This window comes from Dermacentor albipictus, chromosome 3 (assembly GCF_038994185.2).
Source record: "Dermacentor albipictus isolate Rhodes 1998 colony chromosome 3, USDA_Dalb.pri_finalv2, whole genome shotgun sequence".
Taxonomy (NCBI): Eukaryota; Metazoa; Arthropoda; class Arachnida; order Ixodida; family Ixodidae; genus Dermacentor; species Dermacentor albipictus.
The window spans coordinates 177,879,170-177,951,258 of NC_091823.1; the positions used below are offsets into that span (position 1 = coordinate 177,879,170).

General features: G+C 45.3%; 1 long non-coding RNA gene across 1 annotated transcript; it reads right to left on the reverse strand.

Moving 5' to 3' along the window:
* Positions 1 to 3,506: 3,506 nt before the first annotated feature.
* Positions 3,507 to 60,267, reverse strand: LOC135919199 (uncharacterized). Its single transcript, XR_010569918.1, has 5 exons — positions 60,113 to 60,267; positions 10,013 to 10,298; positions 7,363 to 7,388; positions 3,659 to 3,773; positions 3,507 to 3,574 (listed from the first exon to the last, which is right to left on the reverse strand). It is a non-coding gene; the product is annotated as an uncharacterized lncRNA (long non-coding RNA).
* Between the last annotated feature and the right edge of the window lie 11,822 nt (positions 60,268 to 72,089).

Sequence of the window (72,089 nt, forward strand, 5' to 3'; positions counted from 1 at the left end):
GACGACGAGAAGTAATTTGTCGAGGTAGGAGAATTTGTTTAACCCCGCTTCTCTTTGAGTGACGCGTTTTGTGATGAACTTAGCGATCTTTTTTAGCGGATATTTTAGCTTTCTTAGCGTATCCTTTAGATTTTTAATGATTTTTAACCCGGCTCCTATTTGAGTTACGCGTATTGTGATGGACATAGTGATCTTTTTTTTAGCGGATCTTTTTCTTTTTTGTTATATAAGCTATGTAGCAATTTATTTCAGTGCGGAAGATTGCAGCAGTTTCCTTCGTTGTGTAAGCTATGTGTAAACTATCTTTTCGGTTTTCCTTTATGTCTTGATCTTTACATAAAACAATGTGTCACTTAAAAAAAAATGCTGTGATATTGTGATGTCCCTCAGCTGCTGCCATTGTTCACAAAGTGGTCGCAGGATCCCTCAAGCCGTCATTTGAACGGCTTTTCTCTTCGCCTCATGCTACACAGTTTTGTGACGAAAAAAAAAATAAATAAATCAACTTCTAAGAAATGCCGGCGAGAAAGTCAGCCATTAAAGAGCGACAGTTGCTTGATGCCTGTAGTTTTACCGAGTACGTTTTAACTTAACTTATACAGGCAAATTAAGTTAGCGGAAATTATGGCCTCACTCCCCCGAAAGAATTACTGCGTAATGACTTGCATTTCAGCCATGACATTCGTCAGCACACGTCGACACCGATTCTTTCGAAACTCATGCGCATCTTGTAGCGATGAAGTTCAAAATTTAGCATTACTATGAATACATCAAGCTATAATTTTTCATATGAAGCAGGTCGCATTATCTCTCGTAGTCTCAGTTGCTGTACGGTCCCTGGCGGATACAAAGGTTCAGCTAGGCATCCTTAAGCGAAACATGTGATTGCACAAGTATTACCAAGATCGGTCCCCATCAGGTAAAATGACATCTTCATTACTCCCAGGCAAGCACTGGGTACTTCCTTCGCAAACGAGATAGGGGCCTTGACTAGTGCATCGAAGTCGTAAACGAAACAGACTTGACGTCTAGAAAGTGCGTGTGCCATACCGACATAACCTCAACCCAAGAGGCGCTAGAGCGATTGAAGCTCTAACGAATGGAAACAAAATCTTCGTTAAAGCAGCAGATAAAGGAGGCACATAATAGTGCAGCTACGTTTCCAAATCCTTCTGCAAGCATCATGATTATGGCACAGAAAAAAAAATTTAGAAACTATAGCAAAGGACGCCATCGCAGACATGGGCTAAGCGCAAGAAAATTCGCTGCAACCCACTGCGTTCGCTCATTCAATTATGTCCTGTGATTAACTGGACATAATGGACATAACGTTAACCACTTTCCGAAAGATCCTCGCTCTTAATGTCCTTCATTGTTCGTCAAAGAGGTCTTATCACTTTATACTAATACTTCTCACACAGACGGGATCCCATTGAATATTGCCGCCTACAGTGAGTGTAGCGTTAGTAGGCAGATTGACTCGCCTACATTGGGCTAGATTACACTAGATAATCTTGAACTAAAGAACCTCCAATTCGATGGGGAAGAAAATTGGGCCCAAATACGCTAATATTTTTATCGGCTTCGTGGAAAATGGAATCCTCCCTATCCGACACCTACAACCGTTTTACAAGAGCAGCTCCATGAACGGAGGCCGTGCCACAGCCAAAAGATTAATACAGACGAGTTATAGTACATGCGCAATTTTGTACTCTTACTGTGCCACGTCGATATCAATTGCAGTTTTTTCTTAAGCTTTCTATGTTCTGCTGCTGGCGATATTCACGGCAGAGGGTTCTTGGTTATGCGCAATTCAATGAGGACACTTTATTTACTCACATGATCCGGCTTTTTTAAAAGGTCGAGTGTGACGTCACATGCACCGCCCGATTCCCAACACAAAAATGTTTAAGGTACTGGACTGGACTTTCACATTCGGGTTGAATACTGCAAGAAAGGCTCCTTAGAACACCACAAGTTTCTGGAATCGCTGCATTCACAATACACTGCGTTCGACTGGCATCACGATATTGAAGATGCGACGCTAATAGCGATCGCTGAAGCTGAGCACAGATTTCCATACACGGCGAAAGGTTAGACGAAGCGGCTGCTGGGAATAGGTTGGATCTCATTCCAGGCATACTAAATATAAATGTTAGCCATATTTTCTGCAAGCATACACTACCGGGGCAAAGTTCGTAGGAAACGCTAATGCATTCCACCTCGCAGTTTTCCTGTTTTCCGCAGAAGGTCTGAAGCGCCGGAGCATGTCGAGTCAAGCCACTCAAATACGCAGTCAGAGTGGGCTTGCGGAGTCGGCAGGCCTCGTGTTTCTGCATCTTTTCAGCTTACAACTATGGAATAGATTTTAGAACGCAGTCGATTTGCTAAAATTTTTATGGAGTTTGTCAAACAAAACACCCGGTGCACCCTGAAAACATTGTTGCTGGCAGCTCCGCAATAAATAATAAGAACGTAAAACGTTCCTCTAAAAGATTGCACCGTCTATATACATAAGGTGAAGAAGAAGAATCGGGAGATATTGGAGAAGGTTGATGCGCACATTCCGTTCGACATCTTTTTGCACGCGTGAAAACACGACTGCTGCTGAACTGTATGTAGCACGCATTGAGTGCACCAGCATTGTTTTATCATTAATGCCTAGGTACTGTACTGTAAATATGCGGTACAGAATAGCGAGTAGGACGTTGAGATAGGCTAAATTCATTTCCTCTCATGTTCAACAAAATGTCCTGTTATAAGGTTGTTGACTTCAGCCAACTAGGGTCTGTATCGATGCCTCAGTTTGATTTTCTTATGCTTCGAGACGCTCTTGTTACAGATCGAAAATGTTTAAACGATTTTACATGACAGGGATTTGCACCATTGAACGCAAATTTCGAAGGAAGGTCCTTCATTCCGCTGGTCCAGGAAATATATCCTGTATGAACATCATTACGCCACAGTAAATATTTTTTGGGGTGACAAACGATACAATGGAGCGTTACTTCCGTCGACACGGTCAATAATATTAATCAAGCTGCATTGATGTGACGATTCTAGTCAACGCTACCACTTTTCATTCTTCTTTAGTCGTTGAAGGATCGTCCCACCGACGTAACAACCAGGATTGGTGGATCATGAGGCGTGCGAAAAGAAAGCGAAAAAATGGGGATTGGGGGAAAATGTGAACATTAAGTTTATTTTGTGAAAGAACGCATGTTCGAGATGGTTATTTTTATGTACCAGTATTGGTCAGATCCCTGTTTCATTAGATTAGGTAGACTCTTATTGCATGTCGATTTACAGGGTGTTCCAGGTAACTCGCTCCAAGCTTTAAAAATTTGCTTGAGCGTTACAAAAAAACAAGCAACTTAGTCCTGTTCACCGTTCTCTTCAAGGACTGGTACTTCGACTATGAGCTTAGGTAATTATTTACGATTCTCATTTACCCAAATTTCCAAGGCGTGATTCAAACGCGAAATCTTCATTGGAGAAGCTACACACCTGATCGACAAATATCCAGAGAACCTTTTCCTGTGGTGGTAGGTGCTGTGGTTTTAATTTTTCAAGGCTGCAAAGAAAGTCCGCAACATTTGAAAAGGTACCACGTTATTTGGCACTCGCTTACAGTGACATTAGTGCCGTAAGACATTACCTGAAGGAAAGAAATAATCGATGTTCCCAGCAGGCCGACGACATTAATAAGTTTTGAGCAACGGAGCTGGATCAATTACAATGGCCTTGTTCCCGACATCTGCCTGGACATCTTTCTGTTTAAAGTAACAAAGCAAATGGAGCCATCACATGTCACAAAAAAGGCATGTCAATTCTTGAAGCCCTGTCAGCGTTCTTGCTGTTGATAGACCGCACCAAGGGCAAGGAGGTTGTGGCAGCGTATCGTGGCGCCTCAAAGACGAATGTAGTTACGATTACCAACCTTCATTGGTTGCGGCCTCTTCGTGCATTCGGTCTGCTTGCAGCATCGATCAATCGTCGATAGAACGTTTGAGGGTTCTAATGCCGCTGCGCGCATTTGTCTAGTACGCGGGTACTTATTCAAATCACGCGCACTTTGATTGCGTCCCCCCCCCCCAAAAAAAAACACTGCAGCTGCTATAGCGGGAGAAGGAAATGATATGCATATTTGCCAATAGGCTCTACATCTACACCATCATAAATGTTGTGATTAATGGTATATTTTACAGTTTCTTAAGTAATTCGTGCTAATATTTACCTCAGATCATAGCAAGAAATACTCAGAGTCACTCAAGAGGACTGTAACAAACACTACGTTATTTCCTGCCGAGCTTTCGTATCCGCCTTGTCCACCATTCCTTTAGCCTCTTCATGCATGCCTCTGTTTTTAGACTACCACATAACTGATCTTAAAATACTTCCTCGTGCATCAGTTTTTCCTCGGACGTCCCCTTAGTCATACAGTCAGGTTGATGCTTTCCCTTCTGATTAATTGATGCGTGGATATAGACTGGCGTAACGCTGGCGCGCAGCGAGTGTCACAGCGGCGCCACGCGGGCGAAAAGTGGACGCTCTACAGGCATCATGTCAGCATTTGTGCATGTCGCCGATTTTGTCTAGAGGTGGCTGCGAAAAAAAAGAAACCAGCAGACATTGAGTAACCGTTGAATTGGACTCCCTGCATGCTCAACGTGCTTTCATTTCACTTCCACTGTTCTCCACATGACCCTTTTGCTGAAGGTTCCACCATATTTCATAGGACGTCGGACGTCCGGCGTTTAGGCTGCTATGTAGAAAGCAAAATTTTTGTTTCTTCATAATGCGTGCTGTCAATATGAGATTGTGATTTTGTTTTAAGGATATCACAGATTTTTTTTTCAAAAGCGGAGTGATACTCGTAGCACAATTATTTAATAATTAATAATTGTCTAAGCGTGACGACTAATCAGAAAATGAACAAAGCATCATCTTAACATCTCGACCTTCTCGCAGTGTAATATCTAATGGCTTTGAATTCGGTTGCGTAAATTTGACACAATTATAGATAGTCCTTCATAATTTGCGCTGAAGTGGTTTTATATCATCTAGAGTCACGGCGAAACCAGCGGAACCGGCGTGGCCGGCACGGTAATGGAACATTTTCTTTCTCACACCGAAGCCAAGGTGAATGTATACGTTGTATTGAAGCTTTCAGAAATGTCCACGCATTAAGAAAAAGGCGATCCATCAGTGGTTTAAAGGGCTTAGCGCCATTTAGGAGAGAAGGTTACACTTCCGGCCGAAGAAAACATGAAGGCTAGGCGCCATATGAAAAAAAGGTAGAGCGACATCAATTTTGTTATTTGCGCTTTTCATTATTTTTCGTATATGTTACGTAGGGTTTGAAGTAGGGCAGTATGCTTAAACATTATACAAGTCGACACGAGTCCACTGTAGCGCAAGCATCGAAAATTTCGACGTGCACTCGGTGGGCGCTTTGGGTTGATGAGTGCACTTTCGGTCCGAAGCCATCTCAAATGCAGTAAGTTTAGCGACAAGTCGATGCAATTTATATAAACTTGCCAATAACTTGGCCACGGAAAAATATTTATAGGGCAGCAGGCTATGCACACCCGCCACGAGGCACAATGGGTTTTTGAATTAATTTGGTGTTTATCGAGTATGTAGGAGACTCTAAAGTACAGAGTGATGCTCTACATTGCTAATGAGTTCGCGTTGTGACAAAGTAGTCTTATTTATGACCAACGTTATGACAACAATTGCATTTGATGAACTAAACTATACACAAGAATGATACAATGTAGCATACGATGTTACGCAGGTTTGCCGAAAGGAACATCAGTGTTAGGCGCTTCCAAAAACGGCGCATAACAATCACAATGCCCGATCAACATTCATGCATGACTACCTCAATACTACAGGGACTCGAAAACATACGTGCACAGAAAACTTGCTCTAGCAAGCATGATATAGACACAGCTTCTTCACAAACTTCAAAAGTTGATTCCTACCTTGTGTATTTGTCAAAAAGATAAGCCTTTTATTTATTTATTTTTGTGTTATCCAAGTACCTGCCGCACCACAAGGGCATTATTGCAGGAGGTAAATTGGAGGAAAACGATTATGCGACAAATACTTAAAAAAACAGCTAAGCACAGGTGGTAAAAGTTGCAAAATACGTAACATCGATGAGTCATCTCGACGGCAAAACGACCTTCAGTGAAGTGCGGTGCAAACTTACAACTCAGAAATGGAAAAGGTACACTATCGCGTGAAGCGCAATGCCAGCCAAATGATATAATGTGAACGGGATGATATTATACTACGGCAGACTGCGCGACAATAAAAACAAACTCTGAACACGTTTTACATTTACCAATGCTCGTGGGAAGCATATTCTTTGTCCGGAAGTATGCGGAAAAAATGAATTACGGTAGACATCAGTACGACAGCGCATTTCAAGAACTTTCCCCTCGTGATGACACCGTTTAGAGATGACGTGGGGAGGGAAAATGTACAATTCCTTATTTATTCCTGTGAGATCAGAGTAAATTCGGAAAAAAGTTCTAACTTGGCAGTTAATCGGCGGTGTGCCAGTGTTTTCCAACCAAAGTCTTCTGTAACTAATGTAATACTGCTACCGTAGATATATTTACCAGAAACAAATCTCGCAGCGCAGTTTTGGACTCGTTCAAGCTTTTCTATAAGTTTAGAGGTTTGAGAGCCCCATACCTGGCAAGCATATTCGCGTACCGGACGAAGATTTCTTATGTAAAGCAGTTCTTTTACTTTCTGGGGGGCTTTATAAAAATTGCGTCTAACAAGGTTCAACATACAAGATGATTTTAAGGTTAAGCATTCAATATATCTGTCCCATGTTAAATTTTCTGAAAAATAGACCCCAAGGTATTTCTAGTCTTGGACCTTTTCAAGGAGTAGTCCGTCAAATTTATACCCTGATCTCACAGCAAAGCGTTTACAGGTGAATAACACAAGTTGACATTTAGCACTGTACAAAGACATGTGTCACTTATTGCACCAAGCATGAATTTTGTTTTGATCATTCTGGAAACTACTAATATCATAATCATTTTCTACATTCCTGTATATGGCACAATCATCAGCATATAACCTCCCGTTGCATTCTAGATTGTGGACAATGTCATTTATAAAGACAAAAATAACAAAGGCCCCAAAAGAGACCCTTGGGGCGTGCCAGAGGTTACGCTGCCAGGTGTTGATTTAGTTCCGTTTATTAAAACATGCTGTCTTCGCCCAAACAAGTAATTTCAAATCCAACCTACTATTGCAGGGTGTATACCGAGACAAGATGATTTATGTAAATGCAATGCATGGGAAACCAAAGCTTTCAGGAAATCCTACCTGAAGTATCCTACCTGAAAGTCTACCTGAAGTCCAAGGTCAAAAGAGTAAAAGAGATCATGGGAGAACTCTACCAGTTGAGTCGTACATGACAAGCCAAGCCTGAATCCATATAGAACATTCGAAAAGAAAGTATTGTTTTGAAGGTGTTCATCACAGCACTGTATATAATGTGTTCTATTGTTGTGCAACATACACATGTTAGAGAAATAGACCCGTAGTTTTCTAGTATACTTTTGGGACCATTTTTATGAAAAAGAATGACGTGGGCTACCTTGCACTCTGCAGGTAATGAAATGGTATTTATAGATTTATTACACAGAGGTACTAAAAAATGCGCAATTTCTCGTGAGCAGGATATTGATACTTGCGATGGAATGCGATCAGGACCACCGGCCGATTTGTTGTTCAGATGGGAAATAAGCTTCAGAACACATTATATGTGACAGTAACCATAGGCATATTCTCGTAGACTATTTCTTGTATTTCAGGCAGATTACCAGTATACGTCTCAGAAAAAAAAAACACTTTTAAAGCAGGAATTCTGGCAGAAAGCTTTCTCATAATCATCAAGCACTGTTTTCTCGCCAACTGATAAACTAGGGACAGTGGTGCCCACTTTACCATTTATTTTAACAAATTTACTAAATTCTTTAGGGGTGTCCCTCAACTTGGCGTCCAGCGATGAAATATAAGTTGGTTTATTTACCTGTATTTCTTGCTTCATTTTGCAGTTCACATGATGCATTTCAAGGAAAACAGACTGATTTCGAATCTTTAAATATGAAGCATACAGGCGGCGTTTTTGTTAATGAGCGAGAGAGTTTTCTTATCTACCCAAGGTTTATCTTTCCGGCGCCTACTTGTCAAAAGTTTGGAAGGCATGCATTTTTCAACTCAAGCTTCATCTATGTCCACTGACTGGCTGACCTCATAAAAAATAGGGAAGAAATTTGAAAGCTCTCGTGATAAAGACATGTAATCCCCTCGGTCGTAAAAAAAAAAATTCTAGGATATTTATGGGCTGGTCTAACTGAAGCGGCACTAGACGTGGCAACAACGTAATCGTAATCACTGATAGCGGGGATGACAGCTACATTTTGGATCAAATACTCAGAGCTAGGAAAAAAACAAATCCACAGTGTTGGCAGAAAAATGATGCTGTCGCGTGCATCCGGAGATGAATTAGGTTAGGTCAATAGTTATATTAAACTTTGAAAAGGCAAGAGATAGGGCAGTCGAGCCTGTGAACACAGCTTTGCCATTTTCCCAGTCAACAGCAGGCATGTTAAAGCCACCCCCAAGTATATACTCAGTATTTAAGGTAGTTAAAAAGTTTGAGAGCACGGTAAATGATTCCAGATTACAATAACTACAAGACTGGTAAGCAGGCCCAACGGCGAGGTAATTGCCATTGCTCATTCTAACCCAGCACCATATGGATTCAGAATGATTTAAAGAAGTAGGGAGTTCAGTACTCCAAAGACACTCAATAATGAGAAGAGAAACGCCGCCACCATGTGTGTTTTTGTCACACCGGTACACATCATAACCATACGGAAATACCTCGTTATTGACGATGAATCTATGAATCCCGGATTCAGTTCCAATCACTATGTGCGGTTGCACAGCGGAAAGCAAAGCTGCAAATTCATCGACCTTATTTTTAAACCTTCGGCAGGTAACTAACAAAAGAATCAGTGTAAGGTAACAATAATTGTTATTTTTTGCGCCAGTACGGAAGGTGTTAGGTTCTGCACAATGCTTGACCTTTAGCGATCTTATTATTTCGGTTACCATCTTTTTCCTGCTATCATAGCCAAAGGTCTTGTTGCCCATGTGCAGTTTATGGAAACGTAGCTGAAATGAGAGGTTTGTGGCTAAAGCATATTCAACAAGGTTTGATCGTGCATATCTGGTAGCAGGACTGAAATCCTCTCGAACTGCGTATTCCTCATCTTTCAGCTTGGATCTGCACGACAAAAGTTGTTCCTGAACTTTGATTCTACAGAAATGGACAATAATTCGCCGCTTCTTTCCCTCGCGAAACGTTCCCAGCCTATGAGCACGTTCAATATCTTCTGCTGAGATAGTCTGTTCGAGCTCAGTTTCGAAAAACGCGCTGGCTTTCTTCTCAGAGTCCCTCCCACTTTCATTTTCGCAATCAGATACGCCAAAAACCATCAAGTTATTTCTGCACGACCTCTGGTTTGTATCCTCAAGGGACGCTTTAATTTCGGCCCTTTTTCGTGGATTTTCTGAGGACTCTTCTCTGGCTGAAAGTAGGTCCGCTGAAGAATATTGGCTGTGTTCTGTAGATCTTGTAGCGAAAGGGCGAAAGCAGACTGTTCTCTCTTGACATCTTCAAGCTCGGAGAAAAAACGAGTCTGCTTTTGCTCAAGCCTGTGGACCATAGCATAAATGCCTTCAATACTAGCACTGCCTTCAGTACTACGACCATCTGAATCAGGGCCAGGGTTTATTTCGACATCCCCGGAGAGAATAAATGTAATCCAGAGAAAGCAATGTAGGTAGAAACATGTAAACTGATACATTTTCTTGCGTACTCCAATGGACTGTCGGGGCACGACACCGCAATCACACATCGGTCAGAACACCGGTAACAAGATGCAGGGGTTCGGTAACTAACCTGTGCAAAAAGATGAGGTAAGCTCATGTCGACAGCGATGTCGCGCCCCGGCAGCAGTCCGTCGAAGCACAGCTTTAGTGCCTCCGCCCCCCTTGTATCAGTTGACATAGGCGGTTGCCAGGCCAGATGAATGAATGTATCCAAAGTGGCGGGCTGTTCGCTGATATCCGGGAAAGGCGATGACTGTGTGGCGAAGCACGCGTCCGTTTGCCACGTAGAAACGGTTCCCAGCTACATCGAAGAATCCTCCGCTGGGCCACGGAATCAGTAAGGCTCCGAAAAGCACCTGTGCAAAAAGACGAGGTAGGCTCATGTCGACAGCGATGTCATGCCGATGTCGAATACTTGATGGACAGCCGGGTGGAAATGATCTAGATAGACGTTTAGGGCCATTGTAAATACCGGTTGATACAGTTACCGTTACAGTTTTTGAAAAAGTAGTCATGTGTGTGGTGTTTCGAACAAATTAAAACGCTTTTATGCCGTCTTTTTGAAGATTGCAAAGAAGAAGAAGTGCTAGAACCATGGCGCAGACATAGCAACTTATCCGGCGTTGTGCATACCGTGAAAGCTGCTGTGCGTTCGAAAACTTTGCTCTGTAAATGGAAAGTTGGGTGCAACAAATCCGCCGGTCCGCCGGTCGGTCGGTCGGTCGTTTGTGATCTTTCGTTTGCAATTTATTGTGCGCGTCTGTCTGGTTGGAGTTCGACTGGAATGTCATGTTGATCTATACCTGGAATAAAATTTCGGCATCCTTCTATCTTTCCCCATCATCATTGTATTCGGAATTTCGTTCACAGCTAGGAGAAATAATCAGAGTCTTAATCAATGAAAGCAAGGAGATCATTTGTGGCGACATTAACATGAATATACATGATCGCAACTATCAGCATTGCTCTGATTATATCCACTGTTTATTTACCTACTACTTATTTTCTTTATTTGATATTCGAACAAGCTGTGACACTTATTGTTATTGCACCTTGATTGATCATATATGCAACGCTCGTGAAAGAGAAGGAATAAGCCCACAGGAGAGACCAAGAAAAGAGACGAGGAAGAAGCGAGGACCATGTTAATTATGCCTTAATTATACCAGCAAAGTGAAGGTTCTAGAAGTGATAGGTAGGGTAAAATGCAGTGATCATAGGATAGTGAAGGCTAGGATTCACCACAGTTTGAAGTGAGAAAGAGTAAAATTGGGCAAGAAGAAACATGTCAGCCTAGAGGCAGTAAGTGTAAAAGTACACAAATTCGGGTTGGCGCTTTCAAACAAATATGCAGCATTGGAACAGAGAGATGATGATGACATAGAGCTAATGAATGGAAACGTAACTAGGCTGGCTTCAGAGGAAGCAACTGAAATGGGAGGCAAGGCACGAAAGCAAGCAGGAGGCAAGCTCTCCCATGTAACAAAGGACGAAATAAAGAAACGACAAAAAATCAATGTCTCCAACTCAAGAGATGAGGTAGAATTCGCGCAACTGTTAAAACTGATCAACAGGGCAAAAATAACTGATATTCGAAAGTGTAACGGGACGCAGCCTGAAATCAGCCTAAAAGGGACGCAGCCTCAAATCAGTCAGAAAGAAACGGGACATAGGACAAACTAAGACGTATGCACTGAAAGATAAGCAGGATAATATCATCAGAAATCTCGAAGATATAGTAAAAGAAGCGGATTAATTCTATACTGACTCGTACAATACCCAGAGGAGTCAGAATACCTCCATTATAAACAGTAATGAACAGGACAGAGAAACTCCTATAACTAGCGATGAGGTAAGAAGGGCCTTGCAAGACTTCAAACGAGCAAGAGTGGCAAGAGAAGTTAGAATAACAGTCGATGTCATCAAAGATGGAGAAGACCTAATGGTAAGTGTTTATCGACTGCAAGGGCCCCAGAAAACTGGAAAAATGCAAACATTATAATAATCCACAAAAAGGGAGATGTTAAAGAATTGAACAATTATAGGCCCGTTAGCTTACCCCCAGTATCATATAAAATGTTTAACAACATAATCTCCAATAGAATAAGGGCAACACTGTAGTTTAGTCAACCAAGGGAACAGGCTGGATTCGGCAAGAGATACTCTACAATGGATCACTTCCATGGGATTAATAAGGTTATCGAGATATCCGCAGAGTACAATAAGCCTCTCTATATGGCTTTCATAGATTACGAAAAGGCATATTACTCAGTAGAGATACCAGTAGTCATAGAGGCATTGCGTAATGAGGGAGTACAGAATGCTTACGTAAATACCTTAGAAAATATCTACAGACGATCTACAGCTACCATAATTCTACACAAGGAAAACAGGAAGATACCTACAAAGAAAGCGGTCACACAGGGAGACACTCTCCCCAATGCTATTCACTGCTTGCTTGGAAGAAGTATTCAGGCTATTAAACTGGGAAGGCTTGGGAGTAAGGATTGACTTCGAATATCTCAGCAGCCTTTGGTTTGCCAACGACATTGTTCTATTCAGCACTAATCCAGATAAGTTACCACAAATGATTGAGGACCTCAACAGAGAGAGTGCAAGAGTAGGTTTTTTTTCAATTGAATTCAATTCAGTTTATTTTGGATTGATAATAATTTGTACAAAAGAACTGTTGGGCCAGTAGCCAAAGGCTAGTGTAGGCCCATAGTCATATATGTAGCAGCAGCTAGATTGTCATGTGCATACCTAGTTATTAGGGATACAACCTAATACATTTAGGTGGATAGATACAATTAAAACCGTTAAAAAAGAAATAAGTGCATATCAATCGGTAGTAATAAATCAGATCTGTTAGGAATATACGTACACACTCAAAGCAAAAAAAAAGAAATAGCATATTATGCGTAGAAGTAACATGTTTGCAAAGGCCTGTGCTCAAGTGTTTAGGCTTTCTGAATACATCCAAGAAGGAATAATCTGGCACAGTATGAAACAAGTCGAGAACCAGACCGGCGGAAAATCACGTACTTTTTGATAGATATGGCTTTTTTACAGCAGACACGAAATGGTTGGCCATTTTTACCTCACGATGTACTGTGTTACAAATTTTGGCGCCATGAAACTCAAGTAGTCGAGGGCCATAGGTGTTACGAGTGATTGGTAGGTTGAAATTTATATTTGTTTCACCCCTTTGTACTGCGATTAGGAGTAATAAACAGGCTTGGCAATAATCATTGACTCCTACGTAAAATTCTCACGTAAGTGTTAATCAAAATGGGAACTTTCATGTCGCATGCCAGAGATAATGGTAATATACCGAGACGACCGAACGGCATGTCACTATTATCATGTGGGCTTGTGCATGTCATAATGCGCAAGGACCTTTTCTGTAACCGAAAGACGGGATCTATGTATGTTTTATAGGTACTAGACCATGATTCAGAACAGTATATGATGTGACAGTGAAATATGGAAATGTAAACAACCTTAAGTACTTAAAGGTCAAGATTTATCTGCATTATATTAATAAATAGCAAGCCGAAGCTAATTTCGTGCATTTACTAGATATATAGTCTCCAGTTCAAGTTGCAGTCCAATAATACCCCTAAATATTTTATGTGGCCGAGCTGTTCTATAGTAACACCTAGAAGGTGAATTGGCATGGCTATTCTGTCACCCCTGGAGTAACGGGGGTCGAATACTATGTATTTTGCTTTATCTGTGCTTAGTGTTAATTTATTACATGCAAACCAAGTTGATATATTCGATAACTCGCTGTTTATAGTGTTCTGGAATACGCCAAGGGATTTACTTGAATATAATAGCGTGGTATCGTCAGCTGTACATAACAGCGTTTGATGACTTTAGTATTGATGGGAGGTGATTGACATATAGCGAGAACAGTATCGGCCGCAAAACTGGTCCTTGCGGAACTCCTCTAACCATAGTAGTATCATCATCATCATCATCATCAGCCTGGTGGCGCCCACTGCAGGGCAAAGGCCTCTCCCATGCTTCTCCAACAACCCCGGTCATGTACTAATTGTGGCCATGCCGTGCCTGCAAACTTCTTAATCTCATCCGCCCACCTAACTTTCTGCCGCCCCCTGCTACGCTTCCCTTCCCTTGGGATCCAGTACGTAACCCTTAATGACCATCGGTTATCTTCCCTCCTCATTACATGTCCTGCCGATGCCCATTTCTTTTTCTTGATTTCAACTAAGATATCATTACCTCGTGTTTGTTCCCTCACCCAATCTGCTCTTTTCTTATCCCTTAACGTTACACCTATCATTCGTGTTTCCATAGCTCGTTGTGTCGTCCTCAATTTGAGTAGAACCCTTTTCGTAAGCCTCCAGGTTTCTGCCCCGTAGGAGAGTACTGGTAAGACACAGCTATTATATACTTTTCTCTTGAGGGATAACGGCAACCTGCTGTTCATGATTAGGGAATGCCTGCCAAACGCACCACAGCCCATTCTTATTCTTCCGATTATTTCCTTCTCATGATCCGGATCCGCCGTCACTACCTGCCCTAAGTAGATGTATTCCCTTACGACTTCCAGTGCCTCGCGGCCTATTGTAAATTGCTGTTCTCTCCCGAGACTGTTAAGCATTACTTTAGTTTTCTGCAGATTAATTTTTAGACCCACTCTTCTGCTTTGCCTCTCCAGGTCAGTGAGCATGCATTGCAATTGGTCCCCTGAGTTACTAAGCAAGGCAATATCATCAGCGAATCGCAAGTTACTAAGGTATTCTCCATGAACTTTTATCCCCAATTCTTCCCCATCCAGGTCTCTGAATGCCTCCTGTAAACACGCTGTGAATAGCATTGGAGATATCGTATCTCCCTGCCTGACGCCTTTCTTTATTGGGATTTTGTTGCTTGCTTTATGGAGGACTACGGTGGCTGTGGAGCCGCTATAGATATCTTCCAGTATTTTTACATATGGCTCATCTACACCCTGATTCCGTAATGCCTCCATGACTGCTGAGGTTTCGACTGAATCAAACGCTTTCTCGTAATCAATGAAAGCTATATATAAGGGTTGGTTATATTCTGCACATTTCTCTATCACTTGATTGATAGTGTGAATATGGTCTATTGGTGAGTAGCCTTTACGGAATCCTGCCTGGTCCTTTGGTTGACAGAAGTCTAAGGTGTTCCTGATTCTATTTGCAATTACCTTAGTAAATACTTTGTAGGCAACGGACAGTAAGCTTATCGGTCTATAATTTTTCAAGTCTTTGGCATCTCCTTTCTTATGGATTAGGATTATGTTAGCGTTCTTCCATGATTCCGGTACGCTCGAGGTCATGAGGCATTGCTTATACAGGGTGGCCAGTTTCTCTAGAACAATCTGTCCACCATCCTTCAACAAATCTGCTGTTACCTGATCCTCCCCAGCTGCCTTCCCCCTTTGCCTTCCCCCATAGTAGTATAATTGAAAGCAAAGGAGCCAAGTATTACATATTGTTTTCGGCCATTGAGGTAGCTTGAAAAAAGGTCCATTGTATTTTCGCTAAAACCATAAGTTCGTAATTTTTTTAGAAGTATGGAATGACTGACCGTGTCTAATTATTTCCTGAAATTTAAAGAAAGTCCTATGGCAAGCTCGTTTTTCTGCAGAGCTGTGTATATACATTGGGTTAGTTCTAACATTGCTGATGATATTGATTGGCTCTAAATCCATGTTGAGAATCTGTTGGAAGCTTGTTTTCGTTTAGATAGTGCTTCAGTTGAGCCGCGATGACCTTTTCAAATACAGTATTTATTATGCTAAGCCCAGAGATAGGCCGATAGCTTCCAGGGTCATTGACGTCGCCACTTTTATATATACGAGAAACTCTTGCGATCTTTAAGATGTCAGGGTATGTTCCTCGGCTTATGCAGGTATTAATTATTTTAGTGAGTACTGACACAAGAATATTAATATGCAGATGACAAAGATAATGATGAATAGCCGAGCAAATCAACAAGAGCTCAGGATCGCTAGTCAGCCTCCAGAGTCTGCGAAAGAGTACATTTACCTAGGTCAATAATTCAGGGGGAATCCTGATCATGAGAAGGAAATTCATAGAAGAATAAAAATAGGTTGGATCGCATACGGCAGACATTGTCAGCATCCTAAATGTATGCTTACCATTATCATTGAAAAGGAACGTGTACAATCAGTCCGTTTTACCAGTGCTGACATAAGAGGCACACAGTTGGAGACTCACAAGGAAGCTTGAGAACAAGTTAACGACCACGCAAAGAGCGATGGAACAAAAATTGCTAGGCATAACATTAACAGAAAGAAAGAGAGCGGTTTGGATCCGAGAGCAAACGGGTATAGACGATATTCTCATTGATATCAAGAGAAAGAAATGGAGCTGGGCAGGTCATATTACGCGCCGGTTGGATAACCGTCGGACCATTAGGATTACAGAATGGGTAGCAAGAGAAGGGAAACGCAGCCGAGCACGCCAGATGACTAGGTGGACCGAGGAAATTAGGAAATTCGCGGGCACTTTATGGAATTGGTTGGCGCACGACTGGGGTAATTGGAGATCGAAGGGAGAGGCCTTCGCCCTGCAGTGGACATAGAACAGGCTGACTGTGATGATGAAACGGAATGTTTTATTTTGGCCCACTCACAGTTTTCCTCTATGAAAATGGTCATTGTCTTTACGTTTCATTTATGTTTCCTTCTTGTGCCTTATGTGACCGTTGTCCTTTGTTTAACCTCCGGGACGTCTACTTTGTGTGTACTGCGTGTTTACTCATCCTAACGTATACCTCATGGAAGTGACCTTTATTACACCTGTAGGATGTGTCATTTACACTTACGGCACGATGTTAACTGGATGTGCACTGTGTGCTACCCGAGTGTACACTTGAGGGCACATGTAGGTGACATAGAGTGCACATAACAACTGTCTCTGCATATAATACAGACACATCTATGTGTACTGTGTGACAGCCATTGATACACTAAACAAGAGTCATTGTAAGTACTAAATCTTGACTTATCTTTTCATTTGCCCCAAGAAAACAACCCTTATTATAAATTCTTGTGGGATGTGTCCTTTGTGTTTACGGCAGGATGTTACCTAGGTGCGGACTTCATTGCACACGTAGGTAACATAGAGAAATAATCTAGTGGTGCACTCTATGTTACCTACATGTGCACTTGAGTGCACATGTGGGTAACAGAATGTGCGCGGTAAGCATCCTTTGCCAATAGTACACTTAGATCTATCTGTACTGTATGTTAGTCACTGGCAGATTCAGGGAAGAGGCACTGCTTGCCCCCCTCTCACTGGAGACATGCCGACCGGCACTAATTGTGGCTATTTGTGCGGAAAATTGAGCATGCCATGAAATAGGATGGTGTATAGTGCCTTAAGCCATGCATTCTCTTAATATATAAAGTATTTAATAGTTTTCCAGCCACTATTCCCCAGTAGCAAGTCAGATGCAAAAATCTGAAGCATTTATTCTGATATGCAAGAAGTTCATGAAAGCTTTGTGCCAGCTACGTTATGAAATATAGTTGATCGAATGTTTAAGACGGTTCTCATAGCAGGCGTGTTTCACGTTCATCGCAGGCGATTGCCTTGATGCTCCGCTTTGCCTGCAGTTTGTGAAATATTCTGCTTAATTTATACATCTGGCTTATGAAAAAGTGGAGACAACAGGACTTTTGTGATTGGAGATTATTGCAAGTTTGTAGTGTGCTTGCTGGCACAAGATAATTATTTATTTTGCTGCTAGCACTAGTGCAGTGCGACTTTTAGCATACATGCACTAGCACATCTGCCAGTGAGAGCACTGTGTCTTTTGCAGTTTGTAAAATTCCTTGCCTTGTGCCCTTCATGCAACCACCTTTTTCAGTACAAGAAAGGGAGCATTATGGCTTCTAGTTGTAATTAATATTATTACAGAAATATGAGCATTATGTTACCTGTGTGACCAGCAGGATGTCACCTGTGTGTGCACTCGATGTTACCTGGCTGTGTACTCCCTCGAGTGCACATCCAGGTAACATAGAGTGCACCCAGTGATTATCCTTTAACACATGCTACAGATAGATCATCCACCTGAAAATGTATTAACTACTGGCGTATCAAAGTTTAAAAAAAGGAAACATGAAGGAGGGGTGGTGCGCCCTCCCTGTCTATCTTGGCCGCATTGACGGGAACGCGCCATTAGCAGTACATACGCACATCAAAGCCTCATGCAGCAAATTATCGCTCACTACAAATAACATTTGCGCGCTGGCACGACGCGCAGTTTCGATGGCTTGCGCTACATCAACCGAAAAAGAGGCGAACGCCACCGGAGCCAATCCACAGCTTTGCTGTGAGCGTATGTGAATATACAACCTACCATTTAAGTAGCTGTTCGCGGTGTTATATTGGTTTCACGATAGCCTCATTGCACGTAAATATCTAATACGTACGTTACAATTGTCGCTACGCCCCCCGTAAGATTTCTTTGCAGCCGTCAGGGGGAAATCCAAGCGCTGCCACCTCCAAAGCTGGGCTGGAGCAGCCGCTAACTTTCAGAACACTTAGTTCGAAGGAACGTAGTGAAATTGTATATCTATAACGTTTCTGATACTCTAAACTGAAAGAAAAAACTTGAACGTTGGGAGACGCTGCCACTGCTCCACCTCAAAACCGTGGTCTATGAAGCACTTTTCGAAGCACACGTTCGACTAGGAATGGTCACGGGAGGACCCTACGAACTAGGCACCTGCGGCACCCCGCAAGGTTCAGTCCTCTCCCCACTCTTATTTAAAATAGCCATGCACAAACTCTCCACTCGCCTCACTGCAATCCCGAACGTGCGTCGCGCCATTTATGCGGACGATATTACGATCTGGCCGCCGGGCGGATCGCTAGCCATGCTCGAACACTCGTTACAAAGCGCGTTGGAGGCTACCGAAGATTTTCTTTCAAACACGGGCCTAGAACTCTCCCCCGCTAAATCAGAGCTACTGTTATACCGCCAGCCCAGACAGGGGGTCAGAAATCTTGCGCCTCTGGAAACTCTGCCGATAGAAATTCGAGCTAAAGATGGGCATCCCATACAGAGGAGGGACTCGGTCAAGATACTGGGTCTCCTCATTGATGCCAAGGGCTGTAACTCGACAGCCCTCAACAAGCTCACTAGACAGGCTAGTAATGTCCTAAGACCTGTAGCGAGCGTCTCAAATCGAAGAGGCTGTCTTAAAGAGGATAATTTGCTGACAGCTTATCAGGCATTCTTCCTGAGTCATGTCATTTACATCGCGCCGTATTTTAAGTGGGGTAAAGCGGAAAAGGCCAAGCTCGACTTTCTAATCAGAACCGGTCTCAAGCGCGTGCTCGGCTTTGCGCAGTCCACAAGCACTGAGAAGCTGCTGGAGCTAGGACTCCATAACATCATCGATGAGCTAATAGAAGCTCACACAGCGGCTCGGATAATAAGACTTTCATCGACTAAGCCAGGGATTAAGATTTTAGAAGAAGCAGGAATCCAACCCAGACATATACCGGTGACCAAAGTTAGCTTGACCCGGGAAACCAGAGCTCGTATCATGGTTGACCCCGTCCCGCGAAACATCCACCCAGTGCATAACTAGGGTAGAAGACTCGGGAGAGCGAAGTCCATCCTTAAAAATATCAATCAGCAGAAACTAGATGCCTTCTTTGTCGATGCTGCCAAATATGACAGTGGCGATAAGTTCACTGTCTCGGTGGTAGACGCGGGGGGCAACCTGGTCAATGCAACCTCTGTTTATACTAAGTTTGTCCATGTGGCGCAGGAAGCGGCGATCGCTCTGGCTTTTCAAATCTCAAAAGTTCCCGCTATCGTCTTCTCGGACTCGCGCACAGCGGTTAGATCCTTCTCGTCCGCCCTCATATCTGAACAGGCGTACAGTATTGCGATCAAATCACTTCAATGGACTAGGGAGAGTACCGAAGAAGGATAACAAATCTCGTGGTTTCCAGCCCATCTAGATAGCTTAATTAACCCGCTTGGATGTAATCCGAACGAGCAGGCCCACCGGAGAGCACGCGATTTCACGCACCGCGCTGTCGCGGGTAGCCAGGCTTGGAACGAGGTCAACATCCACAAAGATCCATTAAGGACATTCCACGAAATTGTTTCCCATTATCGACTAGGCAGGAGGACATTTCCGCCCCCTCACCCCAAATTGAACAAACCTCAGGCTACCACACTAAGACTCCTGCAAACGCGTTCATATCCCACTCCTCGGTCTCTTAACAGGATAGATCCTGAACACTCACAGTCGTGCCACAAATGCGGTCATGACTCATGCTCCTTTGACCACATGCTCTGGCTGTTCCCAGCCCTTATTTAGTTATTTATGTATTTAGTTGTAGGTATTTAGGTATTTAGTTAAGTGTGGCATGAAGAATGTAAACGTGTTGCAAAATAGAATACCTACGAGATGACGCGCATAACCAGATTTAACGGCTTGCTCATGCTAACGCTTTGCGCCTTTCGTTTATGTTCTTTTATTTCATGCGTTGGATTTGCTCTACAAGATGGCCTCCCGCCCTCCGCTGTTTCCTTCTTAACATGAAAGTAAATTTAGCAGTTTATTCTGTATGCTCGCCACTTTTTACATAGCAACTATACTTTCTGATCAATTATTACGTATTCGTAATTACATAATGACAAGACAAAACTTATATAAGGACGTAAACCTTTAATATCTTACGGCCATTGAAGGCAGTGGCAGTACTGATATTTAAAGTTAATAGAAATATTTGCAGTGCATCAAGGGTGGAAATTTATTGCATACACACACAACATTGTCATGCACAATAAATGCTTGCTAGTTTACGTAACAATCCTACGTTAGGCAATAAATTACGCTTATCCCACTGGCGTGCGATTTGCATATGATAGCATCAGATAATTATTCATGATTTATGACATGAATCAGTGATTATATAACAAGGCTCTTGTAGCCTCTAAACTTTCACATGATAAATGCGTAAACGGCTGGTCCAGTAACAGTTATATATTCATTTCAATCTCGAAAAAGATAAATTTGTGCATCTATGGAAAATTTCCTAAATGGAGGAAGGGCCGGACAAATGCAGATGAAGCAGATGTAATGTTCAATGCTTCTGGCGGTTTGACCGTATGTCTCCGCGTCATATCAGCGCCAGACCTCGCTCCTTTCTCTCCTCTCATTGACTTATCATACGTAATGACTACGATTTTTAGTCATGCGGCGTAATCTCAGTAATCTCGTCTCTGCATTACATCATCACTTCCAGTCTCCTAATCTTTCTCGCTTCTCATGTTAAGCTATCGTACGCTGGAATGTTGTCCCCACATTTCACCATTGCTCCCGATGTTTCTTTACTTTCTTCTCTTCGCTCATTCGGCAGTTACTCGCCTCCGCCGCATCGCTAGGCATTGCATCATTGCATCAATTCAGAGCCAATAATGATTTCAAGATGATGCAGGTGGTGCAAAGCCAGAAAATGTGCCTTGATCGAAAGGCTGAAAGAAGAAGGCAGCCAGTCTGGCGGCGAACCAGATGACGCCGAACGCGTGTCTCAAAAAAGGTGATGAAAGGATCACTTTTCACATTAGCGGCTACGTGACTACGAAAGTTGTTCTGAAAACAAAGTGTGCACACTGTCACAATATTCCACTAACCAAGAAAGATTATGTTAGCCACCTGAGCGCAGCTGATTACACACGTCTAGCAGCGGGACAAGGCAGGCTTGGTGAACCCGTCTGGCCATCTCTTCAGACTTATCAGACATTTTGAAAACGTTTTCGCATGGTGTTTCAGTATTCGGAGCTTCATCACGAAGCGTGGTGCATGAATCGCGGCACTCACCTGCAGCTGAAATTACTGCTTTCTCTGTAACTACTCATCTCCATCTTTTGCAAACTCTTTGAAACGCGCGAACGCTAACCACCGCGAATCTTGAAAATATCTGAAATTAACATGCTGTACGTGAGACTGGATTATTGGAATCTGTTTTAAACCTTCTCATATACTGCACTTTTTAACGTGAAGCAATCCCAGCCCCTCGCATGAATATTTTATTGATGTACAGTGATCCCTGTAGACAGACACAAAGCCGATGCATGACTCACCCCAGCACATTCCGAAACGTCCACTCTGTACCTGTTTATAAGAATATTTGTTGCCTCCCGTTGTATTTTGGTCAGGCACAGAACATTGGAGATCTCTATATTTGTTGATTATAATTATTACATACAAAAGCAGGTTTGTATTCCTGAACAATTTTCTGAGGTATTTGACATAATACTTTTACGCTTGTACATTGCTTGCCGTATTTTTGATTCGGCAGGTACTTCTTTTATATAGCAAAAATGCTGGTATACCTATTCCTTTATATTAATTGTATCTGGATATCTGTAATGTCTCTTTCTTTCGGACACCTCTTGTGTAAAACCTTATAAAATAATGTTTACCTGGCATTGCTTTTATTTCTAACGCCTGCATTCAATACAAGTTTCGTCTAAGGACGGAGAAGCTCGTTGCCACACGCTATCTCCGAAGCGAAATATGCTGTCATGATATGCGCCTATGCGCCTCTACTCTTTCTATCGTTTCTCTTAGGCTCTCTTTCGGTGCTCCTTTGATAATGAAGTACCAGCCGATTAAAACGAATTGTCGAACGAAGTCATTTGGATATGGCTGTAAACCACTGGCAACCGGGACTGAAAAGCGCATAGTGGTGAGCGAAGCTGTAACTGCACCTATGTACTGAATGAATCAATGAATGTCTGGTTTTTATTGGCGCAAGGTCCAGGTATGGCCAAAGAGCGCCATGCCAGTTTTAGTGACTTGGCAGTGTAGCGATGGATTCTATAAAGTTGAAGTGACGGGACTGTAAAAGGGCCTAAAACATAGTCGCTTTAAATGAGTAAAATCTATATAATAAGAATATGGCGATGACATATGACCTGTACTATGAACATTAGGATGCATTTCAAAATCATGATACAATGTATAAAATATATCAGATTCTAAAATTGGCTAGAACACTATTGCCTCCTTGAGCCTTTGAAACACAAGGGCCTGGAGGCATGTGATATGCAATACAATTATCGCAGCGACATTCTCTGGAACGAGGATGCTCTACGAATTTAATGGACTTATAACAAGTACCTATGTGCTGCAGTTGACTGCGCGAGGAATTTAGCTTTTTTTTAGTACTCTTAATTATTGCACGCATCACCCTTTTGCCCAATCACCCATGCGAACAAGTTTGTTTTCGTTCTCACCTTGTGCGTACGACTTCATGTTGCCAGTTTCTACTCACGTACAGCTCCCACATTATAGTTTCCAAACCCTAGTATCGGAACTAGGCCACGCTGATACCGTTCTACAGATCATTTTTCGATTATTTTGCTGCACCAGCACTAAAACAACGCTTAAAGGTGGATATGTTGTATGTCGTACCGCACTATTGAAGTTATATAGCCTCCAAGTGTCTTGCGTGGAACCTGAACGCAAGAAAGCTACAGCGCAAAGCAGACGCCCCTGGCTTTCCACTTGTTTCCCGAGCCTAGAAAGCCCACGGGTTCTAAAACCCCTTAAACTTCGTAACGATGAGCAAAACATGAACAAGGTGAATGGAGGAGCCAACGTTTCGACAAGTGGGCTTGTCTTCTTCAAGGCGACCTATGCTTTCCTCGCCACAGTATATATAGGTGGGGTTCTTCTAAAGGGGCCGGGGTGTGAGGCGGGAGGACGCGGAATTGAGGGAAAAAGCGTTAGCGTGTCGAATTGAGTGTAAAGGAACGCTGTGTACAAGGTCAAAGCCTTCCCCCCCCCCCCCCCCCCCGCAACCCAGTCTGTCAACACACGCGCGTCAGCCGGCGTGTCAAGGGCATCTGATACGCCGGCTGACAAAAAAACAAGAGAAAGAGACAGGAAAGTGGAAAAGAAAAGGGGAGGATACGCCAAGAAATCAAACTAAGTGTTGTTGCCTATAGCTTGAAGTTTAGCATAGCGAATAGATTCTAAAGCTCCCTTTGAAACGTTTATGCCTATTGGTTGCAATGTCTTGAACTTATGGATAAGGTATGATTCTCTGTTTTTTGTTTCTCGTTCAGAACGGAAATTTGACTGTAAGATGTAGAGTTTAAGTTCATCAAAGTTATGACCTGGTTGGTTGAAATGCTCGGCGGCAGCTTTAAGAAGCTTTTCCAGCCCCACCAACGCACCTGCAGTCACGGTTTACCTGATCCAGGCAGTTGTCCGCCAGGAGTTCGAAAACATGGGCCTTCACACCATCTGCTTGGCCCATCGCCCTGATACCCATCCGGCTTCTTCGGTTCCGCCCCGTCCCGAATCTTCTTATCCACCACGCTTCCGCAACCCAGCTGAATGGCGCACTGCTGACGACAAGCCCATTTGTTTTCACTGCCGTCGAATCGGGCATGTTTCTCGGCACTGTCGAAGTCGCTGGACTTCCCCGCACCGGTCTGCTTATACTGCCTACTCTCGCCCCTCCGGTGGCCCTTCTCGTCCTTATGCCGCACGCTCCGATAATGCCGCCACTGACTCTCCTGCGCCGAACCGCCCCTATTCTCGTTCACCTTCGCTCCAGCGACGACAATCTCGCTGATATGATTAAGCGCACCAAATACGACCGCAATACTTATATAAAGAAAGTACGCGTCGCGTAGGACTATACTATGAGAGACTCACAACTGCCTCGCATAGTCATGTGGAGAATGTTGGTCTGAAGTTCTCCCTCCAATTAGATGAAACCATGTCTTTCTTCCTAACCCGTAGCGCTTACCGGACGGTACCGAGAAGAGTTTTTTGTCTTTGCTGAAACTATTTTGGCATAGGGAGGAGCAATAGGTTATGGTGATAGAAAATGGCGTGAAGTGATGTGGCACCTGTCACAAAAGTTCAAGGCGTTCGCAAACCAAAACAATACAGAAGAGCAATGGCGCCCACATGTGCTCCTCGACCCTACGCAGACGCTTCTCCACGAAATATGGCACTGAAGCACAACTGTAAACAAACGAAGCTTTTACTAGTCGACGCAATGGAAGAGCACAAAACAGTAAATTGCAAGTTGTCCAGGTTGTCGATGTCATAAGAAGCCGGGGACGCCTTCTGCAGGCTTTTTGCAACCAGTGAAACCACCTACCTTATCACCATTTGAAAAAAAATTGGTATCGATTTCCTGTACCCTCTTCGCAAGGGTTCTACCAGCCGTCGCTGGATAATTGTGTGCGTCGACTACTTGACGCTCTATACAGACACTGCGGCGCTTACATCTGCTGCCACCGCCGATGTGTCGTGCTTTCTTCTTCATTCTGTCAACCTGCGTCACACCACTCTACATGTTATAAGTGACCATGGACTGCAATTCACCGCCGACGTTGTTGAAGAATTGCTTCGCCTTTGCGCTTCTGTTTATCAAAATTGAACGCTGTACCACCTACAAACAAATTACCTCACTGAACGCACGAATTGTACGCTTGCCAACAAGTTGTCACTGTACGCCTTAGCTGATCACAGGAATTGGGTTTCCGTGCTGCCCTTTGTCCCGTACGCACACAATACAGCCAAGCATGAAGTTTGCTCGCAGTCCTCAAACGTTCTTGGACATAATTTTGCCATTGACAGTGAACGAAGACACATCCATTTCGCAGACATTGTGTCGTGCTGAAGAAGTGCGTTGGCTTCATCGCTTAAGAATACTGTCTTCACAAGTTTCAACCAAGGCACGCGATGACGCCCGGCATATACATGTCACTTTCGCTCCGGACGATCATGCGTCACTGTGGACACCTCTACAGAAGACAGGCTTGTATCGCAAGCTCATCTCAACGTACAGCGGTCCATTCGTGGTACTCAGCCGAATAAGTGACGTCAACTACATCATCGCAAAACCGACTGCCAATAAACACGGGTCGCGGAAGAATTGTTCACTGTGTTATGCAATATGATCACTTTATTGTATTTTTTAACCGCCTATGTAATGCATGTAAAGGGCCTTTAGGGTATGTGAATAAAAAAAAAGTGGTTCATGTGGCCCGCCTGAAGCATTACCGTCAGAGGGTTCCCGAATCGAGAACTGCGAATTATGTGGATGCCTAACTCACTCGACGAGCTTCGTCTGCGCCGGAGGAAGATGTTAAGCTGCGCGGCGGAGCCGGAGAAGAGGAGATGGAAGAACTGCGTGCGGTGTAAAAAAGACGCGATTGCCTGCAATCTCGTCTCCACGCTCACTCGATCATTTTGTAAATAAATCCATCTCATGCGTAACAATATTTTTGATTAGGTATGACTCTGACATCGTCACGTCAACTCACTTGCATAAGTCGAGAATGCATTCGCTGTAGCTCGTGAATGATTCACCCAACTACTGAGGTCGTTGCCGCAAACACTGCTCGGCGCGCCGCTTGCGAACATCAGGGTGGCCCAAACGTCCACCAAAGCGTTCTTAAACGCTGACCACATCTGGCAATGCCTCTCACCTTTCTTGCAGCAGAGGCTGGCCACACCCACGAGGTAGAAAAATCACGTTTTTCAGCTTTGCGGCATAGTGCCATTAGTTGCCATTTGGCATCATTACCAGCGCTGAACCCCATGCCGAGCGCTGGTTATGATGACTGGTCAGCGTTTATCGTCTCGACTACAACAGACTGGAATAGCGTTAGGCTATAGGGGCCCCTCTTCCCTTATAGTAGCTATCAGCCTTGATAGCGAAAAGGTTCACCTCACGCAAACAAGCTACCCCGCCTACATTCTTGTATGAGTTGCGGACGCCCTCCTCAGGACAGGACTTTTCAGCTGTCAGGTCTACAAAACAGTTGTCTGAGACGGCCACTGAAAGTTTGTCACTATACCTTACATGCACAAAATATCCCACAACATAAAAATCTGGGTGCTCGGGCAAATGTTATTACGGTTTTCACCACCCCGAACAACCTGAGCAAACAATTCAAGCGCAGCAATACAGTTCCTGATACAAGAATAGGCTGTGACACGAACTATAGAACCCAGTTTGTGCGCGGCCAAGCAGGCGTCGTATACCGGATACCACTATCGTTTGGTAGATACTATGTCGAGCAAACCGGTCGCTGTCTAGATGTTATGCGCAAAAACCACTGCAGCTGCAGTGTAACGGAAGGTGGTGATAGGTGGCTAGCAGCCCACTGCAGCACGTGTGGTTGCTAGCCTCCCTTCCAAGACTGTTCCCGTTGTGCGCAAGCACAAAGGATAAATAATCACATTATTAATTGCAAATGCAAATATTGAGAAACTAGGACAACACTGTGTTAGCACGCCTCATTAGCTTTAACAAGCAAGTAATTATCGTATACGAATTATTTTCTGTGTGTGCATGCCTCAGTTGCTGCATGGCATATAGAATCTAGTTATCTGACTTACAAAAAACATTCTGTTGAAAGTTAGATCTCATGTGTGTCCCTTCCCGTGTCCTTGGAAAAAATGATTCGCGCTAAAGTACTTTATAAAACATGTCCTTCCATATAAAGCACTTAAGAGCACAGTCTTCAGAGCAATCCTGCAGCCACACACTCGTAAGCGAAATTAAGAAACAAGATTTAGGTTATGACGAACCACAACGACGTAAACCAACCGTTAGGAAACATGCAGTACGGCGACTAGGACTGATATGAAGTGCAGAACCCAGATGCGTGATCGGCATCACATATTGGTGACTTGAACGCGACGCCTCGCGGCTACCAAGAAACCAATGACATTCTGCTTCAGATTTGAAGATGAGGGCGTTCAAGCCATGCGTGCACTTGATGTGGCGCTGCTTGACTGATACTATCCACGCGGCATTCTTAATTTTAAAAGATGATGGCCTGTAAAAACGTCTTAGCTGAAGTCCCTGCACTGGCGAAAAAGAGCTTTTAACAAGCATGATGGGCTACCAAACACCGACTGATTTGAAAAGCAGAAAAATCTCACGCTAGAACGTACACAAAATGCTGAAAATACGTTAGAAAAGGAGAAGAAAGCATACAGAGAATTTCGAGATTTATCATGGACTAAAATGTTAAGCACTCTGGAAGCGGTGTCCTTTCTTATGTGGGTAAAATTAAGCATATTATTTTGATTTAGCTCCATCGCAAACTGCCGATTTACAATGTACACCTGCAGTGCCTATGAGTTCGCCCATTTTAGTTTTAAGATTTTTTTTCTGCGCTGAAATTCTTTTATTGAAAAGAAAATCTAGAGGACATTCCTCACCCTGCGCCGGAAAAAACCCACAAAAATAAAGAGACCCTAACAAGGGTAAAACTATATTCGTGGCCCTCTATCGAAGCGAGACGCAATCTCTTGGGAGCGAATAGGTTTACAGAGGTTCCCAGGACATCTAGTGCGGTCAAAGTAAAAAAAAAATTCTCCAACCGGTGAGCATTGCCAAGCAAGAGAGATTGCCGGCGGCGTCGTCACTCCGACTGCGACTGCGAGGTAAGGTTTCGGAGAAGCGGCGCCGTGTGTGAGAGAGCTCTGTGAAAGAAGCTGCCGTGCATGTTTTATTGCTGCGAGAGATCGAAGAAGAAGCCCTCTCGCAAAAGCGCTTTCATCTTCACGTGTTGATTCAGAGTGCCGCACGAGAAGAAAAAGAGGAACTGTAAAACGTGACACCGACAGGGCTAGCTTTTGTAGAAAGAGATGGGCTTCTCTTTCTGGATATTTTGTTCGGCCAACCTAGACAGATATTTTTGATCGTTTCAGTGATACCTTCGAGTATCCGCATTTGAAACTCTTTGCGTCTTCTTTTTAGATGGAGAGCATGGCCACTCTGTCATTGACAAGTAGATGGGGCTGGTTTCACAACTTTTTCATCCCGCGAGCTGTTCGCCACCAGCTGACTCCTTCCCTGTCTTGTTCACTACCCCATTTCGCCAGCGTCCATTCTTGAGTAGAGGTAGCTCAGTGAACGTAGGTGCAAGTAAACCAAGTTTTTCTTTCACTGGTATGTTTGTCGCACAACAACCTGATTGTGTCAGGCAAGCAGAAGGTTCTTTCAAAAATATTTAGCACCTGGACTAGAATGAGAAGGTCTTTTTACCCGTGTACTTAGATTGAGGTACACCTTTCAGATCACCTGGAGGTCCAAATTATTCCGGAGTCCCCAACTACGACGGTCCTCGTAATGAAAACGTGGCTTTGGCACGTGAAACCCAATAATTTAATTTAAAATTGTTTGAGAAGGTCTTTTGCAAGCACTGTTTGTGGACTGTCTCGGGTGCTTCAGTTTTCGCACGGTACAGAAGCCAGAGGTACGTTGCGCAAATATAGTTTATGATTTTTCCTCCAAATTTGGGGAGAGGCTATGGAGAGGTATTATATATAACAAATGAAACTCGCCATACTTAGGTCTCATAGTTTAGTCTTCCTACTTTCCTGGTGCTTCGAGTTATTGGTCGGGCTGCATCGGAACTGTTCTAATAAATGCGTCCGCTCTGAGGAAGAATCACGTTTCTGCTTCGTCGTGAAGGTTGCAAACCAGTGCAAGGACGCTGAAAATCCACCGTATGCAAGGCAGAAGTGCAGTCTGGCAGAATATGCTGTCCTCAAAAGACGCAATTTCCATTGCCTGTTTAGGTACTTTATCTTGTTGTTGCCTAGTGAAGAAACACCTTTTGCTTTTCACTTTTAAGCTAGTTCTTCATGGAATGTACCTCTTCTTGATAAACATGTTTTACCGCGATTGCCTCACATGTCTGAAATTGATCACTTCAGAGGGCTGAAATTCCCAAAGAGCAAAATTTGAAAATCGCTATTATCCTGTGAAATGCTCACGCGTAAACTGACTGACTGACTGAGTAAACTGAGTGAACTGACAGGCAACAAGCTTGAAGCACAGACATCGCGATGCATATGGTTAAAAATTCACAATAAACACCGTCACATAGTGACACTGCTTCCACAGCAGGCCGTCCATTGAGTAATGACGATGAGCAAGCACTCTGTCATATAAAACCGATAAGCCACCCTTAACCGTCCATATGCCAGTGAAAGCAAACAAGTGGAACAGTTCGCAGTATATCAGACCCCTAATTGTAACCTTTCAGGGCAAAATAATATATTATTCACGAGATTGAGTCACACCATCAATTAAATTGTACTAATGATAGACATGACGTTAAGATACAGGAAGAGAGCGGTTTGACCGGAGAGCAAACGGGGATAGCCGATATTCTAAATGATAATAAGTGAAACAAATTTAGCTGGGCAGGTCATGTAATGCGCAGGTTGGATAACCGGTGGCTCATTAGGGTTACAGAATGGGTGCCATGCAAAGCGAAGCACAGTCGAGGACAGCAGAAGATGGCGGAGCGACCAAATTAGGAAATTCGCGGGCTCCAGTTGGAATTGGTTCGCACAAGACAGGGGTAATTGGAATAACAGGGAGAGGCCTTGTTGTGCAGTGGACATAAAATAGACTGATGAAGATGACGAATTAGGATGACATTCTCAAATTTATTGAAGGTGAAGATAATAAAATGGGGTGTTAAAAAAATCTGGCAGAACCCGCCTCACGATACCTATCGACGTTATCACGATTATTCTTACGAAAGAAACTGCGAAACCATTGGCAGTGCACGTGGGACGCGCAAACAAATAATAAGCTCCACGTGATGAAGCCACAGTTAGGATTGTGGCCCTCTGGAACAAAATGACGCCGAACAGATGTCCTATTCTGTTGTCTGAGAATAGAACACACATTTGGGAGCTATCATTTTCTACTTACTGGAAGTGAACCTCCAAACTGTGGCAGATGTGGTAAAAAGATGACTGTCCTCCACGTGCTCCTGGAGTGTCGGGAAGCCAAAACGGAGAGAAAGAAACATTTTCAGCTTGCATACCATTATTGCATCCCTCTAACCCGGCTATGTTTCTTGCTAAAGAACCGCTCTTTAACACCAAGGCAGTCCTCAACTTCTTAAATGATGTCGTTCTACATGTTATAAGCCCAATAAATTCGTAGAGCATCCTCGCTCGAGAGGATGCCGCCGCGATAATTGTTTTGCATAGCACGTGCCTCCAGGCCCTTGTGTTTCAAGGGCTCTAAGGAGGCAGTAGTGCTCTAGCATTTCTTATAATCTTATATATTTTACATATCATGTAATTCTTTTGAAATGCATCTCAATGCTCATAGTAGAAGTCATACGTCATCGCCATAATATTAATATACAGATTGTAGGCACTTTAGAGCGACTATTCTTAACGCCCCTTAACAGCCACGACACACCAATTTCATAGAACTCATAATTACACTGCGAATTCATTACCACGATCATGGTGCTCTTTGGCCATACTTAGCCCTTGCGCCATTAAACATCATTCATTAATTAATATGATTGCAATTCAAGCAATCTACCGACACACCGGATTTCCTAGATGCCTTTGTTTCGAATCTTTAGTGTCAATTCTGAGATTTCGATTGATACGGCTATATTTGACATACGATGTATCCAGAACCGAGCTTCATCGATACCGCAGCAACGCTGCGGATTAGCCCTCCATTTCATTCCCAGTTATGTGCGGGTAGTAGAGATTCCCGTGATTCCATTTCTTTTCGCTCCTAGTAATTGTGAGAATCGGACCATGCCCACTCCTGGAGTGGTTGGAATGGTTCATTCCATTCCTCCAATAAAACGCTTTGTCCATAATTGTTTTCTACTTGCGCTTGCATGCTTAGTGACAAAAAGAAAACTCGAACTCCTAAGAGTATACCGAAGTTGTTAAGCATTACTTTTATTCTACAAGAACAAACAAGGCTTGTGGCCTCTTATCTCTTCTGAGTGTTCTTGCATGTAATCGCCCTAGTTATTATTTTATCAAGTTTAGTAAAGCGCAAAATATTGTGACGTCGACCCAACAGTTGTTATTTGAGGAAACGCAGGCAAGCAAAACAAAGATGGTTGTCTTCAAGGAGAATGCTACTGTCGCAGAAAGGCAAATCGGAACTAAAGCAATCGCTGAAGTCTGCTGGCAATTTTATTGTTTCCCAATTACTGACATAATAGTCCACACATTTTTCGAGCACACCTCTTTGGCCATCTGTTATCGCGCGTTCTGGATACTGTACATTGTGAGAAAATATCGCGTGCTTTCCAAATCACCATGGACTCGTGAAGGTGCAATCGTTTGCGACGTGACCACTTTTGGCCTGCATCCCTTTGCCATAGGTAAACCATGCTTTTGATAAATCGAATAATTCGTATGAACTGCTTGACTTAATGTAACAAGTTTAGTAAAGCTGCTGAGTTAACTAACTTAAGTTATTAACAAAAAGTTAGGCTGCTAACTCAAGGTTGCAGTCTTTAAACGCAATGTGACGTTATGACAAATAATTTTTGGGGATCATAAAAACAACTCAATGTATATAATACCGTGTTCTTCATAATTATCGTAGAAGTATTCACCTATAGAATAAAATTAGCAATTCATATAAATGACCGGTCTGGTTTAGTCCAACTGGCAAGCTTATTGGTTTCGTATATTAATTGAAATCAACATATTGCACTTCGGCACTATGTCCCATCGATCAAAAATCCATTCCGGAATATCAGTGGTCCATTCCACTCCAATTTCATCTGCGAGACTGGTGCCATCATGTTGCCATCTGGTTCCTGATGTTCAAAATGTGGAATCATTCAGGAATCATTCAAACTTCGCAGTTGCCACTCCGCAACTCTACCACTCTCGTTCGCCGGGGCCGGCAAGACCACAATGGTATGCGGAAGACTGCATTGCCATAACGCAGTGAAGACGAAGGAATGACAAATACGCAGTGCAGCAGATAAAACGATTGAGGCGGCACGATAACGATGGCATGACGACAATGGCATGGCAGTTCTGAAATAACAATAGTATTATGACGACAGCATGCATACAAGGCGTGACGACGATAAAGTTACAAAAACGAGGGTGGCAAGAAGGGTAACCATAATTTCTGTCACACTAAATAAATTTTTGTCGTACGACAGAAGTCCCTGACGTTAATAAAGGTAAAATGAGACAAGTGCTACATAGAAAACGCATACGGGGTCCTCGAAAGAAAAGCTTAGCAGTTGAAGAAAAATCTCAGTCCCCTTCCAATCTGTGAAGGATGACCAGCGAGTCTGTATATGTGGGCCCCTTAATGGCGAACTGCACTTCCGCCGCAGGTCGGCCCACCATTTCACTATCTACGGGATCGGCCCACCTATGGGGAGTGCTTAACGTCTGCTTCAGCTCCGCCGCGTGTCGGCCCGGCATTGCACTATCTTCGGTATCAGCCCACGTATGGGAAGTGCTTAAAACTTGCTGCACATCCACCGCGGGTCGGCCCGGCATTGCACTAATTTTCGAATCGGCCACCGCATGGAGAGTGCTTAACGCCTGTTTCTTCTCCGCCGTGGGATCGGGTCGGCATTGCACTATCTTCCGGACGACCCACGTATGGGGAGTGCTTAACGACTGATTCCCCCCCGCCGCGGGTCGGGTCTCGGCATTGCACAATCTTCGGGATCGGCCCACGTATGGGCAGTGCTCAACGCCGGCTTCACCTACCCGTGGGTCAGGTCGGCAGTGCACTATCTTCGGGAGCGGCCCTCGTATGGGAAGTGCTTAACGCCTGCCGATGAAATGTCAGACCGGTAGAACAGGAAGGATTTCGCAATCAAGTATTGTGGAATTTAACCATGTTTCCAATAATACTACAATGTTACTGGATGACAAGGAAATGAGGCTGCATAACGAATCCTGTTTCTGTATCAGGCTGCGGATATTAGAATAGAGGAATAATAGATCTGCGTATTACGCTGAATAGGTCTCAGTGGTTTTTGCACTTGCTGCAGAATTGGCGTTCGACAACCGACTGTTTAGCGTGATCATAAACGTTGGTTTTTCGGCCAGAGTTGAGTTTGTCGTAGCGGAGCTTGAACGAAGATTGTTACGCTTTTCGAAATTCGATTAGACGTCTACGGGCCAGACGAGTTTCCGCAAAGTCTTCACTAATGCCGTATTCGGTGTTCTTCAGCTTACCGCTTGAGAAAAGGATGCCTTCTTTAACTTTAAAGTGGGAGAATTTTACTATTCTTGGCCTTCGTTTCCCCTCCTGAAATGTCCCAAGTCAATGGGCGCGTTCTAGATCACGACTTTGAATAGTTACGCCCTGGTTTTTGAGGCAGTGCTCAATTGTCAATTCCTCAGAAACACGCCATGATTCATTCCGCGCATCGCTGAACCTGTAAAAAACCAGGTTTCATCTTCGGGATCCATTTTCCATCTAATTAATGCGGTCAGACAGCACGATTACCTTAGCAGCGCTGCTATTAGCGACGCTTTCTATGTTATTTATTTGTGACTTTATATTCGAAAGTGACAATAGGTCGGATTGGATCTTGGTCAACCGTGTGCCGAGTTTCCTGAACGTTTTTTCATAATCAGCAAGGGTTGACCTAACTGAATTGAGCTTCTCAAGTATGGCCGACTGCCAAATTTACAACGCCTTGAGAAGATCAAGCGTATCAGCAGAAAGTACAATTGGATCATTTCTAGGTCCAGGATTAGTCTCAATATATCCAGCCAAAAAAAGCAATTTTAATAGCATGCGTGCAGTCAAATACTATGCAAAGACCTGCTATACATTACTATACAAAGAGTACTATACATTACTCGTGCTGCCGAGCCCTGGGCTCGGCAGCACGAGTAGCGTTTTAGTAGCACCAGTGCGATTAGCGAAATGGCAACAGCAATTTGTTACCTGCGCAGCGAAGAAGTGAAGTCAGTTAGCATGCCCCATCACTGACATGCCGCCGAGCCCATTAAGCATGACGATAGTTTTTTAGGCTTTATATCGGCAATGCGAGGGAAGATGGCGCTGTTAGTCGAAGATAGCGTGCCGGGAAGCCAGGCCGTCAGCCGATGATACCGCAGTGATAGAAGTGGCGCAATCTGTGATGCGCACTCCAATGTTCCATGGCAATGCGAGGCGTCCTCGTCTGCTGGCAGTTGAATCAATGCAGGTTGTTCGAAGATCGGTGTTCGCGTCAGAATCCAGGACAGCACCAAGGACTGCGTAGCGAAGTGAAGTAGGTTAGGATGGCCCATCACTGGCATGCCGCCATGCCTACTTGGTTGGAGGCTCATTTCCAGTAGGGAGAAAATTATGGGTGCCAAATGTGTATCATGTTCTGAGACGACACAATAGGCCATCTCTTCGGCGTGATATTGTCGCGGAGGGCCAGAAACATAGCTGTGGCTTGATCACGTCCAGCTTATTACATGTTTCTGCGTCCCACAAGCGTTGCCAGTGGTTTACTTTATTGAATTGGGGAAAGGGGGCTAGGGGATTAGGAGTTTGATGGGTGGCGCCACAAGTCCAGGGCTCCACTGGCTTCTGCTGCTAGCCGAACGTGACCAATAAGAGCCTTCTACACCTTCGGGTCTGAGCTGGCGAGTTGTGCCTCCCGTTGCTCCAGTGTGTTGGTTAGATTATACCTATCTAAGTAGGCGTTTGAATTCGCGTGTCTATTTTGGCAGCCCCATGAGACATGGTACAAACGGTGGCGAGTCACTGCACCATGGACGGCACGCCCGTACATCGTTGGGAAAATTTTGCTCAATTTTAATAAATTTGTGTACATCCCCGTTTGAATGCTGCGAAAATCTATTGCGTCTTCCCCTTGCAAAGATGTGTGGGGGTCACCGAATCTTTGCCGCATGCCGCACTGGTGAGTAAGAATATCGTATTGCCGAATATGCCGGGTTGCTATCCTCACGATGGCTTTCCTGTCAAGCGGCGGGTTGTGAATTGAAGGGCGATGGTTGCTCTGCTCGGTTCCGGAGCTCTCGAGCTAGAGCATCAGCCCTCTCATTCCCCTCCAGGCCTGCGTGTGCCGGACACCAGACTAGTCTGTGTGTATTCTTGAGTTCCTTTCCCAGGAAGTGACTGACCTTCAAAGGGAGACGGCCGTTCATAAAGAAGCGGCACGCTTCCTGAGAGTCTGAGATGATGGCGTTGTACGACGGCCCCGTGCGTTCCCGGTCCTTCATTACCAAGGCGACGGCGAAGCATTCTGCCTTGGAAATAGAGAACGTGATCAGGGAGGCGCTTGAGATTTGGCTAGTGTTGTCATTGCCTATGACAGTGACTACCGCACGCTTCCAATTGTACTGAGAGGCGACAACATAAACGGTATTCTCTTTGTTTCTGACTAGTTTGCCAAGCCATTTCGCTCTCTCTTCTCATCGCTTTTGGTTCTCTCTTTGTGCATAATTCTAGGGACAGGAGCGACTGAGATCCTGCTTTGGACGGGGCCGGGAATATTCACCAGTACTTTGTCCAAGTTTTGGGGGTGCGGCGGAATACCCACCCTCACCAGGATCCCTCTGCCCGATCTCGTCTGGATAAGTCGGCTTCTTTGTGAAATTAAAGTTGCCGCCTTGAGCTCGGGGTATGTGTTGTATACCCCAAGGCCAAGGAGCTTGTCTGTCGGGGTGCCTACCAGTAAGCGCAAGGCCACCTTGTAGGCGCATCTGATAATAGTGTCAACCCGCTCCTCCTCACTCTTGTTGACTGTGTGAAAAGGGAGGCTGTATATTAGTTTGCTGATAACGAGCGCCAGTACTAAACGGACGGTGTCGCTTTCATTCATGCCTTGTTTCCGGAAGGTGATTTTTTGAATCATCCTTGCCACTTTTTTCATTGCCGACTTTAGTAAATTGATGGTTAGGCTAGCCCTGCCGTTGCTCGGAACCCAGAATCCCAAGATCTGAGCAACAGTGATCTCTTTGATTTGCTGATTTTGAATTTCGATTTCTATGTTCCCATTACTTTTATTCGTTTCCCGTGGATGCCTATTGTCTCCGATTTTTCGGGAGCACAGCTGAGACCACTGGCCCTGGCAAAGTTTTTGAGTGCAGTGGCAGCCTCTTGGAGGGTCTGCTCCTCCCCTGCTAGGGACCCGCGCGTGGCCCACATGGTGATTTCGTCCACGTATATAGTATAACCCAGTAGCGAGACACCATCTAGGGTCCGCGCAAGTCTACACATGGCGATGTTATATAGTGAAGGAGAGATGATCGCTGCTTGAGGCATTCCTTTTTTGGGCATTTGAAACGAATATGATTTCACATGCGATATTCCTATCGTAGCATTCCTCCCCGTGAGGAATGCTCTAATCTAATTTAAGACATTTTCTCCGCAGTCAATTATATAGAGTTCGGAAAGTATCGATTCACGTCATATTTGTCAAAGGCGCCCTTCAGGTCAAGAGCTGAAAATAGGTGCTCCCCACCCTTGCATACGCCTTTGAATACCTCTTCCTATAACAGGAGGAACGCGTATTGTGTCGAGAGGCCGTTGCGGAAGCCCAACGATGTGGCCTGGAACAAGCCTCAGTCTTCAATGAAATTTTGAAGCCTAGTGTGTATGACCCGTTCGAACAGCTTTCCAATGCAAGACGTCAGTGAAATCGGTCTGAGCCCTGCAGGGATGTCTTCTTTCCTGGTTTTGGTATTGTAATAATTTTTACAGTTTTCCACTCCTCTGGGATCTCTCCCTCAAGCGAATAATTTTCACTAAATCGCCTTGTGATCGCTTCTATAATTTTATCGTTAAGGTTATAATCATAGCGGTGATAATGTGATCGGCGCCAGGGGCTGTATTGTTCTTGGCCGGCTGGGCTGCCACAAAAACCTCTTCCGTGGTTATTGGGCCGTCTAGCTTTGCACTTTAGACGCCCGAATAATTAATTTGGCCTGTCGACATATATTTACTTGATTGCTCTCTGCAAGCCTCCCACAGTGTCCTTTACATGTTATTTCTGGATTCTTAATGCCTCACCGATTAGTGATTTTTTGTCTGACATGAGGTTCATAAAAAGACCGTGGAGATTCGCAATGCTACTCCTATTTGCTTGAACTTGGTTCTGGATTTGTTTTATAAGGTTGTGCGCGTGCATGGGGATGCCAAGAAGTTCATCACCTCTTCCCTCATCTACTTCCATTTCCTTTTGGTGGGATGTATTTGTGTCTCATGCCCGTTAGGCTAGACCAACGAGCGAGAGGCCGCAGTGCTTTAACTGTGTTTTCGAACTTCTTTTGCAATTTGGAGATTGCCAATTGGAATTCTTGGCGCTCTGCCTCAATTGGGATCTTAAGCTGTTTAATTTCTTGAGTTTGTTTTTTGTTTTCATCTATGATTTTTCTCTATTGCTGATTGTCTGTTACTGGAGTGCTAGGAGACACGACCCCCGCCAAGCTCACCTCATTGTTTGGTCAGTTGGCAGCTGCTCCTTCTGCTCCGGTCTCGGGGGGTGTCTTCGTGGCGCTTTTGTTTGCCGAGATGTTCTTGAGGTTTGGTTTCCAAGGGGTGTCCTCGAGTTTGTTGGCTTTGGTTTGGCGTGCCCTCGATGTATGTCTTGATCCTGTTCGTGATCTTCATCGGGACTTCCTTCGACTCATTGATTCCCCCGTTTTGAGCTGAACCATCGGGAGTGTCTCTGTTGCTCGATTTCGGGGAAGTCTTTTTTTCGAATTAATCCACTTCGATCTCCGTCGAGGCTGCTCGATCCGAAAAGTTCGGGGGGCGATGTTCTTTCGCTTCTTTGTGCATGAACTGTCGGCCGTCGCGTGTTCGTCGCCACAGATGGCACAGTTTGGCGAGCACTCGCGCCCCTGATTGGGTTCAGTTGCCCCACATTTGGAGCACATGCTGGTGTCGGGTGTTGGGCACACATCGGTACGGTGACCTTTTGAACGGCATATTTTGCAAACTTGGATTGTGGGTTTGTGTGGGTAGCAGATCTCTTCCGCCCCCATAAAATACACACACCTTGGAAGCACCTTTCTGGTGAAAGTCACCATCGCCGATTTGGACGAGCCCAGCATGCGGGCTCTTTCAATCTCCAAAGCTTGAGTGCGGATCCGCAGGTCCGAGAAAATCCCACTAGTAATGCCGGAAGAAGTAAAGGACGCAGCTGGGAAGGATCAGGTAACAGAAGATTTGTTGAAGAATGGTGGACACTTCGTTCTAGAAAACCCGGCAACCCTGTATACACAATGCCTCATGACCTCGAGGCACTCTTTGGCCACACCTGGCCCTTGCACCATTGAACATCAAATCCCGGCTATCCCGGCTATCCTGCCATATTTTCAATGATGATCGCTCAGGACCTGCTTATCGAACAGTCTGCGGATTTTTGTTGCCTCCAGGTGTCTTGGATGGATGGATGTGTGTTGTTTAGTGGCGCAAGGGCCAGGTATGGCCAAAGAGCGCCATCACGGGGTCTTTGACTTTGAGGATCTCCCGCTGAGACATATTTCCGTTGTAGCCTATAATATTGACAATGGTGAGACACTATTATAGATTTGAGATATCAGAGATATTGAGATTTTTTCTTAGCAAGATTACGTAATGTTGCACTCAGTTTAAACCTATACCTGTTATAATTTTTTTTTCGTTTCCCCATGACCAGTTATTTGTTTTTCTAATACCTATGTTTGTGCTGCAATGCATAGCGCTGTTTTTCACAAAGTGTGTTGTTATTTTGTTTCAGTGTTTATTTGAAAATTGAAAATCTCTGCCTGTGTACTGTACTGCCAAGTTGATAAAGGCGGCAGGACCTCTGTCAAGCTTACGAGCTTTTAGTCCTGTCTCCTTCTCTGTCCAAGAGAAAAATAAACACTGAATTGAATTGAAAGTGCTGTGCGTCGTTGATCTTATCGCGTGTGTATCGCAGAACGCCACGTTATCCAAGGTGAAGTTGGCAGGATACTAACCAAACGTGTCATTGAGCCCTCTCCGAGTCCTTCGACACCACTGGTTGTCTTGGTCAAGAAGAAGGATGGCAGCTGGCGATAATGTGTCAACTACCATCAGCTGATCCAGGTCACGAAAAGAATGTGTACCCTCTCCCGCGGATTGATGACGCTCTCGGTTGCCTTCCCAGATAGAAATACTTCTCTTCAATGGCCCTCCGATCCGGTTATTGGTGGATTTCGGTTGATGAACTCGACCGTGAGGAGACCGCTTTTGTTACACCTGACGGCCTTTATCAGTTTAAGGTTAGCTTCCGGACTGTGTAATACCGCAGCAACTTTCGAAAGAATGATGGACACTCTCATCCGGGCCTATAAGTGGTCCACCTGCTTATATTAGCTGGAAGCTGTCAAGTTATATGCCCCTATGTTTGACAGCCACCTTAATCGCTTCGCTGCTATTTTTGAAGTCTTTAGAGAGGCTGACCTTCAACTTAGCTCTTCTACTTGCCATTTTGGACACCGTGAAGTAAACGCTCTTGGCCACCTTGTGAGTGGGCCGATATACATCGTGATCCTGATAAGATTCATGCAGTCAAGATCTTTCCTGCACCCTCTCAGCAAAAGTTGTGCTCAGCTTCGTGGGCTTATGTTCTCACGTTCGTCGGTTTGTTAAAAATTTTGCAAATATAGTCAAGCCACTGAATGACCTTCTCAAGGACATGGCATTCTTTTGGTGCCGCCAATAAGCCGACGCCTTTGACACCCTCATCCACTTGGTAACAACGCCCCCGCTATTAGGCCGCTTTCATCCATCTGTACAATCTGAAGTTCGCACTGACACGAACAGTCTGCGGATTTTTGTTGCCTCCAGGTGTCTCATCACGACGTCTGACTTTGAGGATCACCCGCAGGGGCATACTTCCGATGTAGCCCATAAGAGTGACACCGGTGAAGCAAGGCTTATCCGTCGATGACTTTATCGTGGTATAGGACTTGGTATAGGTGCTGTTGTCGTGCAACAGCAAGATGGAGTTGAGCACCTTACTGCTTACGCCAGTAGGCCAGTAGCCTCTTGTTCCTTTCAGAACGCAATTTGTCAATCACCTAGCCCGAGAGCCTCGCTATAGTATGGGCAGTGGTTAAATTTTACCCTTATTTGTTCGGCTGCCCATTTTCTGTCATCGCGGACCGCCATGCTCTGTGCTGGCTATCGTCACAAAAAGACTCGACTGGAGGCCTTGGTTGCTGTGCACTCAGCCTTCAGGGATAGTCTTTCGTTGTGACGTACATGTCCGCACGCCGACTGCTTGTCTCATCATCTCGTCGACCGTCCTGACAACGACGAGCAGGTTGCCACCACTTGCCTTCTGGCCATCTCTGACTTTCTCGACATTGTTACTGAGCGGCGAAAAAACGGCTCTCTCCGGTCGATCAGTAAGCGCTTCATTTCACGGCAATCGGATCGCTCAATCAGAATGTCTGTGCTCCATGATGACATTCCTTAAGGACGCAACATCAGCTCTGACGGACCAGATTTAGTGCTAGCTGTCCCTTGTCAGAGTGTGCAATAGAAGTCGGTGGTAACTACGTTAGACAGGATACCAGTAAGCTATCGCAGGAGACGAAAGATCTAATAAAGAAACGCCAATATATGAAAGCCTCTAACCCTACAGCTAGAATAGAACAGGGAGAACTTTCGAAGTTAATCAACAACCGTAAGACAGCTGACATAAGAAAGTATAATATGGATAGAATTGAACATGCTCTCAGGAAAGGAGGAAGCCTAAAAGCAGTGAAGAAGAAACTAGGAATTGGCAAGAATCAGATGTATGTGTTAAGAGACAAAGCCGGCAATATCGTTACTAATATGGAATTGATAGTTCAAGTGGCTGAGGAGTTCCATAGAGATTTATACAGTACCAGTGGTACCCACGACGATAATGGAATAGAAAATAGTCTAGAGGAATTCGAAATCCCACAGGTAACGCCGGAAGAAGTAAAGAAAGCCTTGGGAGATATGCAAAGAGGGAAGGCAGCTGGGGAGGATCAGGTAACAGCAGATTTGTTGAAGGATGGTGCGCAGATTGTTCTAGAGAAACTGGCCACCCTGTATACGCAATGCCTCATGACCTCGAGCATACCGGAATCATGGAAGAACGCTAACATAATCCTAATCCATAAGGGGACGCCAAAGACTTGAAAAATTATAGGCCGATCAGCTTACTGTGTGGCCTACAAACTATTTACTAAGATAATCGCAAATACAATCAGGAACACCTTAGACTACCGTCAACCAAAGGACAAGGCAGGATTCCGTAAAGCCTACTCAGCAATATACCATATTCACACTATCAATCAGTTGATAGAGAAATGTGCGGAATATAACCAACCCTTATATATAGCTTTCATTGATTACGAGAAGGCGTCTGATTCTGTCAAAACCTGAGCAGTCATGGGGGCATTACGGAATCAGGGTGTAGACAAGCCGTATGTAAAAATACTGAAAGATATCTATAGCGGCTCCACAGCCACCGTAGTCCTCCATAAAGAAAGCAACAAGATCCCAATAAAGAAAGGCCTCAGGCAGGGAGATACGACCTCTTCGATGCTATTCACAGCGTGTTTACAGGAGGTATTCAGAGACCTGGACTGTGAAGAATTGGGGATAAAAGTTAATGGAGAATACCTCAGTAACTTGCGGTTCGCTGATGATATTGCCTTGCTTAGTAACTCAGGGGACCAATTGGAATGCATGCTCAATGACCTGGAGAGGCAAAGCAGAAGAGTGGGTCTAAAAATTAATCTGGAGGTTTACGAAAAGGGTTCTACTTATGTTGAGGACGACTCAACGAGCTATTGAAAGAAGAATGATGGGTGTAAGGTTAAGGGATAAGAAAAGAGCAGATTGGGTGGGGGAACAAACGCGACTTAATGACATCTTAGTTGAAATCAAGAAAAATAAATGGACATGGGCAGGGCATGTAATGAGGAGGGAACATAACCGATGGTCATTAAGGGTAACGGACTGCATGCGAAGGGAAGGGAAGCGTAGCAGGGGGTGGCAGAAAGTTGGGTGGGCGGATGAGATTAAGAACTTTGCAGGGACGACATGGCCACAATTAGTACATGACCGGGGTTGTTGGAGAAGTATGCGAGAGGCCTTTGCCCTGCAGTGGGCGTAACGAGGCTGCTGCTGCTGATGATGATGATGGGTACTGTTCTTGCTGAAGGCAACGAAGAAACCACTGGCGGACACCTTGACAACTCCCGCACTTATGACAGAGTTCGTTGTCGCTTCTCATTGCTAAGCCTTTACGTGATGTAGTATTGTTCTGTGCGACATTACGTTGCGGCTTGCGAGCTCTTCCAGTGTCCAAAGAGGCCATGTGTGTATCCTGCTGGTGACCTTCATCCAATCGCCGTTCCCGCGGAGCCTTTCTTCCATTTCAGCATGGACCTTCTTGGCCCCTTCTCCACATCCACAAGAGCAAACAAATGGTGAGGCGTTGCCACAGACTGTACGATGCGCACGAAGCATTACGAGTGCCCTGCTCACGAGCTGCGCTGCAGATGTAGGAGACGTTTTACTTCAACACGGGATTCTTCAGCTTGGCGCGCCAAGACAGCTGCTGACAGATCGTGGCTCCGCCGAACTCAAGCTCGCAACCGCCTATCAATCTCTACGAACGGACTGACTTAACAACTGAATCACATCGTTACAAAGATGTTGTTTATGTACATTTCAGCAGATCATCGCGATTGGGACCGCATACTGCTCTATGTGATATTTGCTTACAATTCGTCGCATCATGACACCACGGGTTTCTCACCTTTCTATCTGTTGTTTGGGTGCCATTCTACCATGCCTTTTGACATGTTGCTACCTTCGGTGTCGGACATAGGACGAAATGCGTCTATGATTCCGTTCGCGAGGCTCGTATGGCTTGCTGACTGCCTGTGATCGATTTACAGCGGCTAAGGCGTCACCGGAATCTTTGGCACCGGCAGGCCAGCCTTGAATGCTTCCCCTGATAAGCAGAGGTGTTCACGTTGGCGGACTGAAGCCCTATGTCTCTCCCTTAATGTTCCATAACGTGCACGGGGACGGACCTATCCCGCAGGTAGGGTGATGTTGCGGGGAAGAAAACGAAGGTGGTATCTCGAGGAGGGTACGACGAAGACTGTGGTCGCTGTTTGAGGGCCATTTCTAGCACCTGTAAATACACACCAGATTACACCTTTGTTTCTGCCTTTTTGTAGATCAGCATAGTAAAATCAACAAAAGAAAGCCATACTGATCTGTACAGTATCCAGCCCAGCCACGCAACCTTCATTGAAAGTAGTGCTAAATACGATACAGAGACTCCTTCTATAACTGACGATGAAGTTAGAAGGGCCTTGCAAGACATGCCACATGGTAAAGTGGCGGAAGAAGATGGAATACCAGTAGAATAATTCAAAGATGGTGCAGTTACTATGCTCGAAAAGCTTGTGGTCCTTCACCCGCAATGCATCACGACTCCAAGTCTGCCACAGTGCTTGAACTATGTCCACAAAATGCTAATCCGTCAGACGAGACACATTAAAGAATTGAAATATAGGCCCATTAGCTGGGCTTTCAGAGTTGATTAAAATATTCGCCAGGATAACTTTCAATAGAATTAAGGCTCCACTTCCATTGGATCAGCCACAAGAACAGGCTGGCTCCAGGAAGGGATAGTCTACAATGGGTCACGTTCATTTCATAAATCCGGTTATTGAGAAATCTGCGAACTGGAATCAATATCTCTGATGGCTTTCATAGATAAGGAAAATGCGTTTGATTCGGCAGAGATACCAGCCCCCATGAAGGCTTTGCGTAAGCAAGGAATACTGGAGACATCCGTCAACCTCATGACAAATATCTACCAGAATGCACAGCGGCCTTGGTTGTCCACAAGTACTAAATTACCTATGAACAAATGGCTCAGGCAAGGAGGATATCTCTGCACAGCATGCTTTGGAAAAATATTCAAGCTATTAGACTGGGACGGCTTAGAAGTGGGGGTCGACGCTGAATACCTCAGTAACCTTCGGTTCGCCGATATCATTGGCTTGTTAAGCGATACTAGCAATGAATTACAACAAATGATTGAGGACCTTAACAACGAAAGTGTAATAGAGGTGTTGAAGATTAGTTTGCAGAAGAGAAAGTGAGTTTTCAATAGCCTGGCAACAGAACGGGAATCCAGAATCACCAGTCAGCCTCTAGAGTCTGTAGAGGAGTATGTTTATCTAGGTGAATTACTGACTGGAATCCCTGATCATAAGGGAGAAGATAACAAACGAATAAAAAGGCGTTGGCGTGCATGCGGCAGACAATACCAAATTCTGGTTGGAAACTTAATACAATCGTTGTAAAAAAAGTGTACAATCATTGCTCTGAATCAGTGGCGACAGATGACACAGAAACTTCATCACCAGCCTGTTCTGTGTCCACTGCAGGACGAAAGCGTCTCCCTGCGACACCCAATTAACCCTGTCCCGCGCCAACCGATTCCAACTAGCGCCCACGATTTTCCAACTTTCATCGCTCCACCTAGTCTTCTGTCGTCGTTGATTGCGTTTCCCTTCTGTTGGTACCCATTCTGTAACCGTAATGGTCCAGCGGTTATCTAACCGGCGCATTAGTGAAGTGAAGTGAAGTTTATTTCCAACACCGAGTCGGAGGTTCTTACATGGCCTTGTCCCGCTCCACTTTTTCTCTTGATGTCAATTAGAATATAATCTATACCTATTTGCTCTCTGACCCAAACAGCTCTCTTTCTGTCTCTTAACGTTATGCCTAGCTATCTTGGTTCCATCGCTCTTTGTGCGGTCCTTAACTTGTTCTCAAGCTTCGTTGTCAGTCTACAAGTATCTGCCCCTTATGTCAGCACTGGTAAAATGCAATGATTATACACCTTGCTTTTCAATGATACTGGTAGGGTTCCAGTCAGGAGCTGACAATGTCTACCGTATGCAATGTAGCCCATTTTATTCTGTGAATTTCCTTCTCATGATTAGAGTCCCTTGTGATTAAATGACCTAGGCAAACGTACTCCTTCACATACTTTAGAGGCCGACTGGTGATCCTGAACTCTTGTTCCTTTACTCAGCTATTTATCATTATCTTTGTCTTGTGCATGTTAATCTTGAACCTCACTCTTTCACTCTCTCTGCTAAGGTCCTCAATCATTTGTTGTAACACGTCTGCATTGTTGCTCAATAGAACAATGTCATCGCCAAACCGAAGGCTGCTGAGATATTCGCCGTCGATCTTTACTCCCAAGCCTTCCCAGTTTAAAAGCTTGAATAAATATTTTAAGTACGCTGTGGATAGCATTGGATAGATTGTGTATCCTTGTCTGACCCCTTCTTTTATAGGTATCTGCCTATTTTGCTTCAGTAGAATTAAGGTGGCTGTGGAATCTCTGTCGATATTTTACACGGTATTTACGTAAGCGGTCTGTAGTCCTTGATTACCCAATGCCTCTATGACTGCTGGTATCTCTACTTAATCAAATGCGTTTTCGCAATCAATGAAAGCCATATAGAGAGGCTTATTGTACTCTGCGGATATCTCGATAACCTGATTAATGACATGAATGGGATCCATTGTAGCGTATCCCTTCCTGAAGCCAGGCTTTTCCCTTGGTTGGCTAAAGTCCAGTGCTGCCCTTATTTTAATGGAGATTATTTTGGTAAATATTTTGTATAATACTGGGAGTAAGCTAATGCGCCGAAAATTTTTCAATTCTTCAACTTCTCCCTTTTTGTGGATTAGTATAATGTTTGCATTCTTCCAGTTTTCAGGGACCCTTGCAATCGACACTTCGTATAAAGAGCCGACAATTTTACAAGCATTATGCCTCCTCCATCTTTAATTAAATCGACTGTTATTCCATCTTCTTCTGCTGCTCTTCCTCGTTTCTTCTTTTGCAAGGCCCTTCTTACCTCAATGCTAGTTATAAGAAGAGTTTCTGTATCCTGTTCATTGTTGTTTCTAATTGAAGTATCCTGATTCCTCTGGGTACCCTACATGTCAGTATAGAATTCTTCCGCTGCTTTTACTATATCTTCGAGTTTGCTGATGACACAAGACTGCTTATCTTTCAGTGCATACATATTGTTTTGTCATATGCCAAGTTTCCTTCTCAGTCATTTCAGGCTACGTCCATTGTTTACGGCTTCTTCAGTCTTTATCACGTTATGGTTCCGAATATCTCTTATTTCTGCCTTGTTGGTCACTTTTGACAGTTCCGCGAATTTTGTCTTATCTCTTGAGTTGGACACTCATTTATTTGTGGTTGGAAGACCTTGGGAGACTTTGCCTACTTGTTGCCTTAGTGCCTTGCATCCCACTTCGATTAATGCATCTGAATCAACCTAGAAACGGTTTCATTTATTAGCTGGATGTCATCAGTATCTCTCGATTCTAAGGCTGCATATTTACTTGCAAGTTCCAGCCTGAATTTGTTTGTTTTTACTCTTACTGCCTCTAGGTTGACCTGTTTTTTCTTGACCAATTTCGCCCTTTATCTCTTCAAATTGAGGTAAATTCTAGCCCTCACTGAACTATGATCACGGTACTTTACCCTACCCATCACGTCTACACAATGCAGTATGCTGGGATCAGCAGAAAGTATGAAGTCAATTTTATTTCTTGTATCACCAGCAGGGCTTCTCCAGGTGCAATTTCTGTTGCTACACTTCCTGAAAAAGGTGTTAATTATTCGAAGCTTATTCCGTTTTTCGAATTCTACCAGCACCTCTCCTCTAGCGCTCCTAGAATCGACGCCGTAGTTGACAATTGCTTGTTCCCCAGCCTGCTCCCCCCCCCCCCCCATATGCATTGAAGTCGCCCATTACTACAGTATACTGAGTTTACACTTTTCTCATCGCTAATTCAATATCTTCATAAAACTGATCGACTTCCTCATCATCGTGACTGGATGTTGAACCCTAGGCTTGTAGGCCTTTCACCTATACCCCTTATTTTCTTTGATTACGACTGCAGCTCCCTTCTCCTTGATGGTGTAGAAGTCGTCAATGTTGCCCGCTATGTCCTATGGATTAGTAATCCTGCACCGTATTGCTTCTTATCTAGGATACCTCTATAGCAGTGGACATGTCCGGTATTTAGCAATGTATAAGGCTCACCAGTTCTAATCTCCTAATATCCCAATATCCCTAACAATGTCTGATGATTCCTCAAAGAGTCCTGCGAAGCTAGCCTCACTCGAGAGGCTTAGGGTGTTAAACGTTGCAAGGGTCAGCTTTCATTGGCGGCCTGTGCAGACCCAGAGATTCTTAACACCCTCTGCTGCATTACAGGTCTGACCGGTGCCTCCGTCAGGTACTCCCCAGCTGCTCTGGACTGAGAGCCATTGGGCAATCGAGTGAGCCATTTGGGTGGGGGTGGCGGAATACTGCACGAGGGAGGCCAATTCCTCTTCTGGTGAGGAAGTGTTTGTTGAAGTTCAATGGGCCTTCATAATTTGGTCGTACCTGGATTAATATAGTCTCACTCGCGCTCGGCATCTTTTGCGGGAGACGGGTGTCACTCCAAGCCTGCAGATGTTGTGTACTGGAGGAGGTGAATTTCAAGCCCACCCTTGTAAAAAAACTGAAACTTAGAGGTTAACAAAGAAGCTTGCGAACCAGTTAAGGACCGAGCGAAGAGCGATGGAACAATGAAAAATGTGAGCCATAGCGTTAAGAGACAGTAAGAAAGCTGTGGATAAGAGACCAAGTGGACATGTCCGACATTCTAGTTTACATTAGGAGAAAGCAATACGCTTATCGTGCGCACTGCGGGAATCGACGCAAACGAAGCTTTCAGTACTTTTTACGTTCGTTGACAATAATTGATGGTGATGCCTACGGTGAATCCTTCAGCTCATCAGCGCTCATTGCAATACAAGAGTGGTGAGTTGTTGATAAGGTAACTTGTGTGCACCGCATGCGTTTTTCTACGTAGTACACAGAACACACAGTGAAACCTGTTGGTTTGAGGTGTTATTGCGCGACATTTTTCATTGCCAGTGAGAAGGTGATAGCACTGTCGTTGTCTCACATGGATCGACGCATCATGGCAGATGTGTTACACTTTAATTTAAATATTGGGCTTTACGTGCCGAACCCCTTTTATTGTTCAGAAGCACGTGGAAGGGGCAGACTCCGTTTTTATTTTGTCACCTGGGATTTTTTTAACACCCACCCAAATCTGAGAACCACGAGGGTTTCTGCCTTTCACCCACGTCGATATACGGCTGTCGCGGCCGCGATCAAACGCATGACCTCGAGCAACGTTATAAACACAAAATTATCGTGTCGGTTACATATTTGTTGATTTGACAGGAGGCCGCATCAGCAGTGCTGTCTGTAGGAACTACGGTGCTTTTACGTGGCTTTGGTGCGCACACCGTACGTCAATTGTCCGTTTAACAAATTTGCACAGGGTCTCTTCTTTATAAAGAGTAGGAACGTACTGTAGCGTACCTTCAATTTAAATTTATCCAGTTTGTCCACAACTGCTGTCCTGTATAGTAGTAGTGTATGCATACCTTTTTATATCGTCTCGTCCTTCTCCGGCCCCCCGTCCGCGTGTGCGAGCTGTGAGTGATGAGTGCCGATGATTGGCTCATTTCGTGACTGCGTCGATTCCACCTATTCTCTGCTTCCTGTCCTGACTTGCACAATTCTATCTACCTCCCGTCCGGAGTGTTGCATGTTAGCAGAAAGGGAGGGGCTTCAGTTACTGCAATGTTGTTGAGGGGAGTTACGGATCATTATAGCGTTCGAGAAGGTACTCTGTTGACAGCCGAGGAGCTCTACAGGACATGGTGGCATCATGATAAAAACAGCCAAACGTGATTCTCACGTCGCTTTTCCTCTCTGCCGCGTTCCTGACCTGTGCATAAAATCCTGAACGATCGCCCGATGCTGCGTACAAGACGACGACGACGACGGTGGCAGCGGTGGTGGCGGCGGTGGTGGCGGTGGCGGCGGCAGCAGCAGCAGAAGAAGAAGAAGAAGACATGTAAAAATAAAAGGAAAAGGCAAAGAAAGTTCCGCTTTACAAATGAAGCTGGGAAGACCTTATGTTGTATAGGACAGATTATCACTGCACTATTTGAGTTACAGAATGGGTTCCAAGGGACGGAAAGCGCAGTTGAGGACAGTAGAAAACTACATGTGGTGACGAAGTGAGGCAATTTGTAGGCGCATATTAGCATCGGCTATTATTGCAAATAAGGGCTCATTGAAAATGGCTGGGAGAGCCTTTCGTCCTGCAGTGGACAAAAAAATTGGATGATACTGCTGATGATGACTCTGTTCACTTCGTTTCACTTTTCATGGCTTATACATAGAAAAAGTACCCCGATGCTTCTTGCAGGATTCGAGTTTGATGTATTATAAAGACCAACAGGGGATCGAAATTGAACTGGAGTCCCCTCCTAGGGCGTGCCTTATAATCAAATAATGATTTTACGACGTCAAACCCGAGAAAATATTTTTTTCTACTCGGCATAGATGGGGTTCAGTGTCTTCAGCTTAATGCTGATAAATGGTTGGTTGGTTAGTTGGTTGGTTAGTTTGGATTTAATGGCACAAAGGCAACTAAGGCCATGCTGCGCCAGACACAAGACAAAATGAAATGCAACGTTAGAATAGGTAAACCTGTATTATGTTATAGTTGGTGTAAATAACCACTTTTTTCTAAAAAGTCGAACAAGTTAGCAAAGTTAGCAAATGTACAACGATCGTCTGCTACTAGGGGGTCGTCTGCTAGTAATAGGGCAGGGTGTAATGGAGTGTGCAAATTATATAGGCTGTGCAAAAACCTCCGTCTCAGTATGTCGATGTGTGGACATGTTATTAGGATGTGTATGACTGTGAGAGGTTCAAGGCATTTTTCGCATGTTGGCGGGTTTTCTTTTCGGAAGAGGAAATTGTGCGTCAAATGTGTGTGTCCAATTCGCAGTCGAGACAAGATCACCTCGTAGAACCGTTGTTGGTGACTGCATGATTTCCACTCGCTTATTACAGGTTTAATAAGATGCAGCTTGTTTTCTGTACAATGGTCCCATTCGTGTTGCCACTTTGACGTTAAGGCCTTCCTAATGGCACGGATACTACCTTTATATGGAAGTGCTGTGCTTATTAGGTCTTTGTGCGCTGCCATTGAAGCGCATCTATCCGCCGCTTCGTTGCCCGGTATACCAACATGACTTGGTACCCAGCAAAACCTAACTGACCTGCCGTATTTGTTTCTTGTTATCATGTTTAAGATATCCCCTATGAAGGGTTCACATTCGGATTTCAGGTGAAGAGCCTTCAGCGTGCTCAACGAGTCAGTGTATATGATTGTGTTTTCGTATTTTTCAGCGATGATCTTTTTCACCACAGTCCATAATGCATAGACTTCAGCTGTGTAGACAGAGGCGTGCTGTGGCAAACGAATACTTACTTCCCAATGTTCTGTTACGGCCCCCACACCCACGTGTTCTTTTGTTTTAGAGCCATCAGTGTAAAATTCTGTGTAATTTTCATATTTGTCCTGTAGAAAGCGGAATTCTTGTATAATGTGTTCGTGTGGGGTGTCATTTTTCTTTAAATGTGTCAATGTCCAATCACATACCTGTGCGAAAACGTGCCACGGCGGCAAACGCTGTGGTTTTCTCGCAACCTGAAGGACTTCGCGAGGAATGTTATAATCCCGAATACATTCCTCATATCGTAGGACAAGTGGCTTAATCGTGTTTGGTTTGTTTGTATAGTGTAAACGTGAGTTACACTGTGTGACAATGTTGAAACATATGTGTTGTGGTGAGGACTGGACTCTGAGTACGTAAGAGAAAGTTAGTAGCGCTCTACGCTGCTGCAGAGGAGGTTCATTACAGTCAACATACAAACTCTGGACAGGCGATGTTCTGTAAGCGCCACTTGCCAGTCGCAGTCCAAGGTTGTGAACTGGATCAAGTCGACGGACGTAGGACTGTCTAGCTGAACCGTATACAATGCTGCCATAATCTAATATGCTGCGCACCAAAGTACGGTAGATGCGTAGCAGGCATTCACGGTCAGAGCCCCAGCGCTTCCGGGACAGGACTTTGAGGACGTTAAGTGCATTGTTTGCTTTTATTTTAAGGCTCTTTATGTGTGCCAGGAAGTTTAACTTTTTATCAAACAGAACACCCAGAAACTTGTGTTCTTGTTTTACTGGTAATGTGGCTTGTTGTAGCTTAAGGGTGGGTTCTGGTTGTAGGCCTCTTTTTTGTGTAAATACAACACTAATAGTTTTTTCGCTTGAGAAACGAAAACCATTTTCACACGCCCACTGTGTTAGTTTGTTTAGTGTAATTTGAATTTGCCACTCGCAGGAATTCAGGTTGGATGCACGACACGCAATTTGTAGATCATCCACATATAATGAGTGCATTATAGAGGATGGGATTACCTTATTGACCGAGTTCATTTTCACCACAAACAATGTTGTGCTCAATACGCATCCTTGTGGCACACCATTTTCCTGGGTGAATACACGTGACAGCGCCGTTCCTAAGCGCACCTGGAAAGTTCGGTCTGACATGAAATCCGCTAGACATTTAAGCATTCTACCTCGGATTCCTAAATCTGCCAAGTCCTTTAATATACCAAACCTCCATGTTGTGTCATATGCCTTTTCTAAGTCAAAGAAAACAGTGAGACAATGTTGTTTATGTAGAAAGGCAGCACGTATCTCGTCTTCTAACCGGACTAGGTGATCTGTTGTGGAGCAACCTTTCTTGTATCCACACTGATGGTTATCAAGCATGTTCTCTGTATCAAGGACGTATGTTAATCTTATGTTAATGATGGTTTCATAGGATTTTGCCAGGCAACTTGTGAGTGCTATCGGTCTATAGCTGGTTGCTGTTGTAGGAGGTTTTCCAGCTTTCAAGAAAGGAATAATGATGGCTTTCTTCCAGTCTTTTGGCAATTTTCCCGTTTCCCAGATTTTATTAAAAAAACGAAGCAAGGTTTCAACTGCTTTAGGAGATAAATGAGCGAGCATCGCGTAATGTACTCTGTCCGGACCAGGGGCTGTTTTTTTGCCAGTAGTAAGCACTCTATTGATTTCTGGAAGTGTTAAAGCGGCATTATACTGGGTTTCTGAACTTCCTGTGGTCGGAAGCTTTAGTTTTTCTGCTAGCTGTTTATGTTTTAGAAATTCTGCAGAGTAGTTTACTGAGCTTGATATATCATGAAAGTGCTGCCCTAATATGTCTGCTTGTTCTACTAAATTTGTTTGCGTGTCTGGGGGTGAAAGTATGGGTATCGTGTAAGGAGCGTAGTCGCCTCTAAACTTACGAACCTGATCCCACATTCGTTTGGAAGTTATCGAGCTATTTATTGAGGAGACAATTTTTCCAGGACTGTCTTACGGCTTGTCTGCGTGTGTACCTGGCTTTCGCTTTTGCTTTTTTGAATGAGAGTAGATTATCTTGTGTTGGATATCGCCGAAAGATACCCCACGCTTTGTTTTGTAGTTTTTTTGTTTGCGTACAATCCTTCGTCCACCAGGGTTTTAGATTTTTTCTTAGGAAGCCAGACGATTGTAGGATTGTTTCTGCTGCGGCAGCAAGTATACAGGCGGTGATCGTATCATTCATTTCATCTACGGTTAGCTCATCTCGTATGTTGTCCAGAGTGGCCTTTTCAGTAAAGAGAGGCCAGTCTGCCAGGTGGAGTTTCCAGCGGGGTGGCCTCAGAGGGATGGTAGGAGGAGGCGATGTTCTTTTAATGACAGCAGGCATATGGTCGCTACCATAGGGGTTATCAATAACACTCCACTGAATATCTTCAAAAAGAGAGGGAGAGCACAGTGCCAGATCTACGCAACTCATTGTTCCTGTGCTTGGGCAGTAGTAAGTTGCCGCACCGGTGTTTAAAAGGCATATGTTGTTTGTTAGGATAAAATCTTCAAGTGTTTGACCCCTGGTGTAAGTTGTTTTGCTACCCCACAACGTGTTATGTACGTTAAAATCACCGCCTATTAAAAATGGTTCGGGTAGCTGGTCTAAAATTAACTCCAGGTCATTTATGGTAAAATTTGAACGCGGCGGAATGTATACGGAACAAATGGTGATGGTTTTAGGAGCTAAAATGGTGACAGCAGCAGCTTCTATGTGACTGTTAATAGGGACTTCTCTGGCTGCAATACCGCTCTGCAGAACAATGGCTACACCACCTGACAGCCGGCTCGTCTGCGTACGGTCTCGCCGTACAACAGTGAAACCTTTTAAAATGTTTTTGTGTTTTTCGCCTAGGTTTGTTTCCTGTAGGCACAAGGCCACAGGAGAGAAGTTTAATAACATGACTTTGATGTCACCCAAGTTATTTAAGAGACCTCTACAATTCCATTGGATCATAAAGGCCATTATAAAATTGAAAGGTAAAAAATGATCTTAACAAGTGAGTAGGAGATGAGAAAGATGTTAGGTGACATGGATCTGAAGAAAATAGATACAGTGGAGCGATAACCCATTAGGTTATCGCCTTCTTATTTAGGGTTGTTATTGGGAGTTTGTCCCTCTTTAAGCGCTCCAGAGAGCGCTTGTCCTTGGGTGTCGATGACACCGGGGTTTTTGCGTCGACCTCCATCGCTCTCTCTGAGGCGCTGGAGGACCGAGAGTTTGGCGCCGAGACACGTGTCTCAGGCCTTGGTGTTCGCTTGATCTTAGGGCCCTGCGGGACTGGTGTCTGCAGGGCCTGCGAAGATGATGGAGCAGGACTGGCTGCTACCACCAAGGGGGCGGGAGGCGTCACTACGGGACCACTGTGCGTGGGCTCGCAGGACTCCTCAGGCCTCTGTGACGATGCCCCCACCTTCGTCACATCGGCATAACTGCGTCGCGAAAGGTACGACAGTCGTTTTCGGGCTTCAAAGAACGAATTTTTTTCTTTTATAGTTAGGGCAATGACTTCTTTTTCTTTTTTCCAGCAAGGGCAGGACCGCGAATAAGCTGGGTGCTCTCCCTTGCAGTTAACACAATGTGGCGAAGAGGTGCAATTCTCTGATTGGTGGTCGTTAGAGCTACATTTCGCACAAGTTGTTTGTCCTCGGCATGCATGTGAAGCATGTCCAAATCTTTGGCACTTAAAACACCGTCTGGGATTCGGGATATATGGTCTGACGTTTACTTTTACATAGCCTGCATCCAGAGAGGTAGGCATTTCGCTTGTTCCAAATGTAAGTATGACATGTTTTGTTGGGATCTCTTGGTCATTTCTACGGATTACTATTCTTTGTACCTTTGTCACGTTTTGCTCCTGGAAACCCTCAAGGAGTTCCTCATCGCTCAGGCCAATGAAGTCTTCCTCTGATATCACACCCCGGCTTGTGTTCAGTGTTCTATGTGGTGAAATTGTCACCGTGGCGTCGCCAATAGTGGTAAGTTCCGATAGCTTTTGCGCTTGATCTTTGTCACTTAGTTCTAGGAGTAGGTCCCCACTAGACATTTTTGAAGCTTTATATGTAGTTCCGATTTTGTCCTTGAGACACTTGGCCACCAGAAAGGGAGATAGCTTTCTTACTGGTATGTTATTTTCACTGTGGACGACATAGTATTTGGGAAATGACGGGGCGTTGCTCCGAAAGGAGAACAGGAACGGTGCTTCGGTGCGGCATCTTTTAAGACGCCGATCATAGACAGAAGTTTGCGCTGCCATAAGAAAATTTGTTTGTTCGGCAACAGCGCCGACCGCCCAACACGGAGCCCAACGAGGGGACGCGGCAGGGCTTGTGTCCAAGCCTGCACGATGCCAGCCGTACGCCGTCACTATAACCAAATATGGTGTACCCAAGGTAGGATATCCACACAAGGTTAACCCGTGCCGCCGTGGAGAAAGGAAGTAAATGGAAGAGAGAAGAAGACAGGAAAGGTAAAAAGTGAGAGATAAAGACGAAGGTTTGAGGAGAGAGAGATAGGAAGAGGCGACTACCGATTTCCCCCGGGTGGGTCAGTCCGGGGGTGCCGTCTACGTGAAGCAGAGGCCAAAGAGGTGTGTTGCCTCCGCCGGGGGGCCTTAAAGGTCCGAACACCCAGCATCGGCTCAACCCCCAGGATCCCCCTTTCCCCGGACACGGCTAAGCCGCGCACGGCTACACGCGGGAGGGTCCAACCCTTATGTGCTCGGGTCCGTGGTGTCGCCACACACCAAACGCCTGCTGACGCAGACGCCCCTGCGGGGTAATGCTGATAAATGTAGTACGATTATTATAGAAACTTTATTATAGAGATTTAAACGCACAGGACGTAGAAAAATAAGCACGCACCACACGCGGCGTTTGTTTATAGTGCTCCAAGATTTTATAATAATGCATTACCAAGTATCCCACCTATCCATCCCGTTGTAGTCCGATGTATTTTTTTTCCGGAATTCGATTAACAAGAAAAGTACCAGTGACAATAAATTCACCCGTAAGCTAAGATAGTGATTGTCGTGCACTAGCTAGTATACGTGCACTCCGACGCAAAGATCTTGGCAAGATCAAGATCAAGCCTGCCGTTTAAGCAAACTAAATTATCCTGTTATCGTCTATCTTGCCAGCTGTAGCAATGAAAACAAGAAGTGGGGAGCGGGGTAGGCGCAAGGGTCTGGGGGACAAAGATGGTCCGATTGTTAGCCCCGGGTGCCGCCCATGTAGTTTTCGCTCTGCGGCCAGTGCTGTGGATTGAACGAGTTCAGTCCACTCATTGGCCCCATTCCCCTGACTCATAAGTTGCCATGGGCTCAGGGGCATGGCCTACCTATTAGTATTCTTTATGGGCAAGCGTAAATCGGCAAGGGCATGGCCATCGAGGGTAGTACGAAGCAGCGAAGGAAGCGGATGAGTAAGGCGCCTGCAGGCGAAAATACGAAAGAGCCCGCTGAGCACGCTATGTTTCCAATCCCTTTTCCAGTGATTCTAGACCACGCGGCAAGCAAACACCACCTAGAGGAAAGTCTAGGTGCCATTGAGTGGAGGGGAAAGGAGGAAAGAAGCGAAGCTTCTCATAAAAGGAGGGTAGGGGAAGTATTCTCAGATCATGAACAGCAGGTTGCCATTATCCCTCAAGAGAAAAGTGTATAACAGCTGTGTCTTACCAGTACTCACGTACGGGGCAGAAACCTGGAGGCTTATGAAAAGGGTTCTACTTAAGTTGAGGATGACGCAACGAGGAATGGAAAGAAGAATGATAGGTGTAACGTTAAGAGATAAGAAAAGAGCAGATTGGGTGAGGGAACAAACTCGAGTTAATGACATCTTAGTTGAAATCAAGAAAAAGAAATGGGCATGGGCAGGACATGTAATGAGGGGGGAAGACAACCGATGGTCATTAAGGGTTACGGACTGGATTCCAAGGGACGGGAAGCGTACCAGGAGGAGGCAGACGGTTAGGTGGGCGGATGAGATTAAGAAGTTTGCAGGGACGACATGGGCACATTTAGTACATGACCGGGGTAGTTGGAGAAGTATGGGCGAGGCATTTGCCATGCAGTGGGCAAAACCACGATGATGATGATAATGATGATCAGGGGAAGCGTGGAGGGTTGACCTGGCATTTGCTGCGGATTGCGTGCGCGCTATGGAGGTACTGGGTTCGTCTCTTGATCGAGTTGCCGAGCGCTGTACGAGGACGGACCAGTAACTCAAGCAGCGGCAGGCCGACCGCGAATGGACCAACACCGAAGTCGTCGCCAAGAGCCGCGCACGAGCTGAACAAGTGCTGGCGTGAGGAAACGCGCCAGTAGCATCCAGCCAAGGGACCTTCGTGGTGTCTGTCTCTTCAGCGCAAACTGAGCAGGAAGATCACAGCACGCACAAAGGTAGGAGTGATCTGCAGAATGCTTTCAAGATACGGCGCGCGCCGCTGTGCAAACTACGCAGTTGCTTCCAGAGTACAGGCCCTCTCCCGCGCTGCCTTCCCCCTTTCCTTCCTTGTGCGCGATTTGGCTCACCGTCGCACGCTTTCACTCGCGCATACAGGATACGGCGCGCGGCACGATGTTATCGCCCCTGGAATTTATACGGAACATAGCGCCGACCACGACGACATAGATGCGCCTGATGTGCCCATTTCATTGCTATCGTAATTATATAATCATATATTAATGTCTTTAATTTCCATTTCAAGGCTGTGGGAGGCAGGGAAATAAAGCTAGATTTCCAGCTTGATGGGCTCTCGCCTCCCCGATACAAATATATGATTTAAAAAAAAAGCATACAGTACAAGCATATGAGCACAGACAAAAAGGAATATGAGAATGCAAAAACAAACGACAATTTTTACACAAATGTACCATTCCAAAAAAACAAAGCCATGTGCATAATATCAAGTCGCACATTTAAAAAAAAAGTGTCACCCTTTCTCATATAACTCAAACAAAATGACGCAAATCTTTTGGCCGAATGCGTTGAAGATTTAAATTGTAATTTTGGCACAGGCTTAGGAAATATGGAAGAGTGTTTGTGAGATTATGTTGTCCGAAACCCGTTCTGAATGAATGTATGTGCAAACAAAAGGTGTTTCTGGTTGCATACGTGATATTTCTTTTCTGCAGTGATGCCAGGTATGAAATGAAAAAAGACGTTGATTTAGAACTCCCTGTTGTATTTAGAAATTAGGCGGTAAGCGTACAGATCATGAATCGGCATTATGCGGTCTTTCATGAAGAGCGGTTTAGATGAGTGGTCATATCGTACATTGTACATTATTCGGAGCATTATTTTCTGCTGAACATGTAATTTTCGTTGATTCGTGAGGGTTGTTTCCGCCCAGATCAAATGACAATAATTTAGATTGGAACAGAACAATCAGTTGTGACGTAACATTTTAAGTTTTATGGGGTGGAATTGCTTATCAGTGTAAATCGATCCAGTGACACGTGACAGCTTAGACGCTATGTAATTTGTGGGATCACCCCATGTGATTTCCTCGTTGTAAAGTACACCTAGTACTTTAAAGGAATCTACTACCTCTATTTTAAAATTCTTCAGGGTGATATCATCGTTAATATGAACATCCTTGTTTTTTGGACGGTAATTGGCACCCATAGCAATGGCCCCCATACTCTTGCACGCGACCCACGCGAACGCAGTGATGCGTCACTGTAATGCTTTCTTTATTCTTTACAGCTCTGTACACACATGGAATGGAATGCTGCGAATAAGTGTTAGTCTGCTTTTTTTTTTCAAAACTCAAATGTGCTCTCTCCTAACCCCTGCATTGTAAGTCGCCGTATGACCTTGGGATTGCTAGACTGCTCCTCGACTGCTAATTGAGTTAAAACATAACATTCGGTCACATAACGCGTTTAAACTTACACAAAATTTGTGAATCATACATAAAAGGAAAGCCCCTAGCTCGAAGTAAAATATACACCGAAGAAAGGGTTTTTGATGTGCAAAGACATATTGACAAAAAATGACCATATTTTTGGGTGCAAATAAAAGCTGAAAAGCTGAACCATATAGGTATGTATAAATAGATAATAGCTCATGAGATGGGAAAAACATAAGTAATTGAGGCATGCCCAAGATTTAGAAACATTTTGTTGTGGAGAAGCCAAAAAATACCCGCCGTGGTTGCTTAGTTGCTGTGGTGTTTGGCTCTGACAACGAGGTCGCAGGAGTGAATTCCGGCCACGTGCCCCTGTTTCGATGGGGGCGAAATGCGTAAATGCCCGTGTACTTAAATTTAGGTGCACGTTAAGAAACCCCAGGTGGTCTAAATTTCCGGAGTCCTCCACTACGGCGTGCCTCATAGCCAGAAAGTGGTTTTGGCACGTAAAACCCCATATTTTTTTAGGCCAAGAAATAACGGCGCCAAAAGAAAGTAAAAACAGTACTATGTCCAATAGAAAGCTTTAAGAAAGTACACGGTGAATATCTGCGGCCAGTCATACACACGAAACTAATACGACTTCTTTCTCATCAGTGAACTTGCAAATTGATTAAAGGGGAATGTAGGTAGCCACGTGCACCGCGATGCTCTCGACCTGTGTGTGGCGATTTTCGTAATCAACGCTGGATATGGAGGCGTTGTAAGAAACAGTGCGTATGCGATTCATACGAGGCGTCAGCATCGACAGGAAATTTGAGGAATAAGGGAGCACGCTCTCAGCGTCGCTACACGCCAAAGAACTCGTATTTATTTCACATTTATAATTTCCACATATTTTCTTTGCAGTATATACATTCTTTGTATTGTACGTGCTCTTGCGCCATAAGATTTTGTTAGAAGTTACCACTTAGTCCATTCTTTTTGTTTATCATTTCTCACACGCCGTCAATCCACTTAGGTAGAAGCCCATAAAAGCAAATACCTTGAGCGAGGTGGGGTTATCGACTGTCACGCACTGCAAACCAGAACCGCACGCCCGACTTCCTCGTGCGCCTTCACATGTGCTTGAAAACCACTGCATTTGTTTCTTCTGGCATTCGACTACGTGCTCTTGTCATGAGCCGATGCACTCGCCACGGTGTAGGTTGCGAACACTTGGGAAAAAGCCCACCTGCATACCTCACGTATCGTGAGCATCGATTATACCTCGTTCCCTGGATGACAGCTGGCTGTCAAGCCGTCACAACGCTCATGGGCTTCGTTGTTCAGTCATGCCTAACCACTGAGGCAAGTTCGCGTACTTGGTTGTCAGCTGTCACTCCGACGAATCTTACCTGGATGTTTGCGAGGGCCGACGGCGCGATCACTGACAGCGTGGATGAAGAATGAGGGTCTAAGTGATGCGCACAGCGTTCGCTTCTGAACAGGCCTAACAGGATCGGCATGCGCTCAACCACTGTTTGTACTTGTGCTTCTTTTTTTAGCCAGGCGTGTTCCGTGAACCATGAAAAGGAAGAAGACTATGGTGCCACGACATGCCCGTTCGCGTTTCAATATCCTGGCGCAAAAAAGCAGTGCTGACGCCGCATATTGTGCGTAGGGTGGATTACTGAGGTATATTTAACAATTAAATAAAACGATGATGCAATAGATAACGAGGGAGCCCCCACTTTTATAGAAATTAGACAATGTCGCTTGCAAGGCGATGAATAGTTGAATACCTAATTGACAAACTGTTCGGGTACTTTACACAATTGAATGCTTCAGATATTTCTAATCATTATTTTGCCCTGAAAATCAAGAGCTGGTAGAAGCTGCAGTAAATTTGAATAACCCTCCATCCACCCCGCGTTTGAGATGGCAGAACAGTGAACTCAGAGGCGACTTCACATCCAGCTCCAAATGAGTAACATCAAAATAAATCATATATATCCAATTTAAAAACAAACTGCCTAACTTGAACGAGAGTACTGGTAGTTCAATGGTACGAATAGTAGTAAAACTGGATACATATGAGCGAGAAAATAACCTAATAAACAACATATCATGTGTTCAGGGAAGCATACGTTAAGACAGAAGTATTGCATGGTTCTGGTACGTACGAGGAGCGATAAAACATTTTTGCAACCTGGCTATGAGCAAGACTATCCAGCCATATATGGTCCTAGTGCCCAGATACTGCATTCGCTATTCTTCCGGATGATCTAGTTGAACACGGTGTCCTGCCACGTTTGTAAGCACGAGTACCAGAGCTTGATAAGTTTTTTGTACAAAGAAGTGAACTTTGTCTTCATAATTCACATGAAAATGGTCAATGTGTGTGACGGTGAACGCCATTCCTTTGCAACAGTAGCTGGTTGTTTCCGTGTGCGGTGACGCGGATGTACATGGCGACCCGATGTGAGGGCCATACATCACTTCAACAAATTAGGATCTATCGGCTCGAGTCTGAAGCCTTACCGTAGGCCATGGTCAAATTATTGCATACTTCAGACTGTTTAAGGGCAAGTGAGAGAGGGGAACAACTAAGTGGACGGACGCAGGCGCTTCAGCCTATCCACTTTCCTAACCTCGTCACAGATTCACAACACGGTTTTATTTTGAAGCAATTACCAGTACCGTCTCCTTCGGAAACACTCCTGCGATACACGAGACAGGCAGCCGAGGCCGCAAACTGGTCACTGTGCCTCCCTCCAGACGCGACTAGTGAATTCGCTGTAGGCGCTGAAAGCTTTTTCCTTTACTAATTTTCCTTTTTTTCCGACACTACTTTTAAATGCTGTTCCATTCTGCCGAAAATATATCGAGTACCTAGACGCGTTCATAGCCGCCTGCGTACGGAAGACTCGGAAACAACGATGTTAGAACCATTCAAAAATACTATGCCATACCACCTGCCACGATCACCAAAACCCGCATACCACGTATAATTCAAGCGTGTTCTGAGGCACTTGTGGTATACTACATGGACTTTAACTGACTCTACCGACATGCCTCGCAATGACTTTCTGATTAGAGCCCCCCCCCCCCCCCCCCCAATGAAAAAAAAAGTGCGACGCTAAACGTAGAGAAAAAGTGATGCGTAGATTTGCGGCAGCATGCAAGTAAATACCGTAAGGTCAACAGATGCAAAGTTCACAGATACATTTTCATCAAATAAAAATAAAATTCGTAGTTTGCGTTCAGTTTTTCTTCTACATTTGCACTTGTTTTTTTTTTGGCGGGTTTCCATTTGTACTCCTGTAGATCACGAGCATGTATTCGCTACTGTGAAAGGTTGTCGGTACGCCTGTAATGTTTGCCTAGCCGAGTCCACGGCCGTCTGCGCACGTGCGATGTCGGAACTACTACGCCAGAACCGTTTGGAAATCGTTTTATATTGAGTTACCCATCCCGATCAGGAAATATCTATCGCGAATAAATAAAACCAAAGAAGCTTTTAGGCATGTAGGGCCCTCTGGGCTTTACTTGCCGGCGATGAGGTAGCCTTGCCGACTATGGGATAATCTGACTTAGCTATGGCGAATGCTCGGTCGCCATAGTGGCAAGTTCGAATCCCTGTGTGACGTTTTTTTGACGAAAGTGAGCTTGAAATTCACCTCCTCCAGTGCACAACATCTGCAGGCTTTGAGTGACGCCTATCGCCGGCAAAGGATGCTGAGAGCGAGTGGAGCTAGACTAATCAAGGTACAAGCAAATTAGGAAGGCCCACTAAGCTTCAAGAAGACACTCCCCCACCAGAACAGGAATTGGCCTCCCTGGTGCAATCATCAACCACTACGTCCCGAATGACTCACTCAATTACCCAATGGCCCTCAGCCCCCAGCTGCTGTCGAGCGCCTGACCAAGGCGGTGGTCAGACCTGTAACGCACCAGAGACTGCTAAGGATTTCTGGGTCCGCACAGGTCGCCAATGGATACTGACCCTTGCAACGTTTAACACAAGAACCCTCTCGAGGGAGGCTAGCTAAGCAAAGTTTTTTGAGGAACTATCAGACATTGTTTGGGATATCATCGGCCTTAGTGAGATTAGAACTGGTGAGGCCTATACATTGCTGAATAATGGACATGTCCTCTGCTATAGAGGTCTCCTAGGTAAGAAGCAATACGGGGTACGATTCATAATTCATAAGGACATTGCGGGCAACGCTGACGCATTTTACAGCATGAATGAGAGGGTGGCTGTAGTCTTATTCAAACTTACTATGACGTATAGATAAAAGGTAGTACAAGATTACGCTCCAACATCCAGTGACCATGATGAGGAAGTAGATCAGTTTTACGAAGATGTTGAATTAACAATGAAAAACGTGGAAGCTTAGTACACTGTAGTAATGGGAGACAATAATGCAAAAGTGGGGAAAAAGCAGGCTAGTGAACAAGCAGTTGGCAACTACGGCGCCGATTCTAGGAACGCTCGAGGAGAGATGCTGTTAGAATTCGCAGAAAGGTATAAGCTTCGAATAATGAACGACTTTTTTAGGAAGCGTAGCAACTGAAAGTGGACCTGGAAAAGCCGTAATGGGTAAACAAGAAACGAAATTGAACTCACTATTGATCATTGCGTAACCTGGTGCCCGGGGCACACAGGGATAGCGGGAAACGGACGGGCGGACCGCTTGGCTCGAGGCATGACAGGCCGAGCCGCGGGTCACACCAACCAAGAAAACACCTCGACACCCCGTGCGCCGAGAGAAATCTTCGAATTACAACGACTGTGCGGGCGAACCGAAGCCCTTCCCCACCCGGACCTAAACAGGGGGCAAGCACGGGACTGGCGCCTCCTGCAAACAAACGTTTTCCCGCATTTACACAGGCCACACAAAATGTACCCCGACAAAAACAGGGACAAATGCCAGTGGTGCGCAGCAACACAGAAACTAGAACACATAACAATCCAGTGCGTGTTACGTCCGGCAGCTGCCACCTCGCCGCTGCTAGCCAACAATCGCCATAACTGGTCCTGGGAGGCGCGAGTCGCGGAAGTGGAATTGGAAAGCCAACTGGTGACCCTTGACCAGGTCCGGCGAGCCGCTGTAAATAGTGGGACCTTGGAAGAGGGGCTGCACGCCCCATAACCAAACAACCTCTACTACAATAAACGTTTACTCTCTTTGACTTCGTACTATCTGCTGATTCCAGCATAGTGCAGGATGTAAAAATGATAGGTATGGTAAACTGCAGTGATCAAAGGTTAGCGAGGGCTAAGATTCATCTCAATTTGAAGAGAAAAAGAGCGAAATTGGTAAAGAAGAAACAGGTGAAACTAGAGGCAGCATGGGTAAAAGCAGAGAAATTTAGGCTGGTACTTGCAAACAAATATGCAGCCTTAGAACATAAAGATGATGATGGCATAGAGCGAATGAATCAAACGGTAAATAGGCTGGCTTCAGAGGCAGCAATTGAAGTGGGAGGCAAGGCCCCAAGGCAACCAGTAGGCAAGCTCTCCTCAGTAAGAAAAGGACCTAATAAAGAAACGACAAAGAATGAACGTGTCCAACTCAAGAGATAAGACAGAATTCGTGGAACTGTCAAAATGAACAACAAGGCGAAAATAAGTGACATTCGTAAGTATAACATGTAAAAGACTGACGGACCCGTAAAACATGGACGCAGCCTGAAATCACTGAGAAAGAAACTTGGCATAGGACAAACCAAGATGTATGCACTGGAAGATAAGCAGGGTAATATCATCAGCAATTTCGAAGGTATAATAAAAGCAGCGCAAGGATTCTATACTGACTTGTACAATACCCACAGGCGTCAGGGTACCTCCATTACAAACACTAATGAACAGGATACGGAAACTCCTCTTATAACTAGCGATGAGGTAAGAAGGGCTTTGCAAGACATGTTATTTGGATGAGCGGCAGGAGGAGATGGAAAAACAGCCGATTTAATAAAAGATGGAGGAGACCTAATACTTGGAAAACTGGCGGCTCTTTATACAATGTGTCCATAGACTGCAAGGGTCCAAGAAAACTGGAAGAATGCAAACATTATACTAATGGACAAAAAATGAAGACGTTACAGAACTGAAAAATTATTGGCCCATTAGCTTAATCTCTGTTTTATATAAAATATATACCGACATTATCCCTAATAAAAAAGGTGCACATTGGATTTAGGTCAACCAAGGGAACAGGCTGGCTTCAGGAAGGGATACTCTACAAGGGCTCACATCCATGTCATTAATCAGTTTATCGAAAACTTTGGAGAGTGCAATATGCCTCTCTATATGAATTTCAAACAACGAAAAGGCATTTGACTCAATAGAGATACCAGCAGTCGTAGAGGCATTAAGTAATTAAGGAGTACAGAACACTTACGTAAATACCTTGGAAATATCTACACAGGTTCCACAGCTACCTAACTTCTACACAAGAAAAGCAGGAAGATACCTGTAAATAAAGGGTTCAAACAGGGAGCCGCAATGTCTCCAATGCTGTTCACGGCTTGCTTGGAAGAAGTATTCAAGCTATTAAACTGGGGAGGCTTAAGAGTAAGGATCAACATCGAATATCTCAGCAACCTTCGGTTTGCCGATGACATCGTTCTATTCAGCAACAATGCAGACGAGTTACAACAAATGATTGAGGACCTTAACAGGGAGAGTGTAAGAGTGGGGTTGAAGATGAGCAGGCAAAAGACGAAGATAATGACAGATAGCCGGGCAAAGGAACAAGAGTTCAGGATTTCCACTCTGCCTGTAGAGTCTGTGAGCTAGTACGTTTACCTTAGCCAAATAATAACAGGGAGCCCTGCTCATGAGATGGAAGTTCATAGAAAAATAAAAATGGGTTGGATCGCATACGCTAGACATTGTCAGCTCCTGACTGGAAGCTTACCATTATCATTGAAAAGGAAGGTATACAATCAGTGCATTTTACCAGTGCTGTCATATGGGGCAGAGACTTGGAGGCTGAAAAAGAAGCTTGAGAAGAAGTTAAGGATCACGCAAAGAGCGATGGAACGAAGATTGCTAGGCGTGACATTAAGAGACAGAAAGAGAGTGGTTTGGATCAGAGCGTAAACAGGTATTAGCAATACTCTAGTTGACATCAAGAGAGAGAGAGAGAAAACATTTATTAGGACCATCGAGGTCGAGTGGGTGGTGTCCTCATTCCAGGGCTCCACTGGCCATGGCTGCCCGACGTTCTTGCTGGACGAGAGCTTCTTGTCCCACCAGGGTATCGCCGGTCAGCTGTACCTCCCACCGCTCAAATGACGTGCTAGGCGTCTTTATGTGTTGAGGGTTGCCCCCGCACCCCCACGAGACGTGCAAGAGTGCAGGGCGCGTGTCGTTGCACCAGGGGCAGATGCCGCGATATGTTTGTGGGAGCATTTTACTGTATCTGTGTAGGCTTGGAAATGTGTTGGTCTGAATCAGTCGGAGAGCTACGGCATCTTCAGTTTTGAGCTTACTTTGAGGCGGAGGATAAATCCTGCGGTTCAGTCGCTGGATCTCGAGTCCGTCGCAGTAATTGGACGGCATAAGCATGAAGGTAGAGGTTGGGTATTGATGAGACGATTGGTGTTGCCCCGCTCGGTTGATAAGCGCTCGAGCTAGGGCGTTTGCCCTTTCGTTCCCCTGCACACCCGCGTGGCCCAGCGTCCACGTGATTTGATGGTATCCTTGCAGCCTCGGGCGTGAAATCTGAGCCACCAGCAGCGGTGTTCACCCGTGGGTAAAATTACGGCAGGCCTTTTGCGAGTCACTAACGACATGGACTTCCCTGCCTACCCTGTCTTCTTGCTCATTGCCAGCACCGCGGCTATGGTCTCAGCCGCAGCTGGTGTGTCGGCCCTACGAAGGCCGTGATGGTCAAGGAGTTGTCTCTCCCGTTCACGGCGGCTACCGCGAAGAGGCCCCCTACAGGGTACACCGCCATGTCCACGTACGTTACGTACGGGTCACCCTTGAATTGTCGGTGCTGTCTGACGACGCGAGCCTTGCGTCGTCCTTCATGAAGTTCATGACTTATGTTCTTCGGTATCGGGTTTGCCTTGATCTTACCTCTTACCTCAGGCGGGAGCTATCGTTGGCCATTGAGGGCACGGAGCTCCGTTGCCATTCCGGTCCGCTGGAAGATGGCTCTGCCCGCCGCCGTGTTCTGTAGTCTGGCCTTTTGCGAAGACGTAACCGCGTCTGACAGCTCGGCGAAGGTTTTGTGGATCCCGAGAGCCGCTAACTTCTCGTTTGAGGTGGTGACAGGGAGACCCAGGGCCATTTTGTACGCGCCTCTGATGATGGCATCGACTTGTTCTTGGTCGCGTTTGTTTAGCGAGTGATAGTGATACAGCATGCTATACGTTATTCTGCTCATCACCAGAGCCTGGACGAAGCGAAGCGTGTCCTCTTCTCACATGCCCTTGCGGCTTCTTGTAATTCGTTTTATAATCCGCGAGATCTGGTTGATGGCAAACCTTAGGTTTTGGATGGTGTGGTAGGCTTTTAGGTTGCTCTGGATCCAAAAACCCAGAATCCTAGTCTTATTGCCTTCCGTGATCTTCTGGCCCTCAAGATAGAGGTCGATAGGGTGGGGGGCTTATAGATTCCTCCTCCGTGCACCCGGATCAACTCGGGCACGCAACGCGTCCCGCTCGCTGCCGGAAATCTCTCCACGGCCGTCGCGGCCTCGTGAAGGGTCGCCTCTCTTCGCACTACGGAGCCCTTGGTGGCCCAGAGCGTGATGTCGTCCGCGTACAGGGTGTAACCTAGGTCGGGGATCTTCCGCAGCTCTTTGGTGAGCGCTAGCATCGCGACGTTGAAGAGAATCAGGGAGATTATCGCTCCTTGCGGTGTTCCTTTGTTCGGCACGTCGATCGTATCCGATCGAGCCCGGCCTATTCCTATGGTTGCCGTCCGGCCCGTCAGGAAAGATTTAACGTAATTAAATATGCGCTTCCCGCAGCTGATGTTCAGTCCCTTAAGAATGGCCGCGTGAGAGACGTTATCGAACGCCTCTTTTAGGTCGAGTGCGAGCAGGAGGTGTTCTCCCATCGCGATGCCCTTGAGAACTTCTCCCCTTAGAATTAGGAACGCATCTTGCACAGAAAATCCCGGCCTGAAGCCAAGCATGGTGTGCGGGAAGAGGTCACCGTCCTCTACGTAATGTTGGAGGCGGGTTTCGATGACCCTCTCGTGCAGCTTGCCGAGGCACGAAGTCAGCGAGATGGGACGCAGGGCGTCGATCGCCGGCTTCTTGCCGGGTTTGGGAATGGTCACGATTTCCGTGTATTTCCACTCGTTCGGAACGTCGCCCTTGCTCCAGAGTTCCTCGTTTAGGTATTCGCTCAAGTCCTGGATGTGCATCGGGCTCAGGCTACTAATCATGGCATTCGTGATTTTATCAACTCCGCGAGCAGTGTTGCGCTGTGAGACTCGTGCCACGGCATACACCTCTTCCTCCGTGATGGGAGCGTCCAGTTCTGGTCTTGGTTCTCCTTCCTATTTTAGAAGGCAGGGTTGTATGGGGTCGCTACCCAGGTATCTGGTCTTTAGGGTGTCAATCAGATCCTGGTCGTTTCCGGGGAACTTGTGAGCGATTTTTAGAAGCGTCCGACTGGTTGTCGATTTCGCCTTGTCGGGCTCGATCAGGCAACGTAGGATGGCCCACGTCAGCGCCGTACTCAGGGTACCCTTGAGCGAGGTGCAAAACTGTACCCAATTTTGCTGCGTTAGCACGTTTGCGTAATTTCTGGCTTCGTCTGTTATTTTCTCGATTCGTAGACGTAGTTTCCGGTTTAACCACTGTCGCTTGCACTGTTTGAGGAGGCCCTCACGGGCTTCCCGCAAGTGTAAGAGCCGGCGGTCGACTTCGGGCGTCTCTACCGTGCGCAGAATGGTTTTAGTGGCTTGGATGTGAGCGTCCCGGAGGTGCTGCATCCATTCCGCTATGTACGGTATACCATTTTCGGGCGTGGGGTACTGCCTGAAAGCCTCCCAGTCAGTAAGCCTTATGTCGCCAATTGTTCTCTTGAGTTTCGGCATGGCTTCCGAGACGCTGAGGATGTAGTGATCACTGCCCAATGTTTCGCCCAGGTGCGCCCAAGAGTATTCCCTTACGTTTTTGACAAATGACAAGTCCGGAAACGCGTTTCGACTTACACTGTTGCCTACTCGGGTTGGTTGGAGGACGCTGGTTATCAATTCAAGGCCCATTTGGTCAACCGCATCGAGGAGCGACCTCCCCTTTTGCGTGTCTTGTCGGTAGCCCCAAGTCGTGTGCCTAGCGTTCATGTCTCCCACCACCACCAGCTAGTTGCAGCCAGCGGCTCTCACGCTGTCGTAACTGATGTTGTGGAAGTCGTCTTTCTGAGCCCTCGGCGGACTGTACAAATTCAGGATGAAAGTGCTACGTCTAGCCCTCTTCTGCGGGAGGACTTTCACTAGTACGTGATTAGTGTCATGATGTTGATAATGTTGTCCCATGGCCGTCACCGTTTTGTGAACTAAAACCACAACCTTGGGCGATCCCGCGTGTTTAATTACGTAGTAACCCAGTAGCCTGATCGGCTAGTTCCCGACCTCCTCAAGGCAGATGACGTCGGGGGGTATAGGGGATTTTAGATGAAGAGTTGGAGTGAACTTGCCTTCTTGATGAAAGAGCGACAATTCCACTGCCAGATATCGAGGTGTTTGGGCGGGCTGCGTGTGGTGTTATCCATTGCTGACGTTCATTCCACCGCCGTCGCAGTTGTCAGCGTCTCTGACATCACCCGTGTTGCTTATGCACCTGTACGCATTGATGCGTGGGTTGGTGCTCTCGTCGTCGACCCGCTTCCGCGAGCCAAACTCAAACTTGCGTATTCTTTAAGGGTCTTCATGGCTTAGTGTGTTCTCCTTGACTTTATTGCTTAATTCGCCCATCTGGTATAGCATCTGTTGTATCGTAGCATAAATGCCTTCGAGGGTGACTACACATGACTGGCCTGCCGCTGCCGAGGCCGCCCCGGGGAGCGATGAGGCCGTGGTAGTTCTTGAGGGGGGAGGAATCGAGATAGCGGGCTGGTGGCCTATCGTTCCGCTTTGCGGCCCTGCCTGTGTGTTGTTGCTTGTTTTGCTTAGCAACACCTTTAAGCGTTGCATGCGCTGGTTTAGGTCGTTAACCTGAGCCTTGAGTTTTTTATTTTCTTCCCTGATGTGCGTACATTCTGGGGAGCATTTGATATTTTCCCTGCTATTTTGAGCGGAGGAGGTACTAGACTGATTCCGGCTCACCTTGTTGTTGCTGATTTGGTTCTTCTTGTACGATTGCTTCTTCTGCTTCGACGTGGATGTCGAGATAGAAGGCTGCCGCTGTCCCTGCTTATCTCATAGCTTTGGCCACTCCGAGCACCATCGGCACATGGACCTGGACTGGGCCCGGGACATTGAGCGGCTCGCCGAGGATTCCGAGCTGAATCACCGCAGGCGGCTTCGCCTTGGCTTTCCTCCATTATTGTCGTTGTCTTCCTTCCTCCTGCCGGGTGGAGGATGATTTTTGGTGGTAGTGCTGTTGTTTTTTAGCTTTCGCTTGCACTCACGAGACCCCGTGGCGTGGGCTTCGTCGCAGACGACGCACTTTAGCGAGCACTCGTGGTTGTCCAGCGGATCGTGCGTCCCGCAAGCGAGACAGATCTTGATGTTCGGGATAGGACAAACGTCCGATCGCTTTCCCATGCGCTGGTACACGCAGCAGATTTGTTCTGTTGGCTTGTAGGGGTGGCACTCAGTCTCCCCTCCGTAGTAGTAGACGTATCGTGGAACTACGTGAGAGCTTAACGTGATCCCGGCCGTCTTAGTGTTTCCCAGCACGCGGGCCTGCACTATTTCCACACCTTCAGGCCTCACCCTAAGGTGAGTCATAAGCTCCTTGGGTTAGGTATCCAGGTCGATTCCATGAATTACGCACCGGGCCACTCCGCCGGTGCCGCAACGTAAGAATTGACTTCGTAAAGGTTCCCGCCCAACATAATCCGCGCGATCTTGCGCGCAATATACCCGACCTCCTGGTCTGGGGTGCTAACGATGATTATGTTACTCCATTATGTAACTCGCATTTATACCCACACCCAATCTGCTCTTTTCTTATCCCGTAACGTTACACCCATCATTCTTCTTTCCACAGCTCGCTGCGTCGTTCTCAATTTAAGCAGTATCCTTTCCGTAAGCCTGCAGGTTTCTGCCCCGTAGGTGAGTACTGGTAAGACACAGGTATTATACACTTTTCTCTTGGGGGATAATGACAACCTGCTGTTCATGATCTGAGAATGCCTGCCAAACGCACCGCAGCCAATTCTTATCCTTGTGATTATTTCCGTCTCATGATCCGGATCCGCCGTCACTACCTGCCCTAAGTAGATGTATTTCCTTACCACTTCCAGTGCCTCCATACCTATTGTAAATGGCTGTTCTCTTCCGAGACTGTTAAACATTACTATAGTTTTCTGCAGATTAATTTTTAGACCCACTCTTCTGCTTTGCCTCTCCAGGTCAGTGAACATGCATTGCAATTGGTCCCCTGAGTTACTAAGCAAGACAATATTATCAGAGAATCGCAAGTTACTAAGGTATTCGCCTTTAACTTTTATCCCCAATTCTCCCCAATCCAGGTCTCTGAATACCTCCTGTAAACACGCTGTGAATAGCATTGGAGAGATCGTACCTCCCTGCCTGACGCCATTCTTTAATGGAATTTTGTTGCTTTCTTTATGGTGGACTATGGTGGCCGTGGAGCCGCTATAGGTATCTTTCAGTATTTTTACATACGGCTCGTCTATACCCTGATTCCCTAATGCCTCCATGACTGCTGAGGTTTCGACAGAATCAAACGCTTTCTCGTAATCAATGAAATCTATATATAGGGGTTAGTTATATTCCGCACATTTATCTACTACCTGATTCCCATTACACCCTACCCTATTACTAGCAGATGACCCCCTAGTGCCATTTCCTAACCTCTTCGACTTTTTAG